This window comes from Poromitra crassiceps, assembly GCF_964638095.1.
Source record: "Poromitra crassiceps genome assembly, contig: HAP1_SCAFFOLD_148, whole genome shotgun sequence".
Taxonomy (NCBI): domain Eukaryota; kingdom Metazoa; phylum Chordata; class Actinopteri; order Beryciformes; family Melamphaidae; genus Poromitra; species Poromitra crassiceps.
This window is the reverse complement of record NW_028152218.1, coordinates 469176-541264: the sequence shown is the minus strand read 5'-3', so window position 1 is coordinate 541264 and position 72089 is coordinate 469176. Positions and strand designations below refer to the sequence as shown.

At 44.3% G+C, this 72089-nt stretch overlaps 2 protein-coding genes across 2 annotated transcripts; one reads left to right on the top strand and one right to left on the bottom strand.

Moving 5' to 3' along the window:
- Window positions 1-30460: 30460 nt before the first annotated feature.
- On the bottom strand, window positions 30461-33764 carry LOC310770664 (centrosomal protein of 57 kDa-like; the record flags this gene model as incomplete). Its single annotated transcript, XM_083663406.1, has 9 exons — window positions 33647-33764; window positions 33189-33357; window positions 32806-32973; window positions 32538-32659; window positions 32162-32227; window positions 31960-32037; window positions 31008-31100; window positions 30833-30907; window positions 30461-30727 (listed from the first exon to the last, which is right to left on the bottom strand). Exons 1-9 carry the CDS (start codon window positions 33665-33667, stop codon window positions 30461-30463), a joined length of 1059 nt encoding a protein of 352 aa, XP_083519532.1. The 5' UTR covers window positions 33668-33764.
- Window positions 33765-36964: 3200 nt separating this feature from the next.
- LOC310770663 (uncharacterized protein) lies at window positions 36965-54530 on the top strand (the record flags this gene model as incomplete). Its single annotated transcript, XM_083663405.1, has 3 exons — window positions 36965-37011; window positions 42671-42964; window positions 54272-54530. The coding sequence occupies 3 exons, from the start codon at window positions 36965-36967 to the stop codon at window positions 54477-54479; spliced, it is 549 nt and encodes a 182-aa protein (XP_083519531.1). The 3' UTR covers window positions 54480-54530.
- Window positions 54531-72089: the final 17559 nt, after the last annotated feature.

The following is a 72089-nucleotide window of genomic DNA, read 5'->3' as shown; positions in this document are numbered from 1 at the left end:
GGAAACTGGTACTAAATTATTTTAAACTTTGAAAGTTCTTTAAAGGAACAGCTCACCCTAAAATCCAAAATACATATTTTTCCTCTCACCTGCAGTGCTATATATCCATCTATATCGTTTTGTGTTAGTTGCCTGAGTTTTGGAGATATCGTCCGCAGAGTTTCTGCCTTCTCTCCAATACAATGGAACTGGATGGCACTCTGCTTGTGGTGCTCAAAGTGCCAAAGAAATACATTTGATAAACTCAACAGCAATGTCTCTGTTAGGATGACGTCATCATTCCTACTTTGACGTCGTCATTCCTACTATGATGTCATCGATCACTGATGATGTCATGATTCATAAGTGTCTCAATCATGCCTTCCGATGGCCTCGCTGGTGATGTCATAACACATGTGATGTCATATTCTTTTATGCCATAAAGGTCCGTTCCGGCAGGCTCTCGCCAGTGATTCATAAATTCACATCAAGGATCATACCAATCTCCGCAACGTCTGCAACCTGCAACTTCTGCAACCAGCAACTTCTGCAATCTCTGCGACCGTTCCCAAACCTCGAACTGTGCAGCCCCAGCCATCAAGTTCCACAACACCCCAGCTTCTCAAGACCTACCAAGTTTCCCGTGGCCCTCAACTACCCGCGAATAGATCCACATGTCCAACACCGATCCTGACAGTATGAATCACTCGGAAAATGGATTTAGCGGGTACCCCAATCAAGGAGGAAGGTCCTGAGAGGCCAGCTACCCGGCCGGCCGCTTCTGCTGACCCACCAGGCGGTCAGCTGGACATCTCCACTCAAATACTAAAATTAATACTCACGGAGACACAACGGCAGCAAATGCTCCAGTTTCAGGAACTACTCGACAGACAGGAAGAAGCAAACAAGGCCCACCTGGCCCTGGCTTCCAAGGCCGAGGATCGGTACGCCCTCCTGGTAAAACGGCTAGATCGTCTCGACGGACTAAACCCTCCTGAGGGTGTCATTCTGCAGACTTCCGCTCCTCCTGCCCCAGCTTCCGAGGGCACTGTCGTCCCGGAGGTTTCCAGACCTGCTACCCCCCCCCCCTCGCTACTGCGGCCGTTGCTTCTAGCTCTGCCTCTCGGCCGCCTCCAGCTGCTAAGGGCATATTCTGGGGGGGAGTTCGCGTCATCCCAGAGCAGGGGCAGCCACATTTGAGTCCCAGCAGCCATCTGTACCGTGATCTGACCGGCAGGGTTCGCATCACACCAGAGGAGAGGTAGCGCCGTTTGGACACCCGGAGCTGCCTGTACTGTGGTCGAGCCGGGCATTACCTCTCCTCCTGCTCCCGGCGTCCAGTAAATGGTCCCACCGCTCGCCGGCCCGTGGTACTCTCAGTGGATCAAGACTCTACGTGTCCAGCCAAGAAATCTGTACGGTTGGGTAGCGTTCCCTGCAGGACCCAGGAGTGGCAGTGTGTCTCCAAGAGGGTTAGGGAGTTGGAGAGGACTGTCGATCGTCTCATGGGGAAGTTCAATCGCTGCCTGCAGATCGGCTCCGTCCCCCCGCAGGGGGCCTCCGAGTCTGCTGGCCCTGAGGCACAACCTATGGACCTTCCCCTCGCCGAGTCTGAACCCGTACCGGAGGCACAACCTGTGGACCTTCCCCTCGCCGAGTCTGAACCCGTACCCCAGCAGCAGCCAATTCCTGTCCTAGACCCACACGTAGGTTCCAGCCTCATGCTGGGAGGCTCCCGTAGTGTCGTCAGCCCTCGGTCAAGAGCAAGAAGAAATAAGAGGCGTTTAAAGGAGGAGACGGTGGGTGACCTCCCCAAACTACAGGTCGGGAGGGCAGGCCTCGCTGTGTCAGATCCCCCTGCAGCTCTGCCTTCGGTGACGGCGGCATTTGACCCTTTTGATGGTCTCCAGCCTCCCGTGTTTGGATCGTGCCCCGGGGGATGGCCGGCCCCAGAGGATCCACCGGACCCGGTGGAAGTTCTGTCTACGTATCGGTCCATCTATGGCTTCGATATCCTGTATTAGGGAGGAGCACCTCCACTGTCCTACACCCCCTTTGGGGTCTGACCACCTGCATCTAACCACCTGCTGAAGAGCACCTCACTCTCTTACACCCCCTTTGGGGCCTAACCACCTGCGTCTAACCACCTGCGGAAGAGCACCTCCACCAGAACCTATGGATTTTTTGTCTCCCAGATGCCATCCTTGATGGCCTCATTGGACGCCAGGTGACGTCCGTTGAGGGGAGGGTACTGTTAGGATGACGTCATCATTCCTACTTTGACGTCGTCATTCCTACTATGCAGGGGCTTATCTACGGGTGGGCCTGGGTAGGCACACGCCCACCCACTTCTTGCCCTGGCCCACCCAAAAAAAAAAAAAAAAAAAAAAATTTTTTTTTTTTTTTTTTTATTGGTTGTTTTCTAGAGGCAAACTTGCTGCTGCATTGCTAGCCAATGGTTTTGTTACTTTTGTAAAAACGCAGGGCACATCATCTCCAGAGTCTAATGCATGACAACTTCATGACATCTAGGAATTTTGTTCTCTCTGTGGATAAATAAACCAGAGGGCGTCTTGTTCAAACTTGAAGCAGCCTCAGTGTTGTTATTTTTTAAACTCACAGCAGTATATGGATCAGTGGTTCTAATTTCTGTATAAAGTAACAGTATACACACAAGTATAAGCATTCATGTATGCAACATTTGGCACCTATATGTAACCTTTTAAGGTTGAGATAATTGTATTATCATTATATGGTCCAAATATTTCAGTAAAGCACTTGAAACACTTGAAATATTCTTGCTTGGGTGGTATCATTCTACTTGAAATGATGGTCAAATGCATTATTTTTAGTAAAATAACACGTCACATTTTTCGGGCGGGCCACCCGAGTGGGCCCGGCCTTTGGCCGGGCATCTGCACCCCTTCCTATCCAGGCCCACCCAATTTGATCCAGGCCCACCTATAATTCAATTTCTGCATACGCCCCTGCTACTATGATGTCATCGATCACTGATGATGTCATGATTCATAAGTGTCTCAATCATGCCTTCCGATGGCCTCGCTGGTGATGTCATAACACATGTGATGTCATATTCTTTTATGCCATAAAGGTCCGTTCCGGCAGGCTCTCGCCAGTGATTCATAAATTCACATCAAGGATCATACCAATCTCCGCAACGTCTGCAACCTGCAACTTCTGCAACCAGCAACTTCTGCAATCTCTGCGACCGTTCCCAAACCTCGAACAGTGCAGCCCCAGCCATCAAGTTCCACAACACCCCAGCTTCTCAAGACCTACCAAGTTTCCCGTGGCCCTCAACTACCCGCGAATAGATCCACATGTCCAACACCGATCCTGACAGTCTCTTTCCAGAAATCATGGAGGAACTATTTTATTTTGACCTAACTACACCCGCTAGCTGCTAGCTAGTTCCTACATGAGACTGCAAAAGAAAATAGTTCCTAGATGAAACTGCTCACAACAAAGTCTGTGCATTATCTTGAGTAACCGGGTCATGATTTCTGGAAAGAGACAATGCTGTTGAGTTTTTCAAATGTATTTTTGTGGTGCTTTGAGCACTACAAGCCGAGTGCCATCCAGTTCCATTGTATTGGAGAGAAGGCAGAAACTCTGCGGCCAATATCTCCAAAACTCAGGCAACTATCCCAAAACGATATAGATGGATATATAGCACTACAGGTGAGAGGAAAAATATGTATTTTGGATTTTAGGGTGAGCTGTTCCTTTAAACTTTAATATCACATTTATCTCAAAACGCATGCACGAACGCGCACACACGCGCACACACACACACACACACACACACACACACACACACACGCACACAGCTATATATCCATCACGGTGCAGCTCTTCTCTTCATCTGCTTGATTCAACCAGCTGTCTGTGTGCTTTCACCTGAGTGTGTGTGTGTGTGTGTGTGTGTGTGTGTGTGTGTGTGTGTGTGTGTGTGTGTGTGTGCGTGCGTGTGTGTGTGTGTGTGTGCACAAATGAAACAGAGCTTATTACCCTTGCGCAGGCTTGCCATGGGCTCGAGGACCCCCTTGCCGAAGGCGGCGATGGGGTCTTGAACGCAGGATCGCAGGCTGAGTGTGTTCTGCAGATGCGGCTTTTGTACCAGCAGCTCCCTGTAGGGGGCGAGCTGCGGCGCTCTGGCCAGCAGGGCGGCGACACTGTGAACAAACTCGGGCACCAGGCAGGTGTAGGTGTTGTCGGCCTGACAGAAATGGTAGGCTACCACCTAACGAGAGGACAAGAGAGGAGGTGGAAAGCCAAGAAGAACCTGATAAAGATTCAAAACAGACAGTACACAAGGAGACCAATATCCAGTCTGTACAGGGTGCATGCAGGGTCTAGTATTCATAGCTTTCAAGGGGCGTTACGTGCTGCCGGGAACGCTACAATAACGTTACAATAATGATTAATACCCCGTTAACGTTACTTGAGCTTACCTTTGATGAAATGTTGGCCGCAAAGAGCAAAGACGTGTGTACTTTGATGGTAGAAAAAAAAGCTATTTGCATTTCCCCTGCCCAGCGACTGAACCACTCGCACAAATCCACAACCTCCTCCTTTCTTTCTCCGACGGGATTCTGTGAAAGCACAAGCGAGGCGTGTCTCCTCGTCGGTTTAGTGCAACCGATAGCACAACAGGTAGGCTATCCGGCACTTTGGCTGAACAAACACTACACAGCGTGAGAAACTAGTCGACACGGCTGGCAAGTTGTTTTTTTTACCGCCAGGTGGGCGTTCCCGGCAGCACGTAACACCCCTTGAAAGCTATGAATAGAGACACTGCATGAAATAGGCCACGCCCATCACGGGGGAAAAGCTCCGTTCATTTCCACACACCAGCGTCATTTTCCTTGAATTAAACATAGCTAAAAGCTGTTGTGTGGTGGGGCTGCGCAGACAAATGTAAAAAATCGCCAGTTAACTCATTGAGTGCCAGCCACTTTTGGAGAACTGCTCTAAAGACTGCAAGAGTCAAGCCTCTGCTTAAGAAACCCTCCCTTGACCCTACTGCTATTCACAACTACAGACCTGTCTCTCTTCTCTCATTCCTTTCCAAAACCCTCGAACGAGCAGCGTCCGAACAACTTTCTCTCTATCTCTCCCAAAATGACCTCCTGGACCCTCTGCAGTCCGGTTTCAAGGCCTCTCACTCCACTGAGACAGCTCTTCTTGCTGTCACAGAGGCCCTTCACACTGCTAAGGCCTCATCCCTCTCTTCTGTTCTTGTCCTCCTTGACCTGTCTGCTGCCTTCGATACAGTCAACCACCAAATCCTTCTTTCCACTCTGTCTGACCTCGGCATTTCAGGCTCTGCACTCTCCTGGTTTGCTTCCTACCTCTCGAACCGCTCATACCAGGTCTCATGGAGAGGGTCCCTCTCCAGATCCTGTCCTCTTACCACCGGTGTCCCCCAGGGCTCAGTCCTGGGCCCCTTACTTTTCCTTCTCTATATCAGATCTCTTGCCTATGTGATCTCTTCTCATGGCTTTTCTTATCACTGCTATGCTGATGACACCCAGCTTTTCCTTTCCTTCCCCCCCTCTGACACTCAAATCGAGGCTCGCATCTCTGCATGCCTCAAAGACATTGGCGACTGGATGTCTGCCCACCACCTCAAGCTCAACCTTGGTAAGACCGAGCTACTCTTCCTCCCAGGAAAAGACTGCCCTCTCGCAGATCTCTCCATCTCCATTGACAACACCACTGTACTTCCCTCCCAAACAGCTAAGAACCTTGGGGTGATCCTTGACAACCAGCTGTCTTGCTCTGCCAACATAGCTGCTACAGCGCGCTCCTGTAGGTTCTCTCTCTACAACATCCGCAAAATCCGTCCCTTTCTCACAAGAGAAGCGACTCAACTCCTGGTCCAGTCTCTTGTCTCCTCCCGCCTGGACTACTGCAACGTGCTCCTGGCCGGCCTACCTGCCACCGACATCCGACCGCTTCAGCTCATTCAGAACGCTGCAGCCCGTCTGATATTCAACCAACCCAAATTCTCTCACGTCACTCCCCTCTTCCAGGAGCTCCACTGGCTTCCCATCTCGGCCCGCATCAAATTCAAGACACTGGTACTGGCCTACAGGGCAGTACACCAGTCAGCTCCCCGGTACCTGCAATCCATGGTCAGGTTCCAAACCTCTCACCGCTCCCTTCGCTCCTCCACCAGTGCAGGTCGCCTCGCCCCTCCTTCGCTACGGGGGCTCAAAAGTCGCTCATCCCGATCTCGACTCTTCTCGTCCCTGGCACCTCAATGGTGGAACGAGCTTCCACCTTCGGTCAGGACTGCTGAATCACTGCCGATCTTTCGGAAAAGACTAAAGACACACCTTTTCAGGCTCCATCTGGGCCCTTCTTGATCTAACTTCGTTCTCTCTCTTTCCTTATTAAAAAAAAAAAAAAAAAAAACTTTAACCAACCTTGTACCACTAACCTAAACTTGTACCACTGTTCCTTCAGAAGTTGTAGTTGTCATAGACTGTGCTCCATAGTTGATTGTTCTATTGCTGACAAAAAAATGTGTTATTGTAAGTCGCTTTGGATAAAAGCGTCTGCCAAATGACGTAATGTAATGTAATGTAATGTAATGAGAACGGACGCTCCCAGTGCCAGAGTTTCAGAGCGTTTTCAGTGATTTCTCGAGGCCCACAGAATATTGTCTGATATTACTACGTAAACACCGAACACGTACAAAGAACGATGAGACTCTCTTCTATCATCTGCAAAAAAAAGTTTATTGATACCATTTTCCGTTCTTTAGTTATGAGCCGGAGAAGATAGGCTGTTTTGAGCAAAAAGACAGGTTTCAAATTATAAGCTGAGATATTCAGCCTTTTGTGAAATGAAGCATTTCAAGCACATTCACTGACTCTAGCTAATATTTTCTGATGTAGTGACGTGGTGTAGTTGTGTGGTGCCTGCGTGCCCCACCCCCCTCTCCCCCCCTCAGCTGCAAACTCCTCCCCACACTAACACACAGCCACACGCACCCAGTCTATTTTCGGAGCGCTTCGTTTTTGTGCGCCGGGCGGCTCCCAGCGCGACAAGGAAATGCCAAACCGGACTGCAGGGAAAGGTTTGGCCCTTCGGCGTCGGGTGCTGCCTTTCTGGCGGCTAATCTTGTGAAGAAACTATATGCAGACAGACAGACAGAGGCAGAGGAGCTCAGTTGTGTGCGCGGATTGACTGCGGTTCGCAGACAACGTCAGCTGCAGACAGAGCAATCTATATGGCTCTGGCTGCAGCATGCATCGGTTTCTCTTTGATCACGGCTTTTTCCTCCTGTTTTCCGGACCTTTCTGTAATCTGGAGGGCACTGTCACCACCTAATGAGTCTGTAAAATAGGTTATACACCTTCAATAGCTCCCATATTTGTACAGGAGATGCCTGAGGCTCCACGTCCCACCGTCAAAAAACGCAATTGACGAACATACTCGTCCTTGGCACTCTACGTTACTAAATGAAATGACGAACATACTCGTCCATGGCACTCAATGAGTTAAAGTCCCTGGAAACCAAAATCCACAAAAACGTTCTAACTATGTTATTTAGGGTCTCATGTTAGTAATTGTGTGCCTCCGAAATTATTATACATTACTTTCAACCCAAAGCCTTAAAATCGACACTTTTCTACAAGATTCTACAAGGTACTTCCTCATTGAAGAGAGCAGTGCGCGAGGTGCTAAAATGCAGGAGCTTATGACGTCATAAGCTCTATATAACCTTTGTACACGCGCGCAACCCGCCCTACTGTGTGCGTGAGTAACCTCGCGTCACCAGGCTGTGTCGAGCGCTATGCTGCTCTCTCTCTCTCTCTTCAAAGTTATTTTCTTTTGACCAAATTACACCCGTTAGCTGCTAGCTAGTTCCTACATGAAACTGCTCACAACAAAGTCTGTGCATTATCTTGAGTAACCGGGTCAGGATTTCTGGAAAGAGACAATGCTGTTGAGTTTTTCAAATGTATTTTGTTGGTGCTTCGAGCACAACAAGCCGAGTGCCATCCAGTTCCATTGTATTGGAGAGGCAGACATCTCTGCGGCCGATGTCTTCAAAACTCAGGCAACTATCCCAAAACGATATAGATGGATAAATAGCACTACAGGTGAGAGGAAAAATATGTATTTTGGATTTTAGGGTGAGCTGTCCCTTTAAGCACATTATGGCAGAGAGTGTTTGTTTCATAGAGGGCACCCTACTGTTACGCGAGTACAGAATGATCGTATTTGATTCTTTGTATATCGAAGTTAAATTGATATCAAAATGACAACATGCAGAATATATCAATGGAAAGTGCAACGATATTGAACATTTTATATTGTGGTATCCACTCTTTGGAACACAGTACAGACAAGGACATCTAGACCATCTGGCTGACAATTTGGCATGTTCTGTTGACCAACTTCTTTTTGCCTTTCCCAACAATACAATCAGAACTCGCTATAACAATATAGGAAAGGATTGAGAGAAGCTGCCCAGCTGCCCATTTATGACCTTCAGAGAACAGAACAGTTCAAGTGCCACTCAAAAGAAACGAGGAAAAAACACAGCAATCTCCACTTGCAAAATTGCAATCAGCAGACTAGCCTCTGTCCCGCTTGGCCAGACTGCCTCCACACTTCGTGTAGCCAGACACCGTCTCCACACTTGGGTTACAGCTGCACCAGCAGCACTGGAGAGTGAGCTGGCTCAACTCACTCTCATCATGCCTGCTGCTGCTTTTTCACTTTCCCCACCCAGATTTATCCTGCCGGTCCCACAGAGATTGAACCGACGACCTTCTGGTCACAAGCTTGCTTCTCCTAACATTTAGGCCGCCCACCACTGCTTTGAGATCCTTAGGGCAGTGGTTCTCAAACGGAGGTCCGGGGACCTCCAGGGGTCCGTGGCACTTTGCAAGGAGGCCCGTGAAAAGTTTTCAGGAAAATAAAAATAAAAACTTCTGTTTTTTTTGCAAAAGCTTTATAGTTCAACGCAAATATTTTATGCTTTAAATCTAAAATGGTTCACGGATTACATTCTAATCTAACAAACCTATCAATTTAAAAGTCAAGCACATTACCATGGAAACAATTAAGCTTAGCCGAGAATCACAAATGAGAATGAGGGAGTCCCCGGTATATTTTCTATCTTGTAAGGGCTCCTCGGCTGAAAAACATTTGAGAACCTCTGCCTTAGGGAGAAGCAACAGACAAACGGTCACGAACAAGGGGTCTTACATTTGGGAGAGGAGGCGGGGCTGTGAGGGGCGGGCCCTCCCCCTCCCTGCAGCGTGCGCGTGCCGCGGCAGCTGAGCATCACCAGACGCCAGATGATGGCGGTCTTGCCGGAGCCGGCGTTGCCCACGATGACGGCGCCGCGTCCCTCGCAGCTGCTCGTTTTCGTCAGGACCTCGTCCAGCCGTACGAACAGCCAATCACGGCCCACAAAGGGCGTGTCCACGGTGATGCCAGGGACCTCAAACAACAGAGGCTTCAGCATGATGTCGCCCTGCCTGAACGGCACCAGTCTCACTGGAGAGAGAGTGAGAGAAGAAGAGTGTTAGGCCATGTTCACAATCACATTACAGGCAAATCTGATTTGCTGATAAAGTCATTAATCATCATTATCTTGATTGGTTTCCAAAATCTGATTTGGGATTGTGTCCGCACTGCCACAAATCTGATTCTCAAGTTGGATCTGTGTGTCCAGACCTAAACAGCCTATCTGCATGGGTTGCTATGGTAACGACGTGGGCGTCAGTAAATACGTACGTTGGTGACGTGGTTTTCCTGCGCAGAAGCATTTGATGACGAGTTGCGAGTGACGTTCAAATCAGATTTGGTGGATCTGCGCGTCCGCACTGAAGACACATCAGTCGAAAGCAGATTGGAAACTACCTCCATATGTGGTTTGGGACAAGTGACACAAATCAGACTTGGAGCGTCCAGACTCATAAAACCAATCTGGATAAAGTCATTAATAGGTCACTAAAGTTCACAAATCAGATTTGGCCTCCTAGTCTGAACATGGCCTAAGTGGCAGTAGATCTAATGTGTTACCTTGAGGATGATGTAGCAGTCAGCCTCGTCACACCTGCCCTGGATAGCTTCCTCCACCTGCATGGGAACACACCTATTTGCCACACTGTCACTCACACCTTGGAACCTGTAGGGAGAAGTGGGAAAGAAATGGTCTTTATCTGGGACAGAAATGTCCAGTCTCACTGGAGAGAGAGTGAGAGAAGAACAGTGTTAAGGGTCAGGTCAGTGAAAGTAAAGGTGGTCAGCTTGAACATTTGACCCAACAGGTTCCATACGAGTCTACGGATATTTCTGCAACATGCAATTATAGTTGCTCCTTGATTTCACCCCATGGTGGCGCCACATGGTACCTTTGGAGTCATCGTTTGTGCGACCAGCTGTGTTGTGTTTGCGAACGGAGCTCCTGTGCCCAGGAGCCTTTTGGGCGTCCAAATAACTCAGATCCTCCAATCTGGCGGAGCTGGTGGCTGGACAGAGGGAGGGAGTAAGAGATGGAAGGAGAGAGAGAGAGAGAGAGAGAGAGAGAGAGAGAGAGAGATTTGAAGAATCAGAGAATGTGTAAGGAGAGGGACATACATGCATATCACATACGTGGCTGACTCATTGCTCAAGTACATGACTGTATCCATGGCAATGTGGAACATCAAGATGTAACCTTGAGGAATGCTAGAGAGAGAGAGAGAGAGAGAGAGAGAGAGAGAGAGAGAGAGACAGAGAGAAAGAGAGAGAGAGAGAGAGAGACAGAGAGAGAGAGAGAGAGAGAGAGAGAGAGAGAGAGCTCTCACACCTCTAGACGTCCTTATAGGACCCCTATAGTATATTCCTGGTATTATTATACATCATTAGACGTTATTATGCAGGATGTACAAGAACGGCTATTTTGATCATAATTGATATCCACCCATCTGCAGTACAGAGAGCATTCATCATGTACTAAATTTAGCTTCATTTATAAGTCTAAGCCTTCTCAGATGGAGGTTCCTGGGGTAAAATGTCACCGTCGGGCCAACTGCTTCTGATCTATCTTTGGAGCACTTGGCATGAGAAAAGGCTGATAACCTCTGTTGTGGTCTGTCTTAAGGTGCTCTTATACTCGAGCAAAGCTCCGTGGGGGTGTGGCCCCGCGAGTCTCCGTGAGTCACCGTGTAGACCTCGCGCTGTTGGTGATGCCATTATACTCAGAAAGTGATCAGCATGTATTGTACAATGGTGAGAACAACCCGTGAAAAGTCGCAATGAAACTCTGTGCAGTACTGAGTGCACTTTCACTCTCAAACGACCGCACATCAGCACATGAAGGACTCACCAAACTTGTTTTTACTGAAAGCCGTTTTTACTTCTCAGCCCTGATAGCCTACTCTGTGCTGCTTTTAATCCCTCTCAATAATGCTCTCAACACAACACATTTACTTGGTGAAATGACTAAAAACGAACAGTTGCAAATCTAAGTTTATAGCCTACCACATGGGTCAAGAAATGTGGGGAAAACACAGCTCAGTGTTCAGGGTTCAGTGGCTCGAAAGCGGACATGTTTGGAGAGAAGCCGTGCGCTGCTCGCGCTGTGAGGAAAAAAATGTTGCACCGCGCAAGTGCCCGACGGAGCTAACGAATAACCACGCCCAACAAATTTACGTCATTTGACGCGCCCGCCCCTCGCTCCACCCACGCGCCCTTCACGGCAGGGTGAGCATAATTCCCCCTTAAGACCTCCCCTAGCGCTCTTTCTCTCTCTTAATGATGGGAAATCCAATCCAAGCAGCGGTTTATATGAAGCCAACACTGGCAGAGGACCAGCTAACTAAATCACACGCATCACATCCGGACATGTCTGTGGGTCCTCTAGGGTTGTAATGATAAGACATTTTCAGAAACATTTGGTTTGTAATTAGCTATTCCACCAATGAGCTATTCCACCACACTGTGTTGCTGATTCCAGTGCTGGATTAGTGAATAGCATTAGAATTGAAAGCAATATAGATAGCATTACTGTCGGGAAGGGGGGCGGGGGGGTAACAGAATAGAGAAACTTATTGATTTCATGAGTTTATTTTAGATGACATAGACCCCTCCATCGCCCACACTCTCATTAAATCCATTAACACAAAAACACACACAACACTGGCCTAATATCCTGCTTCCTCTAATCCCCCCAGAGTGGGCTCAAAACAGGAGCGAGTCACATGTCAAACAGGCCGCGGACGAGGAGGCGTGACCCCTGCGCACGTACATGATGACATCACATAGAGAGGCAAAGTGAACGTCACTTCCTGCTTCAGCACTGTACCGGAGATTTTCTTCCGCAATTTATTTTCCCATAGACATTTCGTAAAATGCTTATAAAAATCGTTTTACTTGGTCAAACCAAACGGTTCAGTTGTATTTAGAATCGGGAGAGACCATAGAAGATTTCGCTTGGACCAAAACTAAAAAAAACAAAACAGAAAAAACATTTTCTTTAAAACCGCTTTTTTTTTTTTTTTACGTTTTGGTCCGAGGGAAATGTTATGCGATCTCTTCCTGGTTCTAAATATATCTGAACCGTTGAACAGGTAAAACTCTTTTTATAAGCATTTTACAAAATGTCTGTGGGAAAATAAATGGCGGATGAAAATCTCTGGTACAGTGCTGAAGCAGGAAGTGACGTTCCACTTTGGCTCTCTATTACCACTATCATAATATACCCTAGTTCCTCATTGCGCGGATCGCGAGACGCTGGCGGCTCTCGAAGCTTTAGTTGGCGGCTCTAAGAAATTGCATTTTTTTTTTTTTTTCCTCTTGCACTCCCCAAAATTTCAATAAACCTGTATGGCATATTATTACAATACAACAATACTGGTGTTGACAGTAATAGAAGGTGCCAAATCATTCAAAACAATAAGCATTTTGCTTTTAGGAGTATTGTGCCAGTGTGCAGCGCTGTTCCAAAACGTGTCAACGTGTGTCATTGCCTGGGAAACGCACATCCCATAATACAACTGTCCGCATCGCATCCCATAATAGTGTGATGATACTTGGGATGCCATTGCGAACATAGATGTGAACAGGTTAGCTAAAACTTTAGCGTCGCCAGCGACGGCCCCCACCGTTGCGGTCGGGGTACGTTTCGAAATCCCTCCAGGCCTGAAAGATTTTCTAGGGGAAACTGGTATGTGTGTGTGTGTGTGTGTGTGTGTGTGTGTGTGTGTGTGTGTGTGTGTGTGTGTGTGGAAAACAATAAAACACAAAAAAAATGGTAGGCAGATGTGCTTGGTTGGGGTGGCTTTTGGCGTTTTGCTGTAAAAGTGGCTCTCCTATTGACTTTGTCCTGCCAGTGCGGCTCTCATCGAAGAAATAGTGAGGATCACTGTAATATACTGTTTGTGATGAATTGAGTCGGGGGGATCTGGGGGAACTACACTACATCTGAGCAAAACCAGCCGGCCTCCTCATTACGCAGCCTCCTCTGAGTTCAAGACTAACCACCAACACTTCATTCACACGTCTGACACACACACACACACACACACACACACACACACACACACACACACACACACACAGAGTGTTGCTGTGTGCACAAGTATACGACTAGTCTACTATAAAGTAGAATACTGGACTACTTATATTAGAAGACTGAACTATGCGTCCTTCTCCTCCATTCCGACAGCATAACATCGCCCAACATGTGAGTGAATATGTGATACTAGGGACGAGAAGACAGTATGCAAATGTTACCACCCCTTCCCTCCCCCCTACGGCAGATCACATCATCATCTGATACATCTAGTATCCTATCCTAGAAGAGCCTGGTGGACAGATTCCACAGGTGGTGCCAGGAGGAACCATCTACAGCTCAACGTCAGGAGGGCGAAGGAGCTGTCAGCAGATGGGGGAGCATATCACATTCACTAGTCTCCATGTTCCACCAATCTGCATTGTCCTTTGTGCTGGTGTGCTGGCAAGGCAGCACCAAGAGAAACAAACTGGTGAGGCTGGCTTTGTCTTAGGGCCGAGCCTGGACAACACGACTAAACCCAAACCCATAGCAGAACACACCTCCTCTATGAAGGGGCACGTCTTCACCCTCTGACTCATCCAGCCAAGGTGCAACATGGAGTGCTTTAGGTGCACTAGACGGTACAATGTGCCTCCTCCTGTCCAAGCTGCCCTACTCTCTGAGCCCACTAGGAGGGTGCTGAAGCAGGGTGCCTGCATCTATCTATCTATCTATTCTAGCGTGTGTGTGTGTGTGTGTGTGTGTGTGTGTGTGTGTGTGTGTGTGTGTGTGTGTGTGTGTGTGTGTGTGTGTGTGTATGTGTGTGTATGTATGTATATGCATGTATAATGAATGCCTACAAACGTAGAGACTTCTATGTGTATGTATGGCCCTCTGTAGACATTTTTTGCACACATTATTGTATGATGTAATTTCACATGGTTTTTCTTTATATACTCATTTTCTTATTTGTTATATCTTGCATATATGTTAATTTTTTATTTTTCAAATAATTTGTCATTTCACAGTGTACATAATTTCATATTTTTTGTATATTCTCAGATTTTGCATATTTTTCTTTCATTCTTTGTCTCTCTGTTCTGTTTTTTTGCTCCTTGATTTCACCCCATGGTGGCGCCACATGGTACCTTTGGAGTCATCGTTTGTGCGACCAGCTGTGTTGTGTTTGCGAACGTTGCGAACAGAGCTCCTGTGCCCAGGAGCCTTTTGGGCATCCAAACAACTTTTTGCACCCCCGCCGAGAATTGCACCCCCACCATATTTTGGGGCTGTTTTAACTTAAAAACAGGGATGCAAATCTCGGCAGGTACAAACTGCCGAGATGTGCACCCCCCTCCATAAAGCCAGGAGAGTTCCCCCCAGGTCTCGAGGTCATCTGTACCCGGATTTTAAGCACCAAAGTCGGCTTCAATGAGCCAGAAGAGAGCCCCAAGCATGGAAGTCACCTCCACGCGGATCTAATGCATCAAAGTCGGTCTCCGTGAGCCAGGACAGACCCCCTGGCTTGGAGGTCATGTCTACCGACAATTATATAATTTTTAAACCGTTAAGTTTCCATATAAATCATTACAATATGCTCCCGGAAGGTGGGGATGCAATTCTCGGCGGGGGTGCAAAACTCTGCATGACACCGGGGAACATAGGTACGCTCCCACCTCTCCGCACACACCGTGGAGCGGTTTGAACAAACGTCTGTAATATAATTACCTACCTCGTTTCTGCGTTAACTCCAAACACTCTTGTCACTCTTGTTTTTGGAAATGGTAGAAAAAATCTCTAGTTGTTCCGTTGCTCCAACTGACTGCCTCCTCTCCTCTGCTCTCGGCAGCTTTTGGTAGAGCGTAAAAGTGCGGTCACTCTCCGACTCACAGGCCAGTGTGTGCAGGCCAGGGGCGGGGCAGTGTGTGTGTGTGTGTGTGTGTGTGTGTGTGTGTGTGTGTGTGTGTGTGTGTGTGTGTGTGTGTGTGTGTTGACGGCCCTCCCCCTCTGCCTGTCTGACACATCAGTCATGAGAGGTGCTTAGCAGAGTGGGGCAGGTCGTTAACTTTCTTCACATGGGAGCTAATAGAGGCAGGCTACTTGTACTCTGCTAACCTGACCTTCACTCTCTCTTCTCCTCCTAATAATGTTTCATGTTTGTTAATTTGAGTATATATTTTAACTAAAACTGTCGGCTGTGTTTTTTATGTGTGCATTGCTTTGCTGCTTGTTTTTTCGATTATTTTTTTGTAAAGCACCTTGAATTGCCTTTGTGTATGAAAGGTGCTATATAAATAAAATTTGACTTGACTTGACTTGACTCCTCTGAGCTGCTGCTCCCAGGTCATCTCAGGGTTCCTGATACTCTTTCCTTTACATTTATACATCCACTCACTCAATCACCACACTTCACTCATCCATACACTGCAGACATTACTGATGCCTACCATTTATCCATATACTTTTGTTTGGAGTTTAGGGTTTATTTTGGGAATATTTATATTTAAATAAATTACTTTTTGGACATTTGAACTCATGTGTGGACTCCCTTTTTGTCACTCACTACTACTACTACTACTACTACTACTACGTGTGTGTGTGTGTGTGTGTGTGTGTGTGTGTGTGTGTGTGTGTGTGTGTGTGTGTGATCATAACAATGTTTTATAGACTATCTTGCCTCTCATGTGCTGTAGTTCTCTTTACCCCTAGCTGTCGCCAACAGGCAGTTTCAACTTGAAAACATCAATATTCTAAATGCACCAAAGTTGATTTCCTGTTCCAGTGTTGAAGTGTGACAGGAAACCACTGAATTCCACTGAAACCACTTTTCTTTTCTTTCTTTGCCACGTGCTCATGAATTCCAATGCATTTTCAAATTGAAAATAAACTTGAAACTTTGTCTTTATACATTACAATATATATATATATATATAATATATATACAGAAAAATAACGACGAAGCTAAACACTACTCACCTTGCTCATCGTGCACCAAAACGTTTTTCACAGGCACTTACATAATTGGCAGTGATTGGCAGATACTGTACAGAAAGTGATGGAGGAACTCATACTCACCAGGGTAGAAGTAGCCTGAGCCAAAGGTCTTTCCAGCACCACCTCTCTCACAGGTTAAAGGCCAGCCTCAGATCCTCCATCTACCCCAGCCTGTAATGGAGCCATCAGAACAGAGGACCAGAGTGGGAGCCGGAGCCTCCGCCCCTACCTCCACCCGATCAATCCCAGCCCATGGCAGGCAAAAGGCAGCCACCACTCCCTCCTCCCTACCAGCACCTTAGGAATGTATGTTACGACCCTGGTGTAGGATCAGGCCGCAACATAAAAGTGACACGAGAGCAAGGCTTTAAAAAGGCAAAAAGGGCCATTTATTTTTACATAATAATATTACAGCATAGACACAAAGATGTAGAAGATGACTACCAGGGGCGGACCAGGAACGAGCACCGGCACACAAGTGCCGGAGTCCCAGCCAGCTCACACACACCCCGGTGTGGGAGCTGGTCCCGGGGACTGGGCACTTGGTGGGTGGTGGGCCTGTGTGGCGGGCACACAGGGCAGGGCTGGTGTGCACTTGGCGCGGGCCAGAGTGCACACCACAACCCCCTGTCACGCTGGGGCCCGCGGCCCTCGGGCAGGACGCCGGTTGCCAAGTCGGAGTCCCCAGGCCCAGTGCACCCCTTGGCTCACCACGACCTCCAGACTGCAGAAGCATTGACTTCAGGGATAACCAATGCCAAAACTATAAAGAAACAAAGCAAACAAACTACTCACCCCCCCCCACTAGATAATCCCTACCAGAAAGTAAATAGCCAAAAGACATTGACTAACTCCCTAACTAAAGAAACAGGAGGAAAAAAACAACAACAAAATGGCAGTTAACCCCTACTGCTTCAGAAGGCAAGCACACGTAAGCACCAACAATGAAAACCATAGCTAAAGCTAACATGGTGTTGAGGAGTGAGGAACAAATGGGGGAGAATGACCACAGCACAGCATAGCCACAGCCCTCTGCCCACCATCTTGTTGAATCCAGGGAGCTTTAAAGGAAGTGAGTTGCGGGGTCGACCAATCTGCAACCACCACTGACCAATCACTGCTGATTGTCATCACCTGCTAGAAGAAAGATCCACTCACAACAAGAACTCTCACTCAGCACACAAGCACACATCCACACCACATGCAAACAGGGAAGAGAAACAGGAAATACAATACACATACGGCCACACACACATATATATAATATATATATATATATATATATATATATATATATATATATATATATATATGTATATATTATATCATTGATTGTTTATTTGTGTAGGCATATACATATACAGCTGTTAAGTCTATGCACCCAATATGGGATAGAATATGATATTAAATATAATGCAAAAAAGAGCAACATCTTGATTGTGCGCAGTAGAGACGATCGCCAGTCGAGGTTTCCAGTTTTCTGTTTATCTGGCTCTGCCCTCAGTGAATATAACGAGGTTAAATACCTTGGGCACTTTATCTCTAATGATCTTTCTGATGATCAAGATATGTATAGAAAGTGTGGTAAATTGTACGCTCAAGCGAACATGCTGTGCCGTAAATTTAATATGTGCTCGGTTCCTGTGAAAGTAGCCCTGTTCAGAACATTCTGCACTCCCCTATATACTGCCCACCTCTGGTGCAGATATAGACAGAGTAGCTTGAAACGTCTCACAGTGGCCTACAATGATGGTATGAGGCTACTGCTTAGATAGAGCACCTAGAAGTTCTAGCGCTAGTCAAATGTTTGTCAGTGTTGGTGTCCCCACCTGCCCTGCTGTGCTTCCTAATTTAATGTACACATTTATGTGCAGAGTTGATGCCTCTGATAATGACATCATTAATGTCATAGCCAACCCAGGACGTAGCTCTGTTAGGTACTCCTCTAGACTGAGGAGCCACTGGCACTCATGTTTATATTAGGCTATTTATATCTGTATTTTATTTTTATTTTTATCTGTATGCTATGTATGTGTCTATGTGCTATGGACCTCCCTGTGGGAGTATCTGAAATAAAGTTTTCAATTCAATTCAATACAGAGAACATTTAAACAAGAAACAGTCTGATGTCATATATCATAACATTTATAGCCTAAGCTAATTTGCAATGTTTGTCCGTTATTAAAAGAAAATATTACACACACACACACACACACACACACACACACACACACGCACACGCACACGCACACGCACACGCACACGCACACGCACACGCACACACACACACACTTGCATGCATAAACACTCACTCAAATCCCCTGTCCACGACGAATAGCAATTAAATGTTTACTCTCCTGTGTGGATTATCATGTGTCTCTTCAAGTCTCTCTGACCAAAACATTTACCACAGACTGAGCAATTATGGTTCACAGAAGAAGCCTTCTCTTTTCCTACTCGGCGCCTTGAACCCGCCCACAACTCCCATTGACTTCATGCCTGGCTTGACAGATCAATGCGCGGCTTCAGCACGCGTCACGCTTGGAATAGGTGTGAATCCTGAACGATGGTTTGAGCAAGGCGTGAGCGTGGCTTCAGCGTGACACGCGCGCCATGAGCCTCGTTCACAGGTCAAGTTTGTGCCACCCATAAGTTGAGCTGGCACTACTGTGAATCATAATAGTTACAATAGAGGTCACATTTTCCTCCAAGAGTACCTGGCTCCGCAACTGACAGGAAGTCACGTGACCTCTGCAGCGGTTCATATTTTTTTATAGCAGAATTAGCTCAAGAGTTTGATGTATAATATATACATGCCGTGTTAAAGTTGTGTGAACTGTCGCAGTTTTTAAAATGTAAACAGAGTTAACTGGCTAGAGTCAGACACTCAAGCCTCGTGCCACTTGGGCTCCATAGGGTTCCATTGCCCTTGTTCACACAGTACGCCTACAGAACTCTGAAGCGAGGGCTTGCTCAAGGGCAGATCAGTGGTGGTAATGAGGGAGGGGTCTGCTCAGTGAACCTGACCTCTGTCTGTCCATGTCTGTCTCCTACTCAGGCCTGTGTGCTCAGTGAACCTGACCTCTGTCTGTCCATGTCTGTCTCCTACTCAGGCCTGTGTGCTCAGTGAACCTGACCTCTGTCTGTCCATGTCTGTCTCCTACTCAGGCCTGTGTGCTCAGTGAACCTGACCTCTGTCTGTCCATGTCTGTCTCCTACTCAGGCCTGTGTGCTCAGTGAACCTGACCTCTGTCTGTCCATGTCTGTCTCCTACTCAGGCCTGTGTGCTCAGTGAACCTGACCTCTGTCTGTCCATGTCTGTCTCCTACTCAGGCCTGTGTGCTCAGTGAACCTGACCTCTGTCTGTCCATGTCTGTCTCCTACTCAGGCCTGTGTGCTCAGTGAACCTGACCTCTGTCTGTCCATGTCTGTCTCCTACTCAGGCCTGTGTGCTCAGTGAACCTGACCTCTGTCTGTCCATGTCTGTCTCCTACTCAGGCCTGTGTGCTCAGTGAACCTGACCTCTGTCTGTCCATGTCTGTCTCCTACTCAGGCCTGTGTGCTCAGTGAACCTGACCTCTGTCTGTCCATGTCTGTCTCCTACTCAGGCCTGTGTGCTCAGTGAACCTGACCTCTGTCTGTCCATGTCTGTCTCCTACTCAGGCCTGTGTGCTCAGTGAACCTGACCTCTGTCTGTCCATGTCTGTCTCCTACTCAGGCCTGTGTGCTCAGTGAACCTGACCTCTGTCTGTCCATGTCTGTCTCCTACTCAGGCCTGTGTGCTCAGTGAACCTGACCTCTGTCTGTCCATGTCTGTCTCCTACTCAGGCCTGTGTGCTCAGTGAACCTGACCTCTGTCTGTCCATGTCTGTCTCCTACTCAGGCCTGTGTGCTCAGTGAACCTGACCTCTGTCTGTCCATGTCTGTCTCCTACTCAGGCCGATGAGTATTATAATATTTATCACTTGTGGTGTTCTGTGTACCATAGTTAATCCTTCTCCTTTTTCTAACATTTAGGTCAATGTTTTAGTAACTTCCGGTCTGTATAGCTGCATTGCAGGAGCTTTTTTTTTTTTCTTCTTCATTTTCCTCCATTTAGATGCATGGATGAAAAATGTTGCTAAGAGTATAGGTCGTTCAAAACCAAGTCACTTTTACTGTCCCCCAGGTTTATCCCAAACACAATGTTTTCTCTTGTGAGAGGAGCAAGTGGATGGATTTTGGTCGACAGCCAATCATGTAAATCTTCCCAGAAGCACATACAGTATATACAGTTGACAAACAGGTGATCTGTAGTTTCAATCTCAGTATCACAAAAGCAGCAATTCTTATGATCGACACCAAATCTCAATCTTAGCAATTCATTGGATGGATAAATTTGGTTATCAATATTGAAATGGACTTATTTTGTTTTTGGGCTTAAAGGGTAAGTAATATAGTTCTATTTTTTTTTATATCTGATTCTGAGAACAGTTGGATGATGGAATTCCTATTTGATCTTATTGGGTAGGCCTAGGCTACAGAATATTGTTCAGGTGATTGCACATCAATTTGTTATCAGTTTTTTCAATCATAAAATCTTGACCATTAAAATGGAGCGTGGGCAGGTTTATCACACACGGTCGAGTGTCCCATGTTTTGGACCAACAGTTTAACTGCAGCAGGAATCGCTTTGGTCACTTTGTTCAACTGAGCAGGCGTGCAAGCTATGTCATATTTCAGACAGAAGTTTTCATAAGATAGCCAGTGTCCCTGATCATTAATGAGATGGGTTATGGACCAAACATTTTTATCCATCCAATGTTGTAAGTAGAGAGATTTACCATTAGTACATATCTGTTGTTCCAAATGGGGGTTTGATGTGGGGTGAAATTATGTGTGTACACGAGTTTCCAACATAACAGAACCTGTTATTGAAATAAGGACAGTTTAACTGGCAGTTTTTCTATCTGGAAGTCACATTAGGACAAACTATACCACCCATTTTTTTTCAACAACCTTCTGGGGAGACAATACCAAATACAGTTATTGCTAAGCAGAAAAATGTATGGACGCCCAACCAAGCCGGAGGTAGCACAGGGGCGTGAACCTGCGACCCTCGTGTTGGTGGGCAGGGAATCTTCCGCTACACTACCCGGACACCCCATACTTGGGGCTTTTTAAAAGGGAACCACCAGCTAACATTTCAAAGCAGTCTTGTAGTTCATACTTTTGCTGTTCTAAGCTAATAAGTGCACTTTCTTTTCTTTTAGGCCACGATGACAGAGTTCTTCATGGCACTCTGAGCCCAGACAACTCCACATGTGCTACTCTTGGTGCTGATGAGACTGTGCGTCTGTGAAAGAGCTTTGTGATGGACCCTGTTAAAAAGAAGGCCACAGACAGGCTGACCAAACCAACGAGCAGCATACTGCGGGGAATGATTATCCGATATAGCATGTATATATGTAAATAGTATTGTTGTTATGTTGCACTTTTGTTTTTTGATGTTTTTCTGATTGTTTTTAATGTATTTGTGTTTTTAGATTAAAAAACATACATACCTTGCCTTGCGTGTTTCATTAACGCCTTCTGTGTGCAAGTGTTAAGGTATTCAAGTGTAATAGATGTTGTGTAATGATGGTGCAAAAACCATCATGAGCTCTGAAAGCCTTTGTAACGTCTCCTGAGAACATTAGGAACCTTCTTATCATGACTGTGATGCATTGTAAACATCATTCACATGATCACTTTACATGTGGTACAGTGTATAGAAACTACCATCTCTGATTCCAGGTGATGTCAGCCTGCCACTGCCAACCTGTAACATCAAGCAACTTTAAAGAGACGCCAAAGAAGCAAAGATCCAATTGCAACAAGGCTTATGGGAAATGTAGTCTTCACTTTGAGAAACAGTCTGACCACTGACGTACAGTCAATGAGTCTGACCCTGGTCTGGTGTGAGATAGAAGTGACCATAATATTGTCTCCACCAGGGTCTCATTTGTTTTACAGTAGCCTAATTATACCAAGGGATCACAATTACTATAGTGATGTCACAATTAACTATAGTGATGTCACAATTAGCTAGAGTGATGTCACAATTAACTAGAATGATGTCACAATTAACTAGAGTGATATTGGTGTTTAAAAAATGCTACACATGCTGCACTTTTAAGAAAATAGAACCCCTCCAAAGTGTGAAGATATTAAGATTGTTGATTTGCAGGAAGTTGAGTAGAACCACAGTCTGGTAGAACTACATAGTTAAAGCCTGACACCTTCTGGTTAGATGTGGAAATAACAAGGGCACAGTTCCCCCATGAGCGGGTGATAGCTAACCTGACGCTGTCAGATGGATGTAGGTTGGTTCACATTTGTTTCACAACCTAATGTGAATTTGTGGAACAAATTCACTCCTGGCCTAACCTGGCCTCAGGCCTAACCTGACTCCGCCAGGAGATATGTTCAATTTCAGGGGCATTGCTTAAAACATAACAGTTTTCTCCTATAAAGTCCCAGGCTCTTGAAACTGCCACAGGCACAATCTGCTGCCCGATAGTGTCCTGGATGTCATCAGTGCCAGGTGGTCGCTGCCAAATTTAATCTCCGGTACCAATGCGCATCAGGTGATCCACACGGAAGGTTCCATCCCCATTATCATCCAGGTAAAACCCAATATACCCTCATCCCAAATGACAGCAAGTAATTGGTTGGGCTGGAGCATACTGTAGGTTCTTCCTGAGAGATCCCCTCTGCCTTTCTGGCTCCTCCTCCTCATAAGGAAATACCACCTCAGCTTGGTAATCATCCCCGAGGAGCACAATTAGGTTCTCAATCATCTCTTTCTCTGATAACTCTCTGGTATTGGATCTCTTGCCTCAAGTAAGCCTTCAGCTCAGGTGACTTCATAAGGACAAGTGCCTTCACTTCATTGAGTAGTGACAGATCTAATAGGGCCTATTACATCTATTAAATAGGCCCTCCATGTTCTTTGCACTTCACAAGAAGTTTTCAACAAAATTATTGGCCCTCACTTTCTTTTGCAGGTTCTCTCTCAACCTGTTTCTTCTTCTCTTTCTGTTTGTTACTTCATGTCACCTCCATTGCATCTAGGTGTTTAAGGACAGCTGTGGTTGACTGCTCAACTTCACTGCCATGTCTATCTGTTAGCATAAAGGTCATCTTTGATCCCCTTTGCCTTGAACATCCTATGTGAGTGTTGGGCTGACTGGGAAGCAAGATATCCACACTTGGCCAAGTACCTCTCTGCATTCAGGTTGTTTGTGGGCAGGTTTTTCCGTTGGTCTGCAGTCAGTGTATAGAGAGGAGTTGCTCATGCAGCATCAGGATCAACATCCTAATACTCATGTTTGCACTGCAATTCTACTCCTTTCGCGGCCTGGACACACATCTCTCCAAGAAGAAGGTGATCGAGATCACTTTGTGGAGCATTGTCTTCCATTTTTACATTTTTAGGCTCTCAGCTGTCAGCAAGGTCACTGCAGAGCTTGGGAAGCATGTCAACCAGCAAATCCTGGCTTGCTATCTCAACGCAGTTGAGGAAGGGCATTGTCACCCTGTACGTAAAATTAGCAAGTGCTTTGAATCCTGCTATTATGAAGTCATTCTCAAGGTAAATGTTGCATGCTCGATCAAGAAGATTATTTAGCAGTGTCTCAAGTAGCTGTTTGATGTAGGGAATGCAATCATAGACTGCACCTGCCTGGTATCAAGTCTAGTAAAGCATATCTCTTTGTAGAGGCTAAATGACTTCTGTACCCCAGCTTCCTCTAGAATCAAGTCAAACTGTTGTGCTAGGGTTGTGCTGTTGTCTTCCCATCTCCCTCATGTGATTACAGTAATGTTGACTTATGACAGCGGATGGCCTATTTCACAATAAAATTCACCATACAGTATTTTGTAGTGAAATAAGTTAAATGTTGTGAAATGTTGGTAATAATTAGCAGTGTAGGGTTGCTATTAATATTATTATGGTATGTCAAATTTAATCTGTTTTTTCTATAATTTACCAATAAATATTAGGTCTACGGGCATGGTTCAAAATTGAGGTAAAGAAGAGTAAATTTGGTCAAAAGTATGTATTAACTCAATATATGATGGTTTGTGACTACTTCTAGATGCATAAATAGATTGCTTGACCCCCAAAACATAGGGTTAGACACCACAACCAAGTAAAAAGACCCAAAAATGACAAAGTTATGGCTAGAAATGTGATTTTTTAGGGAAAACGGTGGTCATCTTGGATTTGTGCTCTGCACACTTTTTTCTTGGACCTGAAGCCAAAAATTTTGTCATTTCATGTTGAGATAGGGCAAATGGAATACAAAAAAACTGAGACCTAAGCAAAACAAAAAATGACCCATTTATAGCCCACTCCTACTCCCACTGTACTTTCAGGTGGTGCAGCGAATAGTCTTCCATTTCTTGAATCATACTCAAATTCAGTGTTAACGTGTGTTTTTCAGTATGTACAAAATGTGATGATCATAAAAATGTGGTTTTATACAGTATAAATATCGGTTATCGGCCATAACAGCAATGTTAATATCGGTTATCGGCATCGGCCAAAATGTTCATATTGGTGTATCCCTACCCTCAACCAACTCTTGCAGCATGTGCTCGGTCTCCTCTGAATCGGGGTTGACATTCAGTGGCTGTCCAGTCTGACTCAGAAGATAGTCAACACCAATCAGCTCTCCTATGAAAAAGGACAGACAGCGTTATTAGTTATATTCAAAGCATTGTATACTGTTTAGTTTTAATATCAGAGTTGTATGTATCATGTTATGAGTGTATGTTTTGCTTTGGCAATTTGAATGATACAAATAAAGCCTTGTTGAAGTTAAGTTAGAACACTGAAAACACTTTCAGTCTGAGGTTGCTGCATAGCACAGGATTTGAGAGAAAATTGAAAAAATGGGTTGATTATACAAATGAGTGATTAAAAAAATAGGAATGTCACAATCCCCCAGGCATATTATAACAATATAACTAAAATATAAGTGGGAAAAGAACACTGAAAACACACAAACGACAAGTATTATGCAGCCAGATATCACATAGGCCATGTTCACATTACAGGCAAATCTGATTTGCTGCTAAAGTAATTAATCATCATTATCTTCATTGGTTTACCAAATCTGATTTGGGAGTGTGTCCGCACTGCCACAAATCTGATTTGGGCAAGTGTTCAAGTCGGATCTGTGTGTCCAGATACAATGAGCCAATGAGCCAACATACAATGTTTCTGGCAGTGTTTGCATGTCTGCTCTCTGCTCTTCAATTCCCCGCCCACTGCAAAAGACATTCAAATCTGATTTGGGTGATCAGCGCGTCCACACTGAAGTCACATCAGTCAAAAGGAGATTGGAAACCACCTCCATATGTAGTTTGGGACAAGTGACACAAATCAGACTTGGAGCATCCAGACTCATAAAACCAATCTGCATAGAATCATTAATAGGTCATTAAAGTTCACAAATCAGATTTGGCCTCCTAGTCTGAACATGGCCTTAGACATACCAGTATATTGGGCAGGTGGCCTGAAGTTTGGAACCATTTCCTGGCCAAACACAGGCTGTTGGTGTTGGCAAAGTGGGCCACATCACTGGAGTAGGTGAGGAGGGACGACGGCCTGCTGGTCACAGCTGCAGTCCCCTGATCCTGGTTCCACCTGTTCAAGCCTTCCAGGAGGTACAGCTGGAAGTTCAGTGAGTTTGCACTGGTTCCTGGGAAAACATGAAAAATATTTTGCTTTTCAATCTGAATAATGCTTTCATTAAAACAAACAAAAACAAAACAAAAACAAACATACAAATTATTTTAAATATCATACATAATAATAGAGACCAACCTGGAATGAACCTGTTCAGGTGCAGGTGAAAAGACTCCAGGGATGTGGATCCTCTGGCACAGCGGTACCTGGTCAGCATGCCCCCGCCCTTGATGGTGGTGGTGCCTAAAGCTGTGTACAGTTGCACACCTGGCACGTCCTGGATGCACTTGATGTGCCGTTTCTGCACATCCCAGATGTGCTTCATGCGCACCTCTTCCAGCAGTGGCACCCCCATTAGGTCTCTCCCATTTGCCCCTCCCATTTGCTTCAGCAGGTCCTCGATAAGTTTGATGGTGGCCTCCTCACCACGTGTCCTCCGGCGGCAGTACTGGCTCAGCTCCTTCTTACTGATTTGCATGTCCACCATGTGATCAGTAAGGCCTGGCACACCCTCCTCTGTGAACTGCACTCTCTTAGCCTGCCGCAACAGAGTGAGGTCTCCTGCATCCCATTCGAAGATGCAGGCAGACAGCCCATGAAGGCGGGGTAGAGGGGATGAGCGTCGGTCGTGCAGCCGGCAGCCAGCCTCCTCATAAAGTGACAGATGTCAAGCCGTATGTGAAGGTCTGGCCACTCTGCAAACCTGGTCTGCAGCTTGCTCGCACCCTCATTCACACAGCAGCCACAGTCTGTGTACAGCAGCACTGGTGGTGGAACAGCTGCCTGGCGGTACCGCTCCATCACACCCGACACCATCCTGTCCAGTGTGTGTGTGTGTGTGTGTGTGTGTGTGTGTGTGTTTTGTGTGTGTTTTGTGTGTGTGTGTGTGTGTGTGTGTGTGTGTGTGTGTGTGTGTGTGTGTGTGTGTGTGTGTGTGTGTGTGTGTGTGTGTGTGTGTGTGTGTAACCGATGATCTGAAAAAGAAAATATGCACATCAAAATCATACAGTAACCCACTCTTGAGAGCAAATATTTGAATTACAGGCATGCAGGACACATGTAATCCTGGTGCAACAGAGGCCTCCCCACACACTCCTGGTGGTACCACCGCCTACACACAGAACATTCAATCTGAAAGAAATGAAATCATAACTCGTTTAGACAGTGTGTTTAATGACCAGGCTTATTCTTTTACAAAGCAGCTAAATGTTTTACCTAATCACCATGGTGGCTCTCTCCAGTCTCAACCTCCCCCCACGCATGACATAGCTCTGCCATTGCATCTGATCAAAACATGTCAGTTGAACTTACAGTGTAGTCAATAGTTAGGCCTACATGTATGATAAAACTGTTTCAGAACTCAGTTCTTTGGGATACATAGCCTTTAACAACAGCAAATAGTTGGGTTCTGTGTATGGTATGTGGTAAATATAGTTGCCAACATTTGAACAAAAGTGCACTTACTATCAAAGCTCCAATGAGTATCTCATAGTCTGATATATTCTACAAGCAGTCACTGCACTGCTCCTCCTTCAGACTTTTTCTCTCTCTCATTTAGAACATAGTAGGACACAAACTCCATTGAGATTGGTTTTGTTGCAATTAGTGAGAGGTTGACCCCGATTTAGTGGTGAAATGCCTGACCATGAAGACACTTCAGATTCACAGACACAGACAAGTGTATTGCACCCTCCTCTGGGAATAACATGCAATTACACCTCTAAATGACAGATTTAGTGGCCCTACTTTTCATATGGGTTACACCAGTCCCTCTGCTGGTCTGTCTCATCTAATATGTGACTCCTACCTCCATTTGGCCAGTTACAGGTGTATACTTTTCCCAACCAAGTTTAGATGAAACCACGCCCCCAACTCATTTGATTGGTTCCTGAAGACCTGCACAGAACAGCTTTGTGGGGGTCTACAGCACCTCTTCAACCTTAGCCTGAGCCAGGAGAAGGTTCTGGTACTGTGGAAGACATCTTGCAACAACAAGTTCCGGTTCCTTTAGCCTACCTCTCTCATCTTCCCTCCTCTCCTCTCACATCTCTCTCCAGTGTTGAATGCCAACACACACCTCCATCTCCTTGCTGCCTGAAATCATTTGAGCTGACCTGACACACAGAGTAGGCTAAGTATCATTTTAAATGTAAAATATTTTCCAGTGTCCAATAGTTACTGTAACAAGGAATTTATGTCTAATTCATCGCTTACTAATTGCTTGTAAATGCTGAAAGTTACACAACCCCATTTATCGATAAGAGGTTATTTTTTATTTTTATTCCAGACCTGGGAAATACTCAAATCAAATTCCATAGTTTTCCATACTTGCGTATGAATACAAGAATAAAATCAGATCAATCAGATCAAACAAAGCAATTGTATTTATATAGAAAGAACCATACACAAGCTAATTCAAAATGCTTTACAAGGGCATAAAAATAGTGACATTGATTGAATGTATAAGCATTAAAAGCCAAAAGGAAATGTACATTATAAAAACTAAACCAGACAAAAATAGTACAATATATCAATAAAATAAAAGTTGTTACATGTTACATGTACAGGTCAGTGAAGAGCTAACCCTAACCCTACCCATGTGTAGCTGCTTTATGCAGATTAGGATGGTGTCAGAGCCCATCCCTGCATCTCTCAATAAATCAAACAAACTCTCTTAGTCTCTTAGTATCCAAGAAGCTCGTTTTTCCTCTTTTCTTATACGACACCTTTCATACAGGTTAGTGTAGTTCAAAGTGCTTCACGTATGGCTGACAAGACATACGACAGAAAAAAATAGATCAAACAAATTAAAAAGACAAAACAAAGAAATACATTCTTAGTCCAAAGCCAGGCTGAAGAGGTAGGTTTTAAGTTTTCGTTTTAAGGATATTAAACACGTTCCAGCAGCTCTCAGATCCTCAGAATAAATGTGAATGGTTGGCAAGCATGTGTGTTGCTATTCTGCACACGTGAACGGACACGCGTGTGCATGTTCAAGTCCCTGTGAAATGGCATGGACAGTGTGATTTGCTTGTGTGTGGTCGTATTTCTGAATGAAACAATTCCAGCAGTTTTTGCAACTAATCCTAATTGTGTACATTACAATTAGACCAGATCAGTTTGCCAATATCTGATATTTGTATTTTATTACCTCCTCCACTGAGTTCCAAAGGGGGAGGTTGTTTGTCTGTCTGTTTGTCAGCAGGATATCTCAAAAAGTTACGAAAGGACTTGCACGAAACTTAACTGACCATCCACCTGGTCAGTTATTAATGAATGGAGGGGTGTATTACAGGGAGGGGGGGGTTGACATCAGGCCACCTAACTGACATAAACATTATATACGTGTCCAAAACAATGTCAGCTGCTGCTTAGCCCTCACAGGGGAGGGGACGCATGTCCTGAGCCCACTCGCCCTCTTGGTCTTGGGCTCCTTGCTGTGTGCTTGCTGCTTCTCAGTGCTCTGGCTCCATTTGTGGAGCTGTGGGAGGGAGTCGAGGGAGAAGGTCAAAAAGCTGTCAGTCTTCAGATGCGCACACACACACACACACACACACACAGACACACACACACACACACACACACACACACGCGCGTCACTCCTATTAACACAACCAGGCATGCTGCAATATGCAAAGCAAGAACATGTTGAAATCTCTTTTGTTTTGGCGTACAGTACAAGGCTTTATCCCACACCACTGATAATGCAGAGTGAGGTAGGTGATGGCTTATTGAGTTGTACTGAGCAGCATGGTGCATACCGTCTCCTGGTGTTCGCAGAGCTTAGTGATCTGAGTCGCCTTCTCCTCCATCTTGTTGACCAACGCCTCCAGGTACCTCTTCAGGTCCTCCCTGACCTCCCGATCATGTGTTGCATCTATCTGATGCATTAGCTCCTGGTGCTCACTGACACACACACACACACACACACACACACACACACACACACACACACACACACACACACACACACACACACACACACACACACACACACACACACACACACACACACACACACACACACACACACAGTCGGTCTATGCAGTGACATAACACAGAAATGCAGCAAAACAATAATCTCCCTTTAGAAATGAATGATAGTTGTATGTAAAAATAAAATAAAAGCTAGAGAAGGAAAGTAAACCCCTAAAGACTTCAATCCCTCTGAGGAGTCATTGCATTATCCACCTATCAATGCCATGCACAAGCTCCCAGGGAAGAGTTGCTTTTACTCACCACCTCATCTGTCCTAGCTCGCCCTGCAGAGCCAAAAGCAGGTCGGACAGACAGCCCAGTGACGGAGCTGCGTGCTCAGGCCCACTGCCAGGCTTATGAGGAGCGGCGGGGGATGGAGAGAAGTCCCTGCCGAGGCTTTTCCTAGTCCCGCCCGTGGACCTGTGCAGGGCGCGCACTCGCTCGCACAGCTGCGGCTGGTGGTGCTTCAACATGTGAAGGATGCTCTGGACGTTGGCGTGGACCGAATGGCTCGGACCCGTCGACTAGGAGAGGAAGAGGGGAGCAAGAGAGAAAGCACAGAAAACAACTGAGTCTCACCCGAAGACGCATCATGTTGTAGAGTCAGAGCATCAGTACTACTGACTTACCGTTCCTACAACAAACGGCATTCGCTTCTCCTTTGGGCAGCTTGGTGATACTGGTTCACGCTGTCTAGAGGGTCTCTGAGAATAGAACATGGTTGTTATCACTACTAGATCCAAACAATTCTCTTTCTCAACTGAATAAGTGCAGTTAATTAGCTTTAAGCAGTGAGCAAAGTACCCTGGAGGTTGTTTTCCTTTTCTTCTTTGGTTTAATCTGTTCAGTAGCTGGGGGGCACAGCTGAAGGTTCATGTCCACCTCCCTCAGCATCAGCTGTGAACATGGCAAGATCAGCAGGGTTACAGTCACAAAGAAACAGCGTTTTGATTGTGTCTCTTTTCTCTCATTTCATGGATTTACAGTTGAAATAGGATGTTGGGGCAAGACTTAATGCAAGGAGGGACTGTTCACAAGTGGGGGCTTTGGGCCAGAACAAAGATGGAAAGTGACTCAGGAAAACTGGATGCGAGCCTGCATTAAAGCAATAGGGTCATCATCACCCCTGTTATTGGAGTCGTGGTGGACAACACCTTTGGACTACAGGAATCAGAGGAGGAAGAATGGAAAGAAGATTTTCTCTGGTGTGTAATTCCAATAAAAGCCAGTCATACAAAAATGATTGGTTGATAGTTTGATGTATGTCTACCAGAGGTGGAAAGAGTACTGACAGTGACGAATCCTACTCAAGTACAAGTATTGTTACTTTAGTGAAAATTAACTGTACAAGTACTGTACAAGTAAAAGTACTAAGTACATTTGAATTTACTTATTTACTCAGTGTGCTGTACATTTGTACAAGTACTCAAGTAGAAAATGTATTATTAAAATGACCAAAGTAAGAGTAAAACTATAGCATTATAAAAATACCAAATCTTCAAGTACTTCACTTTCCACCCGATGCCCATGAAGTAGCCACTAAAAACCCACCATTTTCCATGAAGTACTAGTAATGGTGTTTACATATCAAAATTAAAGACAATATTTTTTGTACAGTATGTGTGTGGAATTGTTTCCAACAGGTTTATATGGGGAATTATCTAATAAGGGGAAAGTCATTTTTCAAGTCATTCTTGATCCAGAAATGTATAGTGAAAGGTGTGTGTGTGTGTGTGTGTGTGTGTTTTGGACTGACCTCATCTGCCTTCTCCTGCACACGCTGACGCTTCTGCTCTTCTCTCAGTCGTTTCTGCTCCAGAACAGCAAGTTTCGTCTGAGAGGAACACAATTGTGTTGTGATATTCATATCATGAAATACAGGGCTTTATTCAACTCTCATTCTGTGGTGATTATCTGATAGACTCACTAATGCATTGGGGGGGGGGGGGGGGAGTTACCTTTGTCAGAGTTTGTCTTTTACTCAATTTCAGAGCCTCTCTTTGAAGTTTGTCCAGCTTCTCATGCTGAGGTGGGATGTTTGAGTCAAAGGAAAGAGAGAGATTGTATGGCTGGTTAGTAACAAGCTCTCTTGTCTTCTGACATCCAGCAATCCCACAAGGGCCTAAGGATATGTGGATTTGTTAATTTTATTTAAAAGATAGTCAAATGATTTGCCAAGCAACTGAGCAAGGATTTAACTTTCTGGCCAAGTGCAAAATGTGAAAATTTTATACTGAAGAATGAAGATCGTTTATCACAATTTATGATCAACTTTGAAGGTGAGATTTAAGATGAATTCCTGCCTTGCAGTTTTGCCAGAATGTTACAGGCTACCTGTTTCTCCATCAGAGCCTTCTTCTCCTTCTTCTCAGCATTCTCCACCATCTTCATGTAGTCCAGCTGCTTCTCAAGGGTGTGGCAGCGAGCTTGTGCAGACTGCAGCTGTGAGCGCAGTTCTGTTATCACAAGCACAGACATGCATATTAAAAAATACACACACACACACACACACACACACACAGAAAGGAAATCTCAAGAAACTGGTTAAAAATATGTAGATGGCATCGGAGCACAGTGAAGTGCCGTGGCCTCTGTCAGTTACCTTTCAGGTTGGAGTTGTCTGTCTCAGGCAGGTTGAGCAGTGATTGGCTGTGGGGAGCAGCAGATGCAGCAGCCTTGGAGAACTGCTGGACGTTCCTCTCTGCTTGCTTGCTTTCCAACTCCAGCCGCCTGACCTTCTCCTGAAGGGTCTTCACTGCATCAATGACAGCTGAAGAGGAGAGACATGCTGATGAGTTAGATGGCCTGAACAGAGATAGACAGTTGGCACTACACCATAACATCGTCATCGTCATCGTCATCATCATCATCATCATCAACATCAACAACAACAACATTTTTATTTTATAGCACACTTTAAAATACAACGGAATCTCATTGTGCTCAAATGTAAACATGAACATAGCCTTAAGTGTTAAGCCATACCTTTGCTGTCAACATTAGCTTTAGGTGTGGTCCGAGACACCCAAAGACTGGTCTGCTGTAGATTGGGAAGCTGTCCAGGGGTCTTCTCTAGTCTTGGTACTGACAGTATCCTCTCTGGAAGCTCGCAGTAGCTCCCAATGCAACTGTTCTTAGAGGGCGAGTCTAAAATCTGCACGTAGAAGGAAGCAATTTACAAACAACTGTATGTAACATACATACATACATACATACATACATACATACATACATACATACATACATGCATGCATACATACATACTGGAACAACTGCATAACGTTGTCGTTTGCATCGATGTGTGTGTTTGCATTGATGTGTGCAACAACGACGCTGATTTTTCGAAAACAAGCGCATCGTGCATAGAAAACAAACTAGCGAGCTAATGTTAGCCACATTAGCAGCTTGTAACGTAGCTGCCTTGCATGAGAACGTTAACCCACCTGATTTAAGTAATTCTCCATACTGCTCGTCTCAGCTTTCCAGTTGATCTGTCAGTCACCGCACAACAGGGTCCCGAGCAGCATAGATGCCGAGCAGGTCCCGAGTTTTAAAATGTCCCTCCTTTTCCGCCCTCACTCAGGTGGTTCCGGTTCTTCTTCTTCTTCTAGCGTTTTATGGCGGTTGGCAAACAGCTTTTGGTGCATTACCGCCACCTACTGATTTTCATTTTAGTTTCCACATACCGTAGTGGCCTCCGTTCACAAGTGATTTTGTCACCCTGCCTGGTTCCGGCCTAGAGCCCGCCCTAGACAGGAAGTAACAGCGGAAATAGCTCGCTAACTTGACAATTAGACACAACGAATCAGAAAATAAAACGGCAAACAAAACAAAAGATGGACGTACCGAACGAAGTTTTTGAAGAACTTCTTGTAGAAACATTGCGGATTCACAATCTCACAGAAGCTTTACTTTTCAAACAAATTGCCAGTTGATGGAATAGTTATAACGCTAGTTGTCTCTGTGTCCGCTGTTATCGATAATGAAATGGAGGATCGAGTACAACAGTTGAAGCATCTTTGCTGCCTGTGCTGGAAAAGACATGGACATTGATGATAAGATTTCACATGGCGAGTACTCCATTGTCTTTGGCTCTCCAGAAACCTTCCTCGGCAGTGACTAGAAATGTGCTAACGCTACTATACAACTTGTGTTGTTGTTCTTTTCAGGCTCTAACGCTAGCTGCGTAACCTCGCTGCGTCAAGCTAACGGCAACAAAGACGTTTTTTGGCGCACTCATTTCCGGTGTTCCGACCTACTTCTTCTTCTTTTGAGTTGTGTGGCAGTTGGCATCCAAGTGTTGCATTACCGCCCCCACTGGCCAACTTGAATGCATATTAAGGAGAGAGAAAAAAGACCTTCACGTCATGCGACACTATTTGGATCTCACCTCACCTGCAATTACTGCTCATGGCCATAGGTGATGTCAGGAGAGCTGCCAGTAGCCTATGTAGGCTACTTGTTTGTTCCTTCAGAAGACCAGACCTGATCAAAATAAAGGTGTGCTTGGAGAGTTAATGTTGGTGTGCTGATGATGGTCGAGTCCTGTAATGTGTCTTTGCTACCACAGGAGGTCCCAGTCGGCCAGTTTTAGATGCTACAGGCCCCCACCAGCCTGAGGAACTGTAGTCCTGTCCCGATCTCCAGGCAGACTGCTTGCTTGGCAGACACTCTGATTCACAATCTGGATCGCACAGTGACAGCTACGAAATCTGAGATTTTTTCTTTTTTCTTTTTTAATTGTACTGTAATTGCACATTTTCCCTTAGATTGTTTTTGTCAGTTTGGGACTGAGCCAGTGTTGGTGTAGGCCTATCAATTGACTAGTCATGAAATCCATCGAATTCTTTTTTTGTCCGCTAGATATATATGCTTTGTATAGGCTATACTTTTTCTATTCCTCTGTGTGATATTTGTAGCTATTTAGTGTTATTTGTATTTCTTGTCAAAATAAATTGACAATAACCTTGGATACAATACTCCTATGAGTAGCCTATGCATGGCTCTAGCTGTGAACTTTAACAATGTCTTTGACTGTTTCTTAAAGCAGCAGTGCTGGACTTGTATGATTAATGATTTCTATGAAACCAAACCATCAGTATCAAAATCATATGCCAAATTATTAGGGCCTACAAAAAAACTGAAAAAAACCGGTATCCAAATAAGTCAGAGTCCTCATCCCCTGCAGTGTGTACAAGAGAGAGAGTCATTGTAATATGCTACAGTAATTATTTTTGTATTAAATACAGGTGAAGTCATCAGCTTTTGTGGCTTATAATCATGGACTGTAGGCTATGTATGGTCTGTAGACGTTTTTATTCCATGCATTATAATTCAAGACACTTCCAGCAGTAGCTAAGACAAATACAGTAGGCCCTATACAAAAATAAAACTATAGCCTACAGAAACTAAAAGAAAGAATGAAAGAAAGCAGAAAGAAATGAACTGAGACTGAAACACTTTCTCCGTTGTGATTTGCGCATGCGCAAGTGGTGGCAACATTCGAGTCCATTCGAGCCTCAGTCCACTGCATGGGCGTTTCTTGTTTATTGGTTTTACGACAACAACAACAACTTGCTTTACGTTCCTCCCTTCTCAGCTGCCATATCCACGCCAGAAGACTTCTCTAGAGTAGACAGTTTAGCCCGTGGCCTGAGTCTGTTATGTTATATGAAGCTGGCTATCTCTGAGCAACATAATTATGCTAACAATAGAAGCTACCACCATACCTGTTACAGCACGTTACTGGGCCGTCAGAAGACAGGAGAATTACAACAGAGAGCGCGCGAGGTAAACAACCCGTTATGTTATCTTTATACGCACGTGTATTTATTGTGGTGGTTGAATGCTGGTTTGAAGTTGTGAACAGTGGAGATTAGTCTCATAACTGTGGGCTTTCGTGACAATTCGCGAATCGCCGACATGAAACTTGTCTCGGTATGCAGCTGTCTGTCACTGGCTTGTCAAACCTAGCTGTTGGCTTGTTTATTCACTGTCAATGGACGACTGTGCTAGCTGTTAGCTTGATGAGTCGGCTTGAACACTTTGCTGCATGTCATCCCCTCTCTCTCTCTGTCTCTCTCTCTCTCCACCTTTCCTGTCTGCCTACTGTCCTATCTATTAAAATGCAAAAAAACAACAAAACAACAACAACAACAATGCCTGCTACAGCCAACAGGCTCGTCAATGCTTTTCCGCGCTGGCAATGGCCCTGGTGAGACAGACACACACACACACACACACACACACACACACACACACACACACACACACACACACACACACACACACACACACACACACACACACACACACACACACACACACACACACACACACACACACACACACACACACACACACACAACCCGTCATTACGAGATGTATATCTTTGACTCCAAAGTAGAGTTCGGCAATATATCAATATTATTGATATTGTGACATGAGACGATCTTCTTAGATTTTGGATGTCGTAATATCTTGATGTGGCATAAGTGCATTACAGTAAAGTGATGTCATTTTCTGTTCTATTATTTTCCTTTTTTAATACATTTTATTTTGGTTTTTCATTATGTAAAATGTATACAATGACAGTACAAAAGTGTTGTTCACAATACAAGACAAAAAAATGAGTAAATAAGATGATAAAGAGACAAAAATACGTACAAATACATCATCTTCACAGCATTAGATGAGTGAAAATAGAGAGACCATTCACATAGTCATTCAATCCTGTGGGATGTGAGATCTTTTCCAGAGGTATGCAGCTCTTCACCTCTGAGAGCCACATTCACATTGGCAATGGGAGGTCTGACTTCTGTCATACATGTTTTGGCAATGACCAGGAGGATTTCCCTAAGCTTAAAGGAGGACTTACCCCCTAGATATGTATTAGAACAGTGATTTGAAAATACCTATGGAAAAAACCAAGAAATGACATATACTCTTGTCTATACTAGACTCTTTGGCTGTGTTCAAGTCAAGATTTTTTTTCGGAAAACGACGCCATTACAGTTTGCCTACTGCCTCAAAAATAATTTATTTGAGAGGGGCCATATCTTTATAAATATCAACAACTAGCCAACGCTGGTGGCCTGTTTGTGGTTGAAAGTTATATCAATTTGGTAATTCAGTGGCGAACTAGAAATTTAATTATTTTTCTGCATGTATCTCTATGGCAGTGTCTCAAACTACGTTACGAGAGCAAAGTGACGTGGGCTCGTTACAGCAGCACACCGCACAATACGACAAACCCCCCGTTCTGGGGTAACACAATGCGAGATTTCTCTACGTCATTCCCTCGTCCAAGTTGCCATATAGTCCCTTTTTCATTTTAGTTTGGGGGCTTTTCGTGATTCTTGTTAAAAGTTGTGCAAAAGTTTTCCTCTCAGCGCAGTGCAGGCTGCGCCTCCTCCCTCCTGCCAGACCCCGGCTGGCGAAACAGCCTGCTGCATGCATGGGGCGCTCTAACCTCACGGAGCAACAAACAAACACAGACAGAAATAGCTGGTGTGCGATTTAGAGAATACAGTCTGAGATTGGGTACAGGATTGAGGGAATCCCGCATCTGTTTGCGAAGGTGCGACTGGACAGGACGCTTTTCACAGACGGGCACAGTAGTCGGAGCGAGGCGAGTGTCTCTCAGGGCTACTCAGGGCACAGCTGCAGATCTCTCCTCCTCCTCCTCCGCGCATTCAGTCTGTCCAAAATCATTACCGATATAATCTCAGTAGGAGGGATGCAGGGAAATATGATAGTAGCCGATGTGTTTAGAGAAGCTTTGTCACGTTGTCACGTCGTAGTATAGCGTTATATTTTACATGTGCGCTAAACTGCGACCATATTTGTTTGCGGAAATATCAGACTGCTCTCTCTGCTCTCAGAGCACAGAGAGCCCAGCTGCTGCTGCGCGCGCCCCCGGAGCTTGGCGCTAGTGCATGAGGTTTTACAGTACGACTCTCTCCCGCCCGCTCCCGCCTGCCTGGGCTGGAGACAGCTGCTTCCAACTCGGACTGATAATATATACATCATCATTCGAGCTTATCCAGGTAAGATATTAATAAAGTAGTGACACATTCAGCGGGAAACTAACTATAATTAAGACATGTGCCAACTTTGACGACGTTTGGTTCAGTATTTTAAGAGCAAACTTCAATAGGAATAGGCTTGGAGTTCTGAGGAGCCGAAAGGGTACAGGGGGGGTAGGGGAGTAATTATCTTGAAATCCCATAGTCTTTGGGGACAACCTGACGTCAGGTTGTACCAAATCTCCCATTCATTTGAGGAAAAAAAAAAAAAAAAGCAGTGTTCCACCCTTAGAGGGCGCTTATGCCAGTTATGCTGCTGAAAAATGATACAAATGGCAGAATGGCAACAGTTTGGTGTCAAATGTGGAAATTCTGACCAGAATTCTTCACACATCACCCCCAAAGTCATATATATTGGTTAAAAGCTGAAAAAAAGTGTTTTGGGGGTTAGTTACACTTTAAGTTATGTGAAGTTAGTAATCTGGTAATCACACAAGGGGCTCGTTTTGATGTGGATATTAAGTTAAGTTAGTAATCGGGTAATCACATAAGGGGCTCATTTTGATTTGGATATTAAGTTAAGTTAAGTGAAGTTAGTAATCGGGTAATCACATAAGGGGCTTGTTTTGATGTGGATATTAAGTTTAGTTTAGTTAAGTTAGTAATCGGGTAATCACATAAGGGGCTCGTTTTGATGTGGATATTAAGTTAAGTTAGTAATCTGGTAATCACATAAGGGGCTCGTTTTGATTTAGATATTAAGTTAAGTTAAGTGAAGTTAGTAATCGGGTAATCACATAAGGGGCTTGTTTTGATGTGGATATTAAGTTTAGTTAAGTTAAGTTAGTAATCGGGTAATCACATAAGGGGGCTTGTTTTGATGTGGATATTAAGTTTAGTTAAGTTAAGTGAAGTTGGTAATCAGGTAATCACATAAGGGGCTCGTTTTGATGTGGATATTAAGTTAAAGTCGAACTGAACCTGTTTGTCACGTGCATAATGAGTCCGTTTCAGACTGAAAACATAGTTTGTCTAAGATGACAAGTTGAGAGGCGGGTCATAGTATCATGTCGATGATTTTATTTGACAATTCTGGGGACTGGATTGGGCTTTGGCCAATCCTGGCGTGTTCCGCCTCCAAATCGAGTGGGATTCAGTAGTTGTGGCGCTCCCCTCGGGAAGAGCCGTTTGACGGGAGGAGTGGAGCTCAGCGAGCCGCAGGCAGCCAGCTGCCTTCGTGTTGCCGAGCGGAGAGTGCAGCACGTCGGCCTGGAATCTCCAAAGTGCGACCCCTGACAACCAAGCTCTCGGATGCGCGCGCCATTATCGCTGCTATAACGATACGCTATCCCTGGAATGCGCGTTTTAACGAGCCAGTTACATTTCTTTGCATTCTTAGAGATTATAGTTTTTGTTTTTTATCCATGTTTCTAACAATTGGCCAAGTTAGTAGTTAGTTTATGGGATAGGAATTCTGCCAGATGACAGGCACTAGGCGCCATTTTCGACTTCATTTGGAAGAGAAAATTATCCAGAAATGAAGATTTGATTGACAGCTGCATGTTGTGATATGATTGGTTGAAATGGGGTAGAAATTTGATAGTATTGGGTGACGTCAGCAAACTGTAAATCACTGTTATCAATGAAATCTTGAAAAACGAACTTTTGATGTGAAAAAGTGTGAAAAACTAAAGAAATTAGATTGTTGTGATTTGTTTTGCATACATTATTAAATAGGTGCACTGCATACCCAGGTATTTGAAGTAAAAGAAAAGAAAAGTCATTCTTGGGTTCAGCTCGACTTTAAGTGAAGTTAGTAATCGGGTAATCACATAAGGGGCTTGTTTTGATGTGGATATTAAGTTAAGTGAAGTTAGTAATCGGGTAATCACATAAGGGGCTTGTTTTGATGTGGATATTAAGTTAAGTTAAGTGAAGTTAGTAATCGGGTAATCACATAAGGGGCTCGTTTTGATGTGGATATTAAGTTAAGTTAAGTTAGTAATCGGCTTATCACATAAGGGGCTCGTTTTGATGCGGATATTAAGTTAAGTTAGTAATCGGCTAATCACATAAGGGGCTCGTTTTGATGTGGATATTAAGTTAAGTTAAGTTAGTAATCGGCTAATCACATAAGGGGCTCGTTTTGATGTGGATATTAAGTTAAGTTAAGTTAGTAAATAGTAATCGGCTAATCACATAAGGGGCTCGTTCTGATGTGGATATTGGTGATCACAGAAGGAAAAATAAATACGCATATCCAGAACGCCGTTGTTTTTCTCCCAGGGGCAGAATCTTTGGTTACAAATATACCAAATATTTTAAATATAATACAGTGGTTCTCAAATATTTTCACGTCAAGGACCCCTAAACTGACCCAAATTAGACCACTGACCCCCATTTGATATGATTTTGTCCCAGGGTCCCCCATCTGATATGATTTTTGCTTTAAGATGATTTACTGTATTGCAGAAAGTGCATGAAACCCATGACCAAAATATTCATGCCTTCTGTGTGTGTGTGTGTGTGTGTGTGTGTGTGTCTGTGTGTGTGTGTGTGTGTGCGTGTGCGCGCGCGCGCGGATCGAATATTCCTCATAGGCTTAATTGATATATAGCAGGCCTCACTGTGCTCGTCGACATGAGTGCACTGAAGCAACAAGACCACCTTGGTTTTGACCACACACCAAAACATATGTGACAATATGTTTCTGCTGGAACAGTTTTGTGGGGATGGTACGTCTGGATGTTGTTGTTGATGATGTCTCTTAGTCAGTCTGCTGTTTTCCTCCATCTAGATTGTACCATAGATACATCAGTTAGGACCTTTACACATCGAGAGTGTTTTTTTTTCCGTGCGATTAATTCGCACGTCAATAATATTTTCAGAATCAGTCAATGCAACCGTGCATACCAACGGCGAAGTTTCGCTGAGTGTTTATTTTTTCGGACCAAGGTCGATTTTTCAGAAATTCGCCTCCGACATGTACACGTCTGTTGCTGTGATTGACAGATGGGTCAATATTCGCATCGCAGTTTCGTGCTGTATATTCGCAGCGCTCTCGGTGTGTTAACAGCCTTACGTCTGCTGTTTCCCTCCACGTGTAGATTAGATTGTGCCATAGATACATCTGTATATTTCCCATAAGCCACCAGTGACGTGTTGCAGTGCGGCCGAGATAAGGCAGAACTCGTACCTCCAGCTGTGAAGCGTGTAGTGCAGTCTAGCATGGCACGCTGCGTGGGTGGCTATCTCTCTGTCATCTGTGTGTGTGTGTGTGTGTGTGCGTGTGGGTGTGTGTGTGCGTGTGTGTGTGTGTGTGTGTGTGTGTGTGTGTGCGTGTGGGTGTGTGTGTGTGTGTGTGCGTGTGGGTGTGTGTGTGCGTGTGTGCGCGCGCACACGCGTGCGATTGGTTCCTGATTGTTAGCGGCCTCGCTAGAGACGGCCAGTAGCTCGTCAAGAAGCGAATGTGTTTTTCATCGAAAAGATGGATTTTGGTTTCGCTCTCATTCTCCCCATTCCTGGACATTATCTTGTTTTCCAGAAAGTCCTGGAGATGTTTTCCATTAGATTGCGTATTGGTTATTGGAACATCCGTGACCATCCCATTCTTATATAACATCAATTCCCTCTGTTCTTCTTTTGTTCCTCTCTCCTCCACGTATGGTTTCTTCCTCCCCCTATCCTCCTCACACATTTCTATTCTACTCTGTTATTTTCTATTCTATTCTACTCTGTTATTTTCTATTCTATTCTATTCTACTCTGTTATTTTCTATTCTATTCTACTCTGTTATTTTCTATTCTATTCTATTCTATTCTACTCTGTTATTTTCTATTCTATTCTATTCTACTCCACTTCATCTGCAAATAGAGAGGCAAAGTGACCGCCTACTTCCTGCTTCAGCACTGTATCAGAGATTTTCATCCGCCATTTATTTTCCCATACACATTTCCTAAAATGCGTATAAAAATAGTTTTACTGGTTCAAACCAAACGGTACAGATATATTTAGAAACAGGAGAGATCGCATAACCTTTCACTGGGACCAAATCGTTAAAAAAATGCGGGTTTAAAGAACATATTTTTTCGATGTTGTTTTTTTAAGTTTTGGTCCAAGTGAAATGTTCTATGGTCTCTCCCGATTATAGCGTTAGCTGAACCGTTTGGTTCGACCAAGTAAAACTATTTTATAAGCATTTTACGAAATGTCTATGGGAAAATAAATGGCGGATGAAAATCTCTGGTACAGTGCTGAAGCAGGAAGTGATGTTCCACTTTGCCTTTCTATGCCATGACATGCATTTGAGCTAACACTAAAAGACAATTTATCATTTTATATATACTTTTTGCAATTGACCTCAGCCAATGTGGAGTTCTATTCTATTCTATTTAATCTTCAGGTATGACCAAAGCTCTTTTCCTCTTCTCCATCCTCCAGAAGATCGTCGTCCAGACCCGCCTCCCCGCAGGCAGAGGGTCTCCCCTGGGGCGAGGACCGGGGCCACGACGAGTCTCCGCCCCTGGAGCCGTTCCTCCACGAGCTCCCCCACCACGAGGAGGAGCAGGGGCGCCCCCTGGAGGAGGAGCCGCTGCCCCACATGCTGCTGCCGGCGGACAGCCTGGTGCTGCTGGAGAAGGCCGAGAGGAGGATGATGAAGAAGAAGAGGAGGAACAAGCAGAAGAAACAGCGGCACCGGCATTTCAACGACCTGTGGGTCCGCATCGAGGAGAGGTAAGAGGGGGACAGATGATGACCACCAGTGTTGGGCAAGTTAACTGCAAATGTGTAATTAGTTACAGTTACTAGTTATTTGTCTCAAAAAGTAATTTAATTACTTTAGAAATGACTGCATAATAAAAGTAATTATTTACTAGGGAAAGTAACAGTTGCGTTACTTTTAAAAGTCTCCTTCGATTGCCTTATTAATGCACAGATTATTGTAGTGTTGCTGTGGCACAGTGTGGGACAAGACATACTGTCAAAGTTTATCATGGTACCTGCATGAGATACTTGAACATTTGCTTACTGGGGAGGCTTATCCACCTTATTTCTAGCTGCCATGATGCCTGATGGGTGCTTCTTCCTCTTCTGGTGTAATAGACTGTTTTACAGTCTATGGTTTTAACTTGACAAAAAAAACGTCTGAGGATTTTACAGCAGAGCCATTCTGCTCTACAGCCGTGTCGTTCGGGTGATGGGATAACGTAATGCATTGTGGGTAGTCGGCTACTGTGGCTAATGCTAGCGGCTAGCGTAATAGTTACTTTACATGGCAGTAAAATGCCACTGAATGACCAAATTGATTTAACTTTTAACCATTTCGAGTAACACTGTTTCCATACGGACCCCCAGCGTTGGTTAGTTGTTTATAACGTGACTATATTTATAACTTTTATAACGTACTCCAGCTTCCGGTTTATAATTTTGGGTCTGCAGCCAAAGAGTATAACAAAGGAAATGGCAAGCTGCAACAATAAGTCACGTTAAACCGGACCTTGTACCCACAATTATTTTTTTACAGTGGGGCATTCAAAGATAAGGTGGATAGACTATACGGCTCAACAAGTACCAAGTACCAACTCTTTTGATGAGGATTTTCCGAAACGTCTGTGGGAAAACGAATGGGGAATGAAATGTCTAGGTCCCATGCCTGAACCAGGAAGATGGCGTGACTTTGTTACAGACTCAAACTGACACTGCCTGGTGTTGTGCTGCAGGCTAAGACAGCCAGCATATCACATCTCACCCTACTCGTCATGCCGTCCGCACACACAGCAACACACAGGCTGTAGGACCCAGCTGGCTGCAGCCTGCAACACACAGGCTTTAGGGCCCAGCTGGCTGCAGCCTGCAACACACAGGCTTTAGGGCCCAGCTGGCTGCAGCCTGCAACACACAGGCTGTAGGACCCAGCTGGCTGCAGCCTGCAACACACAGGCTTTAGGGCCCAGCTGGCTGCAGCCTGCAACACACAGGCTTTAGGGCCCAGCTGGCTGCAGCCTGCAACACACAGGCTTTAGGGCCCAGCTGGCTGCAGCCTGCACACACAGCAACACACAGGCTGTAGGACCCAGCTGGCTGCAGCCTGCAACACACAGGCTTTAGGGCCCAGCTGGCTGCAGCCTGCAACACACAGGCTTTAGGGCCCAGCTGGCTGCAGCCTGCAACACACAGGCTTTAGGACCCAGCTGGCTGCAGCCTGCAACACACAGGCTGTAGGGCCCAGCTGGCTGCAGCCTGCAACACACACAGCAACACACAGGCTGTAGGACCCAGCTGGCTGCAGCCTGCAACACACAGGCTTTAGGGCCCAGCTGGCTGCAGCCTGCAACACACACAGCAACACACAGGCTGTAGGACCCAGCTGGCTGCAGCCTGCAACACACACAGGCTTTAGGGCCCAGCTGGCTGCAGCCTGCAACACACACAGGCTGTAGGGCCCAGCTGGCTGCAGCCTGCACACAGCAGCACACACAGGCTGTAGGACCCAGCTGGCTGCAGCCTGCACACAGCAACGCACATGCTGTAGGACCCAGCTGGCTGCAGCCTGCACACAGCAACAGACAGGCTGTAGGACCCAGCTGGCTGCAGCCTGCACACAGCAACACACATGCTGTAGGACCCAGCTGGCTGCAGCCTGCACACAGCAACACACAGGCTGTAGGACCCAGCTGGCTGCAGCCTGCACACAGCAACACACATGCTGTAGGGCCCAAACGGGCTGTAGGACCCAGCTGGCTGCAGCCTGCTGCTATGAGTGTCTTGGATGTGAGAACAGCAGCTGGGAAATCCTGTGAGCATCCGGTTTGGGTTTGGGCCTCCCAGTAGCTCCGGGCAGGGACTAACCGGCTGGCAAAGCAAGCTCACCTTTCAGGCACCTGCTCTCAAGGTGATGTGGTCTGCTGTGCTGAAACCTGCTGTGCTGAAACTGCTCTCTTTTAGTGGGGCAGTTAAGCATAACAATTGTGCATTCTGTGAGAAAAGCATATCATTTGGTACACCTACAGACAAAGGCATTCCAAAAAAGTATTAGATATGAGGCGGGGGGTGGGGGTTGTGGATGTTTTTTGCGGCCACAGACTGGCAGTCTATGGAAAGTGTAACTGACACAGACTGGCAGCCTATGGAAAGTGTAACTGACACAGACTGGCAGCCTATGGAAAGTGTAACTGACACAGACTGGCAGCCTATGGAAAGTGTAACTGACACAGACTGGCAGTCTATGGAAAGTGTAACTGACACAGACTGGCAGTCTATGGAAAGTGTAACTGACACAGACTGGCAGCCTATGGAAAGTGTAACTGACACAGACTGGCAGCCTATGGAAAGTGTAACTGACACAGACTGGCAGCCTATGGAAAGTGTAACTGACACAGACTGGCAGTCTATGGAAAGTGTAACTGACACAGACTGGCAGTCTATGGAAAGTGTAACTGACACAGACTGGCAGCCTATGGAAAGTGTAACTGACACAGACTGGCAGCCTATGGAAAGTGTAACTGACACAGACTGGCAGCCTATGGAAAGTGTAACTGACACAGACTGGCAGTCTATGGAAAGTGTAACTGACACAGACTGGCAGCCTATGGAAAGTGTAACTGACACAGACTGGCAGCCTATAGAAAGTGTAACTGACACAGACTGGCAGCCTATAGAAAGTGTAACTGACACAGACTGGCAGCCTATGGAAAGTGTAACTGACACAGACTGGCAGCCTATAGAAAGTGTAACTGACACAGACTGGCAGCCTATGGAAAGTGTAACTGACACAGACTGGCAGCCTATAGAAAGTTTAACTGACACAGACTGGCAGCCTATAGAAAGTGTAACTGACACAGACTGGCAGCCTATGGAAAGTGTAACTGACACAGACTGGCAGCCTATGGAAAGTGTAACTGACACAGACTGGCAGCCTATAGAAAGTGTAACTGACACAGACTGGCAGCCTATAGAAAGTGTAACTGACACAGACTGGCAGCCTATGGAAAGTGTAACTGACACAGACTGGCAGCCTATAGAAAGTGTAACTGACACAGACTGGCAGCCTATGGAAAGTGTAACTGACACAGACTGGCAGCCTATAGAAAGTGTAACTGACACAGACTGGCAGCCTATAGAAAGTGTAACTGACACAGACTGGCAGCCTATGGAAAGTGTAACTGACACAGACTGGCAGCCTATGGAAAGTGTAACTGACACAGACTGGCAGCCTATAGAAAGTGTAACTGACACAGACTGGCAGCCTATGGAAAGTGTAACTGACACAGACTGGCAGTCTATAGAAAGTGTAACTGACACAGACTGGCAGCCTATGGAAAGTGTAACTGACACAGACTGGCAGCCTATGGAAAGTGTAACTGACACAGACTGGCAGCCTATAGAAAGTGTAACTGACACAGACTGGCAGCCTATGGAAAGTGTAACTGACACAGACTGGCAGTCTATAGAAAGTGTAACTGACACAGACTGGCAGCCTATGGAAAGTGTAACTGACACAGACTGGCAGCCTATGGAAAGTGTAACTGACACAGACTGGCAGCCTATGGAAAGTGTAACTGACACAGACTGGCAGCCTATGGAAAGTGTAACTGACACAGACTGGCAGCCTATGGAAAGTGTAACTGACACAGACTGGCAGCCTATAGAAAGTGTAACTGACACAGACTGGCAGCCTATGGAAAGTGTAACTGACACAGACTGGCAGCCTATGGAAAGTGTAACTGACACAGACTGGCAGCCTATGGAAAGTGTAACTGACACAGACTGGCAGTCTATGGAAAGTGTAACTGACACAGACTGGCAGTCTATGGAAAGTGTAACTGACACAGACTGGCAGTCTATGGAAAGTGTAACTGACACAGACTGGCAGCCTATGGAAAGTGTAACTGCTATAAATGTGTGTAGACTAGTCTGATCTGGATGATCTTCTTGTCAATACCTGATGAAGCCTCCTGCGTGTTTCGTGTTGGAATAAAACACGGGAGGAGGAACATTATACCTTTTTTACATCAGAAGTCCCACTAGTACACGTGTTTTTGTTACCCAGGAAAGCAGCAGGGGGCAACAGCAGCAGCCTTTTAAACTTTTATATCACACTCTCAACCCACGTTTCTCCACGGCTGCAGGCTGTCTCTTCCCCCTCCCTTTTCCCTTCTCTCACGGCTGCCCTAGGTGCAGTAGTGTCAGGTCAGCTAAAACAAAATGGAAACTTCCGGATAAAAATGTCAAACTAATGTCATTTAAACAAGTAAATAGCCTGACTGATGCACGTTGGAAGAGAAAAAGGTGTTTCAACAAACGAAGCAGCAAACATTGTATCAAAATACTCATTTTGATGTTAAGATGACATAATAGTGAAGCTGTAAAGCATTACTCAAAATGTGAGGGATTTAACGAGGGATTTATATTTATTTTTCAGGCTTCGCAGTAAAAGTGACTAGGTCAGCAGTATTGTTGCTCTCACCTAAACACATTTCTTCAATCTCTCTCTATTTTAATATTCTGAGTAGGATGGTTTTATGGCTCCAGTCCTCTAGATCAGTGGTTCTCAAATGGGGGTCCGTGTTACTTTGCCAGGGGGTCTGCGAAAAGTTTTCAGTTATTTAATTTTTTTTTTTTTTTTTTTTTTTTTTTTTAATGCTACATGTTACTTATTCCTTCTCAAACTACTTCCTACATGGTGCTAGTCTATCAAAATATCTTGTCTGTCATTTATTGTGTTGCATAGTGGTTTTCTGTACTGTTGACAAATTGTGATATTGTAAGTCGCTTTGGACAAAACAAAAGCGTCTGCTAAATGACGTAATGTAAATGTAATGTAAAAAAATATATATATATTTTTTTTTTTTTGCAAAATCTTCATAGTTCAATGAAAATAGTTTATGCTTTAAATCTAAAATGGTTCATGGATTACATTCTAATAACAAACCTATCAAATTAAAAGTCAAGCACGTTACCGTGGAAACAATTAAGCTTAGCCCAAAATCACAAATCAGAATGAGGGGGTCCCCGGTATATTTTCTATCTTGTAAGGGGTCCTTGGCTGAAAAACATTTGAGAACCTCTGGTCTAGAGAGAGAGTGGCGTCAGTGGAGGACCAAAATGCGAGACTCATTAGCCAATGAACAGCCAGGAATGGGTCTCGCGCTACTTTTGCATGTTAAAATAAAGCTGATAATGTACAATTTGATTCAAGGGATGAAAAACCCTTTCAGAGTACAACACAAACTGTCTATTTTGCTGCAACTCGACAGTGCTGCTTAATCCAGGACCTTACTTCCTGGAACTCTGTGTGTGTGTGTGTGTGTGTGTGTGTGTGTGTGTGTGTGTGTGTGTGTGTGTGTGTGTGTGTGTAATTCTGCAGGTATGAGAGAGAGAGAAGGTGTGTGCGTGTGTGTGTGTGTGCGTGTGTGTGTGCGTGTGCGTGTGCGTGTGTGTGTGTGTGATTCTGCAGGTATGAGAGAGAGAGAGAAAGAGTTAAGGGGGGTGTGTGTGTGTATGAGAGAGAGAGAGAGAGAGAGAGAGAGAGAGAGAGAGAGAGAGACTACACTGCTGTAATTCTCTGCTGTCTTTGATGCATGGCCACACACACACACGACGCACCACTGGCAGCTTTGTGTAGTACAGCTCTACCCAAATAAACCTGCTGGCAGCTTTGTGTAGTACAGCTCTACCCAAATAAACCTGCTGGCAGCTTTGTGTAGTACAGCTCTACCCAAATAAACCTGCTGGCAGCTTTGTGTAGTACAGCTCTACCCAAATAAACCTGCTGGCAGCTTTGTGTAGTACAGCTCTACCCAAATAAACCTGCTGGCAGCTTTGTGTAGTACAGCTCTACCCAAATAAACCTGTTGGCAACTTTGTGTAGTACAGCTCTACCCAAATAAACCTGCTGGCAGCTTTGTGTAGTACAGCTCTACCCAAATAAACCTGCTGGCAGCTTTGTGTAGTACAGCTCTACCCAAATAAACCTGCTGGCAGCTTTGTGTAGTACAGCTCTACCCAAATAAACCTGTTGGCAGCTTTGTGTAGTACAGCTCTACCCAAATAAACCTGTTGGCAGCTTTGTGTAGTACAGCTCTACCCAAATAAACCTGTTGGCAGCTTTGTGTAGTACAGCTCTACCCAAATAAACCTGCTGGCAGCTTTGTGTAGTACAGCTCTACCCAAATAAACCTGCTGGCAGCTTTGTGTAGTACAGCTCTACCCAAATAAACCTGCTGGCAGCTTTGTGTAGTACAGCTCTACCCAAATAAACCTGCTGGCAGCTTTGTGTAGTACAGCTCTACCCAAATAAACCTGCTGGCAGCTTTGTGTAGTACAGCTCTACCCAAATAAACCTGCTGGCAGCTTTGTGTAGTACAGCTCTACCCAAATAAACCTGCTGGCAGCTTTGTGTAGTACAGCTCTACCCAAATAAACCTGCTGGCAGCTTTGTGTAGTACAGCTCTACCCAAATAAACCTGCTGGCAGCTTTGTGTAGTACAGCTCTACCCAAATAAACCTGCTTCAAAAAAGACTTTTCTGAAACGGTCTTATTATTGACAGAAATAAAGCTAAAAGGACGCCTCAAATATCTGTTCTTCACGTTATCTGAAATAATGGTCAGCTTTAACATCCATCTATGAACTAAAGCCAAGAGCTGCAGGCATTGTAGCTCGCCAGCGCCAATCAAAGTAAAGTAAATATGAAGTGCGAGCTTAATGCCAGTGATGAAAACACTTCACTTTGAGGTTGATGTGGAAATCGTGATGTGAAATGTTTGGACACTGAATGAAAGGTGCAGATGTGTTTGTCTTTTTCATCACAGTTATGAGATCATCATCTGATCCATTCAGTTGAGTTTCTCTCCACAAAGCACTTGTTCTACAGGGAAACACTTTGGCACTTTTGTATACTGAAGAACAGCTTCTGAACTATTACTGTTCCTAATTTAATGGGAAGCTATTCCCGAGTTTCCTGATGAGACCGTGGGCACTTCCATGACACCCTCTCTCCCTGTTTCCAGCTGCCGGTTGCCTGTTTCCACCCAGCACCGTTCATAGCAAATGCGACTGAAAATAATCATAATAATTGTTGTGACTTTGTACCTACCTATGTCTTGTAATGGAGCCCCCCAGCACAATAATTTCACACGTGCATAATTGTACAACGGAGATATCTTGAATGTTGAAAGAGAGAGACCGCTAAAGCTACGTTCAGGGTACGGTGGTGCAGTGGTAAGCGCTGTCGCCTCACAGCTCGAAGGTCCTGGGTTCGATTCCCACCTGGGACGCTGTGAGCGCTGAAGGAATGCGTGCCCGTCCGCATGTCCTCGAGTGCCCACTGCCCTGGTGGGGTCGTCAAAAGGGCCTTTCTGTGTGGAGTTTGCATGTTCTCCCCGTGCCTCCCGGGGGTTTCCTTCATATAGGAACCCCCTTCACCAAAACATGCAATATCCTGGTTGCTGATGTGGTGCCTCCTCTGATCGTTCGGGGCGCCTGTTCAGAGGGAGGGGAACTCGTTGGAATAGCGTGAACCTCCCACGTGCTATGTCCTACTGGTGAAGCTTCCCCTGTCAGGTGAAAAGAAGCGGCTGGCTAACTGCCCATGTCTCGGAGGAAGCATGGAGCCAGTTTTCGGCTCTCCCCAGATCGGCAGAGGGTGGAGCAGCAACCAGGATAAATATAAATTAGCACTAATGGGGGATAAAAAAATCTGGGGAAAAAAAAATATATATAAAAAAAAAAAAAAGCTACGTTCAATGACCAAATAATAAGAGTTCCGGTTTGGACGTTTAGCCTTCAAAACAAAAGCTGCCGCTATGCAACCACATACTATTTTTTAGCAATTTCGGCTAAAATAAGCCCATACAGTACGAGTGAATTGACATTCACCTCGTTTTTGTAAAATATCGCCGCTATGCAACCACACAACGTTACTATTTTTAGCCATTTCGGATCATAAGCCAAATGTTCCCACTCTTTGACAGCGGCGCGCACTTACTTGCTAGTGAATTTTTTTTAAACAGGAAGTCGACAACCGGCAACCGCTGAGAATCATGGGAAACGTAAGTCCAGGAATAAGGTGAATAGTGTCAAACTTGTGGTAAGTTCATTGGGATCTAGTGTTCCTGTTGCATACTTGAATAGATGGTTCTTGTATCCAGCAGTGAGTCGGAGACAGCAAAGGTTTTCTTTTCACAAAAGGAAAGAATATATATTTTATGTGGCTTTTAAAACATGGCTGGCTACACCTCGCCTTGACCAACGCTTTGCTCTCCAAACCCTTTAGACCCTGTCTGTGTCCATAGCACATTTCATACACAACACAGATCAAAACAAAAGACCATGGAGAGAGAGAGAGTGTGTTACAGGCTAAAATATAAGATCCAAACGGTCACAGTGCAAAATTATTTGCATATTTTTACTTTGTGAATGAATTCATAATATATGCATATTTTCTCAATAATTATATCTTCTTGTCTAAACGCACTTTTCCCAATACAGGCTACTGTATTGCCAGCCAGGTTCTCTGCTCTGGGGGCTGGGCGAAGTGAGTCAGACATTATATTCTGTTTGTAGCATCAGATTTGTCGGGTAAAATACATGACAGAGCGGACTGCTAAGCCCAGGTGGGCTCGTCAAGTTTGCATGTTCTCCCTGTGCTCCCCTGGGGTTTCCTCCAGATAGGGGTGTGGCTTCCTTCACTGCTCACAACAATATAACTCGCCTGTCTCGCCAGATACACAGTATAGCCTAGTAGTGGATTGCTGGCTTCTAGTCGTGCTGAATATCACATTTAGTGGCTTTAAATTAGGGATGTTCATCAATTATCGAAAATCGATAATCGATCGTTAAGGATTGGAATCGATCCTGTGGCATTTGGATCGATTTTTTAATTATTAAATTTTTTTTTTTTTTTTTTTTTTTTTTTTTTTTTTTTTTTTTTTTTTGGACTAGGTTTGGGTGGAAATCGTTCCTCCTCGCCCCACTCCATTGCACAGCCGACTAACGTGAGGTGGAGCTTCATATAGTCTCTAGTTTTCTGGCTGGGCACGGGCCTTTGTGCCAACAAAACTGTTTTAAACATGAGAAATTCACACCGGCATGCGCCGGGGACAGCAGTGTTGGAGAGGAGACACATTGAAATAAAGAGTTCATTGAGGAGAACACGTTGTCTTTCGTATTTTCTGCCATAGGCATTCATTTTGTTAAAAAAAAAAAAAATTGAAAATTGAAAATATTGAAAATTTTCTAAGTATTAATAAAATCGATAATCGATAATTGATCGTTAATTCTCACCGATTATCGATTTTGGAAAATTTTCAAAATGAACATCCCTACTTTAAATCATCACTTTTTAATATCCCACAGTTACTCATTTGAACAATAAATGCTGTCTGTGACAAGTCTCTCTAATATTCAGCCCATTTCTTTTCTCTTTTTCTTCTCCATCTGTCTGTGGATAGATCAATGTCAGTGTTCATAACTGTATGTATTTTTTAAATCTTGGTCAGAGTGGGGAGAAGGAAGGGGATGAGGGGCGAAAGGGAGACTTGGTGATGGAGATTGGAAGTGGGACAATATTTAATATTCTCCCTTTGTATTATTTTCCTTTTCTTTACATAGATTTTTTTTTTTTTACATTGACCGAGTCTGTCAAGGGGAAAGAAATCCCAATAAAGAAATAAAATGAAACCAGAAAAAGAGAAATGCCAACATGCTATCAATTGTCTTCCAAACTGGAGTTAGCGTTGTAATCCTGGGTGAAGTGGCTCTGCCCGCTGTTGGCAGCCGGACCAGACTTCAGGAACGTGTGTGTTTGTTTTGCCTGGCCGGGTCCCAGTCAGAACCACACGAACGCCGCAGGGCCCGACATCAAACGGAGCAACAGAAATCATTTAATTGCCTTTAATAGTCTTATTGAGAAAAGAGAGACAGAGACCGAAATAGAGAGTATGAAAGTGAACCCGGAGGGAGGGGAGGGGAGGGGAGGGGAGGGGAGGGGAGGGGAGCGAGCAGACAGATGGAGAGTTTGGCTTAGCTGACCAATGAGTTGCACTCCCGTCACCCACGTATCAGTGAAATCTCTTTTAATTGGCCGATGCGATGTTAGCAGTGGTTTCCTTTGTCTTGGAAGTCTCCTCTGTAGCCCGCGGGCATCGTTGTTATTTCCATTGTTTTCCTTCTGTAGTCCCTGCCATCTTTTCTCTGGTCATTGTGGACAATATAGGAACGTACTGTAAGGGAGACTAGGGAGACTTCTGCAGACTATGACTATGATTTTCCTTTCATATCAACAATGCAGTGGCCTAGCAGGGCAGAGATAGAACACATGCAACACGTTAAAAATAGGAAATCAGTCTGGAAATAAGACGGTATCTTCCCCTCGTCCCGGGCCGGGCGGTCTGCCTTCACTCAAGCGTCTGGGTCAGATTTGTGACTATTGCTATGGTCACTCCCTTCATAAGCAAACGGTTTGCACTCAAAATGCGTTGCGACCAATCACAGAGCTCAAACCTCAAGCAGCAGCGTGTGTTATAACGGAAAACAGTCCCCCCCAGGAAATCGTGATTTGTGCGATCGCAGTAATTAATGCAAATTCAACCGCTCTCCGCAATATTTGCAGGAGCTAGCAGTTTGTCAAGATTCCCACGATTTCTCTGCAAAAACGCAACTTGCCATTTTTGCCAGTTCCCGCAAATTTTACAGAAAGAAAGAAATCGCAAATTGCATTCCTTTTTTAAAAGGTTGCCATTAGTTAGTAGTTAGGGGGGGAGCATCGACATAAATAAGAGGGGGGGGAGTGGTTAAAAGAATCACAACTTTTTTCAATTTTACAGAAAAAAAATTGTGTTGCAATTTGTTGAGTAAAGCCGCTGCAAAATCAAGCATTTTTGATCGCAACAATCACACACACACACACACACACACACACACACACACACACACACACACACACACACACACACACACACAACTCCTGGAGAGACTGTGAAATGACTGGAAATCGATGTCTGAATAACCTCCCCTCTCTCCTTTCTCCTCCCCCCCTCAGCACTATGGTCCAGTCTCCGCCTCCCCCGCTGGTACGCATCATCAACGGTTACATCACAGTGCAGCCGCCCGACCGAGTCCACAGCCACTACAACTACCACCACACACCTTCGTCATCGACCTCCTCCTCCTCCTCGTCATCTTCCTCACTGACGTTTCTCTGCACGTTGTTGACACTCCTCCGAAAGACGTGGACCGTGCTGCTCTAGGTTCTCGCCCGATGGTAGAGGACTTGTTCTACAAATTAACGAGGTGTCATAATTGGGTCTGATCACGGGATCACGAGATCTAGAAGAGATCTTAGCGGAGAGTAATGGGGACCCGGAGTTGTTGAAAGACTCTTGCGTGCTCTGCTGCAGCTGGAGCTGGTTTTATGGAATCCTAGGTCACATTGTCCATTCACAATACAACATGCATTAACATAAAAATGTCTTGTGAGGTTAAGAACATGGAATTTGAGTCTAACCAGAAGTGCCACTCTACAGTCGAAACTCCACGGATTGCTGGTGTCATCTGGGTTAAACGGCGTCAATAGAACATGAGGTCCCAATGAACATGGAGTTTTATAATAACGTGCGGCTTTGTTGGAACGCCGAGCACGAGGTTTCATGCGGTTTCGATCAGACGCGCACGCGAAACCCGGAGCGAGCGTACAGCGTGAGAAACACGGCAAAGGCAAGCGGAGGAGTTTTTATTGGACATTATGGACCGTTACACGCTCTGATGTTGTGACAGACGGTCCATCATTCAACATCCAATGTCTCTTGAGAAGGTGCCATCTCGCTGAACCGACTGTAGACTGAATAGATATTAGTTTAGTTCAAACATTAAAGGAACACTCCGCCCATTTTCAACCAGCTTTGTATCATTAGAACATCAGTAGTATATCAGAAAACTGTAAACGGTTTTGAAGTCTGTCATTTAATTTGACAGTTATTGAGTGTTAAAGTGTGGACCAGTGACATCACTGGTCCACAGTAACTCAAATTAATAACTCATTAACTCAAATCAACTCTCAATAACTGTCAAACTAGATCAATGATGAATAGTTTGACAGTTATTGAGAGTTGATTTGAGTTAATGAGTTATTAATTTGAGTTAGTGTGGACCAGTGATGTCACTGGTCCACACTTTAACACTCAATAACTGTCAAATTAAATGACAGACTGATATACTACTGATGTTCTAATGATACAAAGCTGGTTGAAAATGGGCGGAGTGTTCCTTTAAGGAACCGTCAAGGAATGTCAAATACCGTCAATACTCACAACTGCATCGTTACTGTATGTCATTTGTGTGTGCGTGTTGGTGTGCGTGCATGTGTGTGTGTGTGTGTGTGTGTGTGTGTGTGTGTGTGTGTGTGTGTGTGTGTGTATGTGTGTGTAGGTGTGTGTGTGTATGCGTTTACGACAGACCCTATCAGCTCTTAATCCCCTGCCCTCGCAAACAGAGGTTTTCTCTTCCAACCTTAATTTATTCTTCCCTTTTCAGAAGAATTTGTTTAGCGTTGCGTAATACTGTGGGGGGGAAATTGTACATACTGTTTCTACATATTATAGATGTATTTTAGAAATCTAAAAAAAGAAAATTATCAAAAGATTTGTTGTTGTTGTTGTTGTTGTTGTTGTTGTTTATATATATATATAAATAGATATGCAGTATATTTTTTTGAAAAAGAAATCAGGAACTAACCACCATAGCCCGTGTCACGTGTCTCTCTGAGGTGAAATGTTTGGAAGGGAGAGATGATTGTATTGTTTATGTATCAGTGTTATCAGTGGTTTTGCTGTATGTGTTTCCTGAAAGAATTTTGTTTTTGTTTTCACATAGAGATTATTTGTTTAATTTATTTAACTATAGTTGTAGGTCACATAAATCACTCCCAGTGTTTATTTTGCAGTCACTGTGATGTCCAAATATGTATCTATGGTTTCAAATGTGTTTTCAAGTACATTTTCAAATGCATATGACAGTAATGATTAAGTCAGTTCCAAATACATAATGCTATTCCACACAGCGTAATTCTTTCAGGTCTTCTGTCATTCGCATTTCACTTATGTGGCATGAGATGATTGTAATATTTTTTTGCTATAAAGTTGAAAACAATAAAATATTTATCTAGATTAAAATCTGATTTTGATGTACTTTGTGACACATAAAAATCAACGGGAATTCACTTTCTACTCGGGTCTGGGAAATTAATTTGATCATTGTCAGGTCTTGACACATTTTGGACTTAGACACTGGAAAGGTATGAAGCATTATAGGTGCTTAGTCAAATATGAATACATATTTAGTACTTATTAGTAGAAATTAGTACCCACTGTTGTTTCACATCCAAATTAGCAAAGTGATTTAGCCATTGATAAACGCTTGATAGTTTCACCAAATGTGATCCGCAGGCTGAAGTCCCATTACAGCCTCAGGGGGGCGTACTCTGTGTGGATGGCACATGGTTGAAGGAGGAGCAGAAGAAGAAGAAGCTGAGTCACCTGAAACACCTGAAAAGGTAACCACATAAAGGTGCTAGGTGAGTACTTTTACCTCTACACGACCCAGACACCCGATCCCGTACCTACCTACTGTACCAGACCTCACACACACACACACACGAACACACACACACACACACACACGTACACATAGACAAACACACAAACACACCATGTCCTGCCTTGACCCAGGGTTGATGGTGTGTTTATGTGAGGTTAACGTGCTGTGATAAGGCAGCTTTTAGAAGCTGTTTGATGTGTGTATGTGGGCTGCCACAAACAAGGCTGCTGCTCCGCCAGGGAATGTTGATCCTGCAGGAAACAAACAGGAAACCAGAGCTAATTGATTCTTCAGATGTACAGGAAATGAGAGCTAATTGATTTGTTATATCAACAGGAAAGGAAAGCCAGTTGACTTGTTAGTTTGCTGCTTTGATTTAGGAGTGCTCGGTGAGTTGGAAGATGTTGTGGATTTTGGTGTAGGCTCAAGTATTTTAAAAAGACAAACTGTAAGAATCATATTACGGTAAGAACATAAAAATAAGACTGCATAGTTGTCTATGTAAATGTAAAGATGCCATCAAAGAGCAGTTGGAAAACGTAATGAGAATGAGTTATTAATTAGTTATTAATTATAATTGATTAAATGTTGGCTGTGTCTAAATTTTTTATTTTTTTATTAATATGGTACATAGTGTATCTCCTTGCAATTTTTTTTTGAGTGCTTACATCACAACGAGGAAAGTTTGCCCCAGGAAAAAACAAACACACAAACAAACAAACAAACAAACAAACAAACAAAAATAACACTTCAAAAAACAACTATTGGTAATGGACCTTGCATTGAACATCACAGAATAATGATAGACTGTAACCTATATTATGATATCAGTGTAAGAGTACCTGAGGGTGCAGTTTCCTTTTACGCAATTGATTAGTTATAATTGTCTGAATGTCCCTCTAACGAGACAAATACTTTCTCTATTGATCTAATGTGCAATATAGAAAGGTTCAGATTATTACATGTCTGTAACTATCATTGTGTGTGTGAGTGAATGGCAGAGAAAGATACCAAAAAGAGCTAGAAAGAGCCTGAAGTCCTACATTTACCCAAAGCAAACCGCATAAGCCCATAGATCAGACTGTAGAATATGTGACTCTAAAAATAGATCTTATCCGCTCCGTGTAAAACAACACTTTTATAATAACATACCCTTTAAGTCACTCAGTCATTCTATACTAGAATAAACAAATAAAGGGGCAGGTCACTCATTTAATGGCCTCCTACAGAGCACTCGTGCTGACAGATTCTGCAGCTCATTTAACAGTGAAAACATTGAGTAAACAATGGTGTGAATTCCATCAGTCCAAATTGAAACTGAAAAGACATGTGACTCTTTTCTTAAGCTGCTCATTTGTGTGTGTGTGCATGCGTGCATGTGTGTGTGTGTGTGTGTGTGTGTGTGTGTGTGTGTGTGTGTGTGCGCGTGCGCGTGTGTAGTTTTGTGTCATTTCTACTGAGATAGATATACAGTAGTGCTCCTACTTGAGTAAAATATTTCAGTATCCTTGGACAACTCCGTAAATTTGAGTGATATTTTCAATGAATTTCAAAAGTATTTCTCGCTTGATAAAATATAGTTTTCACATCTCTTGAAACCTCTTAACACACGCTCAATAAAACACATAACAGTGTCATTCAAAGCTAGCAAAGACGATAGCTTGGGCCATTTTGCTGTTCCAAACCCACAAGTTCAGCATGACAGACATGACCTGAATTAGCTGGAGGATAGTATTTCAACCAAAGTGATTTTAATCAACTTGTTCTGTGATTCATGCGCATGCGCGCAGATACACACACACACACACACACACACACACACACACACACACACACACACACACACACACACACACACACACACACACACACACACACAAGAGCAGCAGCAATTATGAGAATTTGTTCATCTATTGGTATTCATTTAGTTTGGTGAATCTCAGGGCATGAATTCAAATCTGTTGCACCCGTTGATACAGAACCGATTTTAAAATCAGTCAATCATCATCATCATCATCCTCCATGTGATTTTCACTCCACATGTACTGTAACGCTCTATAGGCCTGTATGTCACTCCACATGTACTGTAACGCTCTATAGGCCTGTATGTCACTCCACATGTACTGTAACGCTCTATATGTATGTCCAGCCAAAGTGGCCGTTTATGCCCTCGTTCATCACAATCTGAAAAGTCAGCTCTCGACAGATATCCTCTTTAAAATATTGAATGGACGGCTTCTTAAAACACTATCAAATAAGAAAATATGTCGTATGAAAACACACCACGGTGGACCGGAGCTGAAAACACACCACGGTGGACCGGAGCTGAAAACACACCACGGTGGACCGGAGCTGAAAACACACCACGGTGGACCGGAGCTGAAAACACACCACGGTGGACCGGAGCTGAAAACACACCACGGTGGACCGGAGCTGAAAACACACCACGGTGGACCGGAGCTGAAAACACACCACGGTGGACCGGAGCTGGGGTTGCCAGAATGGACAAAGTAAACCTGCAGGAATTGAAAGCAGATGTCCACACAGACGTCTGTTTCCTGTGGAACACACAACTAGAGGTAGAAACTATTGATATGGCATCAAAGATTAGACGTATGTTTTTCAAAGCCCTGTCTTGACCCAAAGGTAGTTTGCATGAGGTTAAAATGGATCCCCTTAATTATTCTGGATAAATTGGTATCAGAAGTTATTTATTACAATATAGCTTATACTGCCAACGCCCTTTCACCCTAAGAGCCTTTAAAGCAGAATACCACATGATTGGCTATATTGAGATACTGGCCAATCATCAAGTAAAATAGTTAAGATGGTCAAATTTAATATAACCCTCTTTTTGAATTAGGCTATTTGTGAAATCATTAAGTCTTTGCGAAAGTTTTAAAATCACTCGTTTATGTATTTAAAAAAAAGACAGAGATTGTATTCAAAATAGAGCATATTGTTGCAAGTGGTGATTGCCCTTTTTAAAGAGGTAACGCTTTAATTTTGTTTACTTCAAAGCAAATGATGAAGTTATTAAGCACTTTGCAAACATCCAGTGTTTCCCACAAAATTCAAATCGACTTGTACTTGAATGTCTTGTTGCACGGTGTGTCCTGCTGCCAACTCCCATCCTCATTTTTTGCTTTGCTTATCGTACATTATACTTTGGCATGGGACAAATACAACTGTTATTTTAGTGGCAGCATCGTGGCAAAAAAATGCACAATACATGCAATGGTAGAAGTAAAGAAACTAAAGGAAGTGAACCTCTGTCATTTATTCATAGTCGTACTACTAATCTATTGACTATAATACTACCGGTACTTGAAACATAAAATATAATTTTATACACACACACACACACGCATGCGTGTGTGTGTGTGTGTGTGTGTGTGTGTGTGTGTGTGTGTCTTAGTTTGTACATCTGATTTCTGAGACATGAAAATACAAATTGTATTTTTGGCATTACATATGGCAGAAGTAATAAGTATAATCTGCACTAACCATTAAATTACTTTGCTTTCATTCATCCATTCATGCATTTATTTATTAAATTAATTCTTTCCAGCTTCCCATGCATCATCTATCCATTACCAACCATATCCATCATCATCATCATCAACCCATCTATCAATTTATTTGTCTGTCTGTCCTTCCATCCATCCATCCATCTACACGTTTCATCCACAAGGTCAAATCACTTTCCCATTGTTCAAACAAGCCCAGAATGTGATTGTTTATGTGATGTAGCTCTGGCTAATCCCTCACAGCCTTACACAAATAAGATAACGTGTGTCTGCTGTTTTCACGCCGGCTATTATCAGCGCATCGATCCAGCAGCCACTGGAGTGTTCACTCAGACCCACGGTAATTAGTGGCCGTGTTGAGCGACTTCTCTGCATATTTACATAGCAAATCTCCTTGGGGTTATAATATGTTATCGGCGCTGGTTAGTGCTTTGACCCATATGGGGAACTCATAAGAGAAAACAATAGAATGATTCAGTTTAATAAAAACACTGTTCTCTTGGGTTGTCTCATCCTATCACTGTAATTAAGTCAAAGGAAAAGAGATGTATTGATGTTGTGTCACTCTCATTCTCTCTTTCTCTATGTCTCTCTCCCCTCTGTACAGTACCTTCCCTCTCTCTTTCTCTCTATGTCTCTCTCCCCTCTGTACAGCACCTTCCCTTACTCAGTCTTTCATCCAGACCCATGTTACTATCAACACTGTGATGGAGCGGCGGTTGAAAAACGATTTCCTTAATAGCGAGTATAAATACATACTGTACTATAATCACTTACAAAATGACTGTAACTGCAAATGCATGGGAAATCCATTTGGAAAAGGGGGTACTATATATATATATACATCTGTCATCTTTGTACATAAGAAGAAGAAGAAGAAGAAGAAGAAGAAGAAGAAGAAGAAGAAGAAGAAGAAGAAGAAGAAGAAGAAGAAGAAGAAGAAGAAGAAGAGTTTATGTGTGTGGTTGGGACAGGGTTGTTCTGAGAGGTTGATAATACATTATTTTGTGTGTGTGTGAGAGAGAGAGAGTGAACGTGCACGTGCGTGTGTGCACATACATGTGTGTGTGTGTAACAGTGGTCTGAGTGCTTCTCTGTCTGTGATTGTCAGCTTATAAACAAATGAAACATTTGTGTGCTGGCGCCACGCCATGGGGTGTCACTCAGTTACAGCTGGGGTCAATGGATGCCTTTCACAGGAGCCATTTTTGGGGGGTTTAGGGTTATTGATAGAAGGAAGCCCACACTGGGTGCTTGAACTTGGAGTCATGACACGCACACGCCTATGCGCATACACACACACACACACACACACACACACACACACACACACACACACACACACACACACACACACACACACACCAATTAGACCAAATACAGGTTCTGCATGGTTTTGGTTGATATCCATTTTCACCCTCTATACGTCGGCTCCCTCTCAACCCCAAAACGACCCCCCTCTGAGATCCTCATTCTCTTCAACGTTAAGAATGTGTGCTCAGGGTCGGGCACAGTCGTGGGGTCGCTGGGATTTAAAGTCGAAGGGGAAAGGTCATGATGATTTAAGGGGACTGAATATTCTGGATTAGCAGGGGTTTCTTATGGTCCCATGGTCTTCACATGTTCATCTTGTCAGGCGCCCTGAAATTCTGATCAGCACCTCAGATCGGGCATCAAGTTGCTCAACCTTATTCCAGACTGATGCCAGGTGTGAAAACTCCATGAAGAAGGGTCATTACAAAACAGGATTTCACTGAACGAGTATTTCAATCAGGAGACTTGATGAATAAACAATGATTTTATTATAATGATGATGAATGATCTTTACAGAATATTATGATGAGAAAGTTAGTTAATCTTTGGAGCTTGACACGACAGGGAGATATCGAGATCGAGCTGGGTCAGCTCGAACAGCACAGCCATTTATACATATATGTGGAGTCAGGATACTGGTGCTGGTGAAACCTCTTGATGACTGATGGATCAAGGAACTTGGCGGAGACGGGGAGGTGGTGGGTGTGCGTCAACCAGCAGGGTTTAGAGAGACTGAATGAGACACAGAAAAGCATATTTATGCACACAGCAACCATGTGATAGGCTGCCTGAAGGGGAGTGCCACAATGTGATAGGCAAGAAGTGCAGGTGAGCAAAGGTGTATGAGGTGATGTGTTGCTATGCTATTGGCTTATGAGAAACTGGGAGGCAACCACTGATTATTCAATTATCACCAGGAAGCTGACAGGTTAACAGTTGAGCAAGCAGGAGAAGTGCAGTGACTGTGGAACCGGTGAGGATCAAGATCGTCCTGTCTGAACCTGCGTTAAAACTCCATATCCAAAACTGCCATATGAAAATAATATGTATATCCCAATACTTGCACAATAGAAATAAATGTAATAGCCTAAAGAATCTTCATTAATGTACAATCACTTATCTGCTGCACTCTTGCAGACTATGTGGTAAAAGAATGTGCAAACCATTTCACCAAGCAGGGCCAATGAGAATTAAAAATATATATTAGGGCTGTCAATGTTAGCGTTAACGCAAATGGCAATTTTTTTTTGGACACGCAATAAACATGCTGATGTAGCTATATATATTAATATATATTATATACTAGAAATTCCTAGGCTCGGCCGCTACGCGGCCTCACCTGCTGCATGACCTCGCATACACAGCTCACCTGCCGCGTGGCCTCGCCTGCAGCCCAGCTGCTGCGTGGCCTCGCCTGCACTATTCACATGCTGCCCACATTTGCCCAACTTCGCATCACTGATGATGACATCACAACTGCTTGAGTGACCATCACTGATCACATCATGGAGTGCTCGAGTGATGTCACTCAGTGTGCAATTGCTTTTGGTTAATAATGATGTCACTGATTATGTCACAATCCCTATGACATCATCAGTGATGTCACTCGCTGATGACTTCATCATTGGTCAATAAGATGTCACTGATGATGTCACAATGCTTATGACATCATCAGTGATGTCACTCACTGATGACATCATCCAATGTGGGACTTTTTTTTTTTTTACAAACAAACAAACAAACATTGGATTTTTGCAGTTTAAGATAAACTATTAAGATTATGGAAGCAAATGTGCAGTCAGTCAATATTATAATCAATTTGCAAAGGAAACAGCAGGTCAAACAAAACATGTAAACAAAAAGTCTCATTTCATTGTGTGGTCTGTATTTTAGTTAACCTGACGCTGCCAGATGGACGGTATAGCTCAAATGAAATGTGAGTTCACGCGACGGGCGGTTTACCAGGCTATAATTTTGGTGACGTCAGGTAGGACTTGCCCTGGCAACAAAGCGTTGCCGCCGCCGGCGCGCGCACGCCCTCTAGCCCCCACCCTTCCCTGTGTTGACATTGCCTCAGACCGACAGTAGCGTTGCTCATTTCCACTCGTCTCGGCCGTATATCTGCCTTTCACTTTATTTGTGTTTATCTGAGTATCTAGTAGTTCCTGATAGAAGTCCTGGTTAAAAGCTGTAGTAGTAAGCAGTGTCCAGTCGTTTAAAGTCAGTGAGTTTCTTCAGTCTCTTGGTGCTGGCTTTGTGCTGTGTGCTCGTATGTGTTATGCTAGGCTAGCTAGTTGTTAGCCTAGCCTAGCGTACTCCTGTCTGTCCTGTCCGTCATGCCTAAACGTTGTTTTTTCGGCTGTGAAGGAAAGGTACTTTTGTCTGCCTTTCCAAAAGAACAAAGTTCCAGACAGCTATGGACAGAGTTTGTTTTTTCGGGCCAACGACCACATGCCAATGTTTATATTTGTGCGAGGCACTTTACCGCAGATTCCTTCTCCTACAAAGGGCAGTATGACGCTGGATTTTCAACAATGCTTTTGCTAAAAAAACGGGGCTATTCCATCTCTAAAGGCGGCAGAAGAGCAAGCTGTAAGTAACATTGAAATGTTTGTCTTCTTGTAGCATTGATACCATAGATATATATAAAGGCTTTATATATATCTATGATTGATACCACCAACCCGAACCAAATGGCCGGGTAATGTTGCCTACACATAACAACACAGCCATGCACCACAAAGCCTATGCCTGTATTTGAACCATAAACGATTAAAATCGTCAGTAAATGTAACGATCCTCCAACTACCTGATTCAAGTAATGGTTACTATTCCCTGTTATTTAGTTAATCATGCTGCACAATGCTCTGCTAATGGATTATTTCTGAAGACTAAAATTATTTTATTATTGTCTTTTCCCAATTAGAGTAACAGACACATGGGATGCCAAACTGACCCTGAACATACAGTGTCTGCTGCAACGCAGTTCAGCCATCACATGGTATCTGTTGGTACACAAACCACACAGTCCTACCCTGCTGCTTCTGGGAAACAACACGTGAGGAGCAAAGGTGTGTATGTAATATGGGCAATACATTGATGTTATTTACTGCTGGAGTTAGATAAAAGATCATTTTAATTTATAAAGTAGAACAGTGGTTCTCAAATGGGGGTCTGGAGACCCCCAGGGGTCCGTGGCACTTTGCACGTTACCATGGAAACAATTAAGCTTAGCCCAAAATCACAAATCAGAATGAGGGGGTCCCTGGTATATTTTCTATCTTGTAAGGGGTCCTTGGCTGAAAAACATTTGAGAACCTCTGAACTAGAAACATAAAGAGATATTGGCATCACAGTATCACAAAATAAAAACTATATTTTCTTTGCTTCTAATCAGGCACACAGGTTAGAGTGTCCTACAACAGTGTTGCCACAGAGACCATCCAACCAGACCCAGATTTTCTCTCATCCACACCTGTAAAGGGTTCTGGGCTGGGGGTCAGACCAGCAAAGAGACCCCGCCTGGAATTGATGGAGGAGGATGAAATCCCACTATCCCAAGGCTCCACATATGAGCCTTCTGACTCCTCATATGAGCCTGGTAACACTTTGACAGATCCATCTGATACTAGGTAAGGCTAGTGAAGCCTTACCTAGTGGTAGCCTGAAGGGCTACCACGTCTACCTCAAACCCATCACCCAGGCGCCGTCCGAGAAGGCCACAGCCGCCGACTCCCTCTATGACCTGCAAGGTAAACGCTGAAATGAATGGAGACCAGGGGGGGAATGAGGTTCAGTTTCTTGAAAGTCACAGGGATTGATGTGTAAAGACACAGGGATCGATGCATAGGTCATGTTTTTGATTATGGATGATATAATGGAACGTTGCATTGTTAATGGGTTGTCGTCCATCCAATGCCCGACTACACAACTCATGCATAATTCACTTACTTTATACAAATTGCTTCATTGAATGCAATTTTTTATTGGCATTTCTATTTGAAAGACCATTTCAACCAAAGTGTTTCCAGAAATCAATCACCTTTGTCATTGGCTATAAAAAGAGTCCGCTAATGCATGTTTCTTGGAAATGGATTACACCCTCATTTATGTTCACAAGTGGATCCAAAACCACTGAGGGGTCAAAACTCTTCTTCAAGCAGCTACACATGTTCAGAAGATTCCACACAGGAATAAATAAAGAATGCTCAAATAAAGAATTATGTTTTCAATTTTTGCTCATTTTAACCCATTGATACCTGATGCAGCATTTGCGTGTATATCCCTCATTTGTGTGTGTATTCCTTTAAGACCGTGAACCATGTCACGCAGTTCGCGGTCTTAAAGGGATACACACACAAATGCTGCATCAGGTATCAATGGGTTAAACGGCAACATTTGAATTTGAATTTTGCTTGAGAAATGACACCTCGACCTGCCGATGTCCTCCCCCCAGGATTTCTAAAAAGTAGGGACCGCGCCCACCAGAAGTTCTACTCCCAGCTCACCAAGACTCAGATCTTCATCCGTTTCATTGAGGAGTGCACCTTTGTCAGCGACAAGGATACAGGTCTGGCCTTCTTTGACGACTGCATCGAGAAGGTGATTCCCAACCCAGCAGCAATCCGATACACACACACACACACACACACACACACACACACACACACACACACACACACATATATATATATATATATATATATATACCAGTTTCCCCTAGAAAATCTTTCAGGCCTGGAGGGATTTCGAAGCAGGCTGTTTTTCTTAATTTTTTTGACCACTGCTTTCCATGCATGAAAGAGCCTTTGTTTGCTGTTGTTTTATTGGCTAAATGAACATTCACCTTGTTTTTTATTTTTAAAGAAAGTAACTGTATTCAGAATGCCACAAATTTAAATTGTGACTGTAATACAGTGGAATACAGTTAGTCATATTTTATATTTTAAATACTGTATTCTGAATACATGTATTCAGTTACTCCTCCACCTCTGCTCGGGGGAGATCAATCTGTCTTTCCCGCCTTTCTTCTTTCCTCAAGTCCTAATCGGCAACAATAATTACCAATCATATAAGCATGTTTCATTGGTTAATCGAATTTGCTTATGAAATCCCTTAACTTTGAAAGTGTAAGGGGTTGTTGTCATTATGTTACTGTTATTGTCTTTCTGCCGCGGCACCAGACAGGACACAGCCTGCCATGTAGATGGACACATGAGTGTGCTCTAGTTGTCAGAGTGCACTTTTCTCTTGATACAGTCTGATCGTCACTGCAGGTTGAAGGAGAGTCGTCCGAGGACATGAGGCTGATGGAGCTGGACGAGTCCCAGAAGAGTGAGCACACCGTCTTCGTCATGCCCCCTGAACCTGCGGCCGAGGACGGACCTGAACCCCCATCCCGATACAGGTCAGTCTTCTGTTCTAAGACAAGAAAACTCCATGCAGTGTGCGGATATACTAGGACAGGGCAATATGACGTCAAATCAATATCACAATTATCTCAAACGTTTACCTCCATTCCTATGAATGATTCTTTATTTTATACACTTTTGTTAACACTGCCCTCATAGTTCTGTGACAAGGTCTGTACTGTAAATATGCTTAACTATTCACTTAAGTGAAGGTAAATATGCTTAACTATTCACTTAAGTGAAGACAAGGTCTGTACTGTAAATAATATGCTTAACTATTCACTTAACTGAAGCCAAAACGTGTCCAAACGATGGACATGTCATTCTTTTTAGGTCTAAGTTGCTCAGGTTTATTTGTTGGCTCGGTGTTTTCGCTCGTATCATCCATGCCGACAACTTTGCTTTGAGAGAACACCTGAACACGGACTAAAGTTAGTTGGACCTGGTGGAGGCACATGTCTGAACACGACAGTCTTTTAACACATTGGGGAAAGTATTAACCGGCATGAGTAATTGAGGTAAAAGTTTGAAATAATCATACTGATTTTTCTAGTAAGACAGGAACAAAACCAGAAGAATGAAGATAGAAGAAAGGACAAGTCAGGTTAATTTTTCACAAAGGTTAACAGGCCTAGTGTCCAACAGCTTGCTCTGATTTTCTTCCACTACATGTACATTATAAGGTCCTCACAAAATTATGCTTTTTTTAGGATGTCTTATATGCTTATGTTTTACGTTATGCTGTCATGTATGGTTGTTATGTTTTGACAGTCTTTGTATGCTCTTTGGGCAATGCAAATTCCCTGAGGTGCAATAACGGTTGCATTGATTCATTAATTCATTCATGTGTGTGATTGTGTGTGTAGGAGGGATATGCAAAAGGACCAATTCTGATTAGTTTGTGTAAATTGGTTGACACCCAAACTGATCAGGTTGTTGTGTGTGTGTGTGTGTGTGTGTGTGTGTTTGCTGTCTCAACAACGGCACATGAAACTTGCTTCTCAGTGGAGCAAAGTGACTAAACAGAAAAAACACATCCTGAAGGGAATGTTATTCTAGTCATTCATCTGTCACTTGCAGCAATAAAGGCTTTTCTACCTCCCCTATCTCCATGCAAAATAAAGCAGCTTTTGTCCAACACATGCTGAGTTCCGTTGACTTGAACCCATTAGCACCCTGTGTGATAGACAAACCATCAGAGCAGGCCTATTCTGCACTTGGCCCAAAGCTCAAAGACACTGAGTGTTCCTTGTAAATAAGTGTTCAGTAAATAAGTTACTGGAGAGTAGTGACAGATTAGAAGTCCAATGTGCAATCCTAAAGTGAACGAATGGCTCATCAAAGCATACGACGATCAAGTCAAGTAACAGGGCATCACCAGAGACGTTTAATAGATAGAGACACCCCACTCCAGGCTCCGCCAATAATAATTAATTGTACTCTTCCGGTCTCCTAAATGGGCGTGGTCATCAGCTTGTGATTGGCTGTCTGTCAATGGTATTAAACTTCATTGGCTAACCAGTCTCCTAAGTGGGCATTGCAGTGGCGAAACCTCAGATACAGGAAGTGACTGGAAGTTGGGGTGTCTTGCTTTGATATCCCATCGTCTTTGGCATCACTATTACAGCAGTGCCTCTGCAGAGTGTGATTGTGTGTTTGTGTGTACCTGCTTAGTCCTCTTAGCCAGTAGTGCGTGGCTGCTGGACAGACTGGCCCCTGCTGCTCTGCTGCTGAGTGCGGGCCTCAACTCCCTGGGACGGTCAAACAGCTCCATCCGCAGCCGGGGGAAACTCTTATAGCTGGAGGGAGAAAGATAGGATTGTCGCAAAGTGAGATGGGCGCTGAGATCATTTATTGTGGAGAATGTTACAATGCACTGACAACAACAATGCATTCAAAATACTTGTCCAGATCAGCAACTAGTTATCAGACTGTGGTCATGCATTCTAAAAGGGAACAACTTGGGCAGAGGAACAACAATAACAATGGTGATGTGACAGGTAACCTGGTCAGAAGTTGGATAGATATATAGACACTTCCTGATAGCAACTCAAAGTGTGGGAGGGGCAAAGTCAAACATGAAACCTCAGTACATGTGAGGGACCATTATAGTATAACCTAGGGCTGGGCAATTAACCACCCAGAATGTATCGAAACCGACATTTAGATTAGACACACACACACATACACACACACGTACACACATACACACACACACACACACACATACACACATACACACACACACACGTACACGTACAAAGAGTATTGTCTGTTGTCTGTAACCGATCCTTTGTGGTGACTGCAGACTTCCAGACGCCGGCCCAGCCGACGGCAGCACCGGGTGCCGTGGCAACCAGGAAGCAGCCCGCCGCAGGAGAGGAGCAGGCCGCGAGCAGCACTCAGGGCGAGGCCGCTGACAAGCAGTGCACCAGCCGTGAGTCTCACACACACACACCAACACTCAGATTGTGTGGCAAGTCTGTGTTCCAAGGTGCAGAAGGGAGAAATGTTTCCTCACTTCTCTGGAGCCAGTCTCCAATCTGTCAAAATGACGGACAGACTTCAGAATTTTCTGTCATTGTAAAAAAAAAGAAGGTAAACAATGGAAAATATTCAGTTAATGCGACCACTGAAGCTAGGGCTTCTGAGAAAAACCCCCAGAAAAAGCTGTCAAAATATCTCCCAAGTACTCTCCAAGTACCCTGTTGTCTGACGCACACACACACACACACACACACACACACACACACACACACACACACACACACACACACACACACACACACACACACACACACAGGCCAGGAGCAGTGGTCGCTTTTCTCGTACAGCGCCCGGGGACCGACTTCGGATGTTGTCGTCACTGGTCGGGTGACGATGACGATCTGATCTTCCGCATGTTTCTAATGGGGGGGGGGGGTTATATACGGAGGAACCCCCTGGGGGGGGCACGGGGAGAACATGCAAACTCCACACAGACAGAAGGGCCCTTACGACGATATACCCCACCTGGGCAGTGGGCACTGAGGATATGGGGGGGAACACAACCACAGTGCCCACAGTGTCCCAGGCGAGAATCGAACTCAGGACCTTCTGACTGCGAGGCGACAGCTCTACCACTGAGCCACCGTGCCCCCACGGTATGAAAAAAAGGTATGAATTCCTCAAAGGAAAAGCACAGCACTCTGTCTACGGGTACAAAAACTTAATAAGCCTCTATTAGAGTGGCCTCATATAGAATTTGCGTATTGTGACGAAGAACTGGGCCCAGTTGCACAAAGCACCTTAGGTTAAGATTTCCCTTAGGGTCAGAGTTAAGGTATCCATAAAATAGAATCGGCTGCACAAAACACCCTTAAATCTTCTCCTTATGGTTTAACATTTTAAGGAAAACATAAGCACAAGATTTAAGGGTGTTTTATGCAGCCAATTCTATTTTATGGACACCTTAACTTGGACTCTAAGGAAAATCTTAACTTAAGGTGCTTTGTGCAACCGGCCCCTGGTCTTCGTCGAAATGACGAGAAATTTCCTTGATTCCAAAAATTTCAATATTTTTTATTTTTTATTTTACCTATTTATTATTTTCATTATGTGTAAGTTACTTTTTTTATTTCAATTTACGACAATGTTTTTTTTTTTTTACACTTTCGTCTTTTTCGTCTCATTTTTAGTTGACCATATCCTAGTAGAAGACTTGCACTGTTCAGCAGGGACAGATTAGTTCAGTTTGCAATGCGTATCCAACCCAAAGCCTCGTACTTAAATGGTTCAATACAAATATGCATATTGTTACACCCCTACTAGTCTCTCCCCAGACTCAAATATTACGTTGAATCGATGCGCTCCGCATACTACATAAGTGAGTCTGTGCCAGTTAACAGCCACTGCTGGTTTTGAAGGCGGGTTGAAATTGAATGAGTGACAGGTGGTAGCACCGATGAGAGAGCGCTTCGAAAAATGGGCTGCGCCTCCCGTGTGGTCTGATCGCAAAGTCGTTACTGATTGGAGAGGACTGAAGCCATCACTGGCATATGACTGGCCAAGTGAACGGTTCCCTCCCATAACCAGCCCTCTGAGGGAAAGTGTCCCAGACCCAGAGAGAGCTCTGCAGCATGCAGTAACATAGTGTATCAGACCCAGAGAGAGCTCTGCAGCATGCAGTAACATAGTGTATCAGACCCAGAGAGAGCTCTGCAGCATGCAGTAACATAGTGTATCAGCGTAAGAACTCTCATGGGTCTGGCGTCGAGACTACACCCCTACTAACAAGGAATATCCCTAATATATTTGTTTGGTATTGTACCCGCCGTCCACATGGCACAATGTTTTGACTCCTAGTCCTACCTTAGATCGCTCCTTTCATATTCTTTTTGCGAGATGAACACGAGGCATACAGCAGTGCTGGGCTACAAGGCTTACTGTATATCACTACATGTTTTACCCTTTCAAATGAAAAGGATTCACCCAACTCTTTGTCAACGTTGTTTTCTTTCAAAGAAGATTATCACATTTATTTATTCAATTTATTGGTTGATTTATCGTTTCATGATGCAGTCACAGTGCTGATTGTTTTTATCAGCACGTCACCTGCTTCAAGTTTAAATCAATTGAATAGACTCATTCAAATAAATCATTCCAACCATTATGGTCAATAGAGCAGGCGGCCCAATTATAATGGCCTGTAGTAGCCTAATTATGGACAGATTTGTATTTATGTATTCTTTACTTAGTGTAGTACAGCTTATCCGACACAGGGTGGTGCTTGCCTCTCATGAGAACCTCCCTAATAGGACCCCTGCTGTGCGGGTAAAAGCGTTCCTCCTCCTGGGGAGAAGGCACCCCCTTGAGAGATGAGAGCCTCGGCCACCATAAATACTGTAAGACTCTGGGCATGTCTGAGTCTCCTCCAGCTCCCTGCTATTTATCTTGCTGTGCTACGCCAAGGAAAAGTAGCCATGTGCTAGGAAGGAAGGGGATATTCAGGCCGTACTACTGTGCACTTTCC